We start from the raw sequence: 65,565 nt of genomic DNA on the forward strand, positions 1-65,565 counted from the left end.
ATTCAAATTCTACATGTTTCTTTTGAACTAAAATTAATTTTGAAAGTTTCCAGTGGGCCCTGGGACTTCTCAAAGAATTTGTTCTCTTTTCCTATAAAAAGGGCGATATTAAACTAATTAGTCTTAGTAGCTATATTAAATTTCATGGGAAGCATTGTCAAGTAAAGGATGATAAAACTTCTTAGGTTATATTGTGTGGCAAAATAAAAGTTATTAATATAAGTGTTTTAAACATTATATAAAATTCTGATCTGTCCTGGTTATAAAATATTATATGTCACAGAAACAACACAATTTCTTTGTCATTGCCATTTTTAAGTCTTTTGTCATTTACAGACAGTTATTGATTTATTCTGGTGCTTTTGAAAACATGTTTCATCTTCAAAGAGATTCATGGAAAGGACTTTGACACTCTAGAATTCAGCTTTCTGACAAACACTCAGCTCATAAAAGTAAACTGGGTAAGAAACTACAGAACTCTAATGGAGAAACTGATGGCTTCATAAAAGTGCTCACAGATCAAGATCAAGTGTCAGTTACATGGGACTGAATGAACTGATGAGAATGATTATAATTTTTATAACATTCTGTTTGAAATATTGCTGATTTTTTAAAATCTTGTTTTGCCAGATTTAAGAAATACATTTTATTTTCTATATATAAATTATAAATTTAAGTAAAAGTCATATAGTTATCTTTTTCTCCTTACCTTATCCCTCTGGAATTTACAATGAGTGAATATTTTTACTTTCATGGCAATATAGTTACTTGCATAAGTTCAATCAGAATCCATTCTCATTATAATAGGATACAATTGGAAACACTGGTTATATTACCAAGGCTTTGACTGGAATGTCATATTTGAGAAAGACATGCATGGACTCAGATATGACCAGAGACCTTTAAGGAACAAAGATTGAGTTTATGGAACAAATAAAGTCCCTTTTAACTTCACCTGGTACCTTGCTTACAGTGTTCCCAGCAACTTTACCAGGCGAGTAAAGAAAGTCACTTCTTGGTAGGTGCAAGAATCTCAGGATATTTTGTGAAACCCCAAGAAGAGGAATTTGTCCAAATCTATAGGTATTGCAGGGAGAGTCATGTGACAAGTTCTTGGCTTGGCTTTTCTGGTTTCGAGAGGCCTTTAAATTTCAATCTGAGATTCCTTATGAAAACTCCAGCAAAGAAGATTTAAAAGAGGCTGTATGAGCATTTGCTCTTCTTACTGTACTTATGTAAGTATTGGGCCAAGTTTATTGAAACTAGACTTATTTTGCAAACCAGTTTGTCTTAATTTGGCCAGCTTTGGTAAAAATGAGGGTGATTTTAGAGAGAAAAATATCTTTCAGTAGAAACTATAATATGCATTGTTGTTCTGTTAATTGTCTTTGAGGATCCTGTTTTCTTCCTATAAATTGGACCGGATCCTGAATTCTTCTAGTTTCCTCAAATATCTGATTAGAAATCTCCAAACTATCATTTTCAATTTTTCCATAATTTTCATTTGGAATCATTGAGAACTGAAACCACCCTTTTTCCTGAAGCTCTGCAAACCAAAGCAGAACAACTTAATATAAACTTAAGAGATATCACCGTGACAGCCCATGTTTACACAATCTTCATGCCTGTTGCTATATAAGCCACGCAAAAATATACCTGAACACCTAATGACATCATCAAAGACATTTACAACTGTAAAATATGCTTTGTACCTGACATCTGGAAATCTTCTTGACTGGCTGTCCCCTGGACTCAGAAACTGGTTTCCACCATTTAGCCTTTGTTTTTGTCTTGTTTTCATACAAATGTGTCTTATTAAATGCATGCCTGCATGATTAGAGGCCTAACTTTGGTAGCCTCCCTGCATTGCTGCCTCCTGAAATGAATTTAGCTGGACTGACCTATCGTTAGGACTGAGAGACTGGTTGGTGTTCAGTGAGATGGAAGAATCTGCCAACGCAGCTTCTGGACTGTGAAACTTCTTGAAGTTTCAAGGATGGGAATGTGGAGGATAAAAATGTGCCCCCTCCAAAATGTGTCACTCTGGCTTAATTATTCTTAAGAACAAAAGACTCAGAAGGAAACTTTGATCTTCCCCCTAATCAGCAGGAAGTTGCTAGAGCAATCGTCACCCTATTTCTCTCAAGACTGAGGAATGTACAAAGAAAAGAGGGCATTGAAACAGCACATAAAACGTTGACCAGTGGAAACTAGTTCTTCTTCCTTAAAATCAAACCTTGCTCAATAACAGAGACTGTACTGCACACGTGCCAGACAGGAATACATAGCCTGGTATGACCCTGTAATCAAGAATCTTCAGAAATGTTACCACTAGAGCCTTTTACAAGGTCAGAAGTCCTTCAATAAGGAAAATCTGGCTTCCAGCAGCCTATGTAGCTTGATTACCATTTATGGACTGATTCAAGACTAGCCAGTCAGCTATCCCCCAACTCCTTAAGTTTTTCCCCAAACTTGTATCAGAGAGACAGATTTGAGAGCCTTGTCTCCTGTCTCCTTGCCACTTGATCTCACAATAAAACTCTTTCTTTTCTAAAAGTCAGTGCCATAGTATTGGCTTCTATGCACATCAGGCAGTGAGTCCTTGCTTGGTAACACTGGGCACAATGTAATAAAAGAAACACAGAAGATGGAGAATGCTTAGGATACATTTTATGTATTAAACATTCATCAGCCAATAACATTATTTAATCCATAATGTTTTATTCATATCTTACTACATTTTTTCCATTGTATTTTCTTGCCTCGACTGGTGTTTTAGGATGCTTGGTCCAGGGGTAGTTCAGAGAAAACTCAAGGTAGAATTCAGTAACTCTCTGGTCTTTGTAACTGAATGACACGATTAAATTTTAACAACTTATGTTACTATTGTAACATTTTAATCCCTGAAAATTGGAATTGGGTCTGGTCCTGTTGTCAAATGTGCATTGCAATGCTATTGATTTTCCCCATTAAATTGTTCTAAATCATCTCATCAATCTATAGTTACTACTGCCACTTTGTAATCAACAGTGACCAATCCCTAGACCATTAATTCTTAGCAGGGATCATTTTTGTTCCCACGTGGCAATGTCTGAAGACATCTTTGATAATCACAACTGGTGCTGGGGGACGTTACTTGCATTTAGCTGACAGAAAGCAGGAATATTGTTCAATATCCTACAATGCACAGGATGCCCCCACCACAACCAAAAATTATACAGCTCAAAGTTCCAATAGTGCAGAGCTTGAGAAATAATGCTCTAGGTGGAGGCAAAGAACATTTAATTTATCATCTTTGTCATTCTTACCTTCAAGAAGCTTGTAATTCCGAGAGGCATGATTTACAAAGACCCACATCATTTGTGAAACAGCACACAAAATATAGGCTAAATCTTGTGATGCAGACCATAATAAAGTGAGTAAAGGAGATGTCATTGAAGGTCTGAATAAGAAGAGCGTTCTTGAAGGATGTAGAAGCTGATTCTTGGAGAGTGCAATGGGGTAAGAGAGGAAGAAAAGAAAATAGAAAGAAGGCAGCCTTCATATTGGGAGGGAGAAAAAGTGTAGAATCGACGGGACCAAGCCTGATGCACCCAGGATATTTGGCTGGTCTGTTCTGTCTTTTTGCAACTGTCTCGGACCAGAGAATAACAGCAACGTTAGCAGGACTTAAACAGAAGGATGTGCCGACTGCCCAGGAAAGTTGCATGTTGTTTTTCGGGAGCTAGTTCCCAGGAGCTGCTATTTCTTGTCCCTGTGGTTTCGGCCCCAAGCCATCATATTTCCATTTTCAGTTCATGGAGATGCTTATTTCATTTTTAATATGGTTTTCTTTTTAATATATATTTGGAATATATTATCTGTCATTTTATTTGAAGCAAAAGGAAGATTTTCTCTTCAATTCACTGGATCCTTTTGATGGGAAGTGACCCCATAAAATCTGTCTACTTATAGGCTATTTTTTTAACAGAAAACAGAGTCTACTACAGTGACTGAACTGTAAGCTGGTTTTTTCAGATGATGCATACATCTTGGAGGTCTTTTTATAAAAGCACACGAAAATATGTCTTATTTAACAAATTTGACTGCATATTATTCATTACATTGTGTTGATGAAAATAATAAGAATAATTAGAAGTTTTCACATATTGAGGTATATGGGGAAGCTGTTCTGGTTTAAACCTGATTCAGCCTAAAACTTGTTTTTTCCCAGAGCAGCTTGACTTATGGCCCGTAGAACATGCGTTATACATCTGCTTCAAATATTTTCCCAGAGCAAAGAATGCACTCATTAAGGATAAGGATGAACATCTCCCTCTCTGATGCCAATACTAGTCCTTCTTTGCAGATTAGCTTTTCTTTCAGGAAAACCAAGGTCAAGGTGAGCTGCTGTGTGCGCTGAGCTGCAGCAAAACGTCTCCTTGTGACTTTGAGAAAAAGAAAATTGTATTCCTATCACGTGTGTTCTTTGCTCTGAAACAGTATATAACCATGCTGTAAATCACGCTTCTGCAAAGTGATTTCTTCTCTGGTGGAGATTGCACTCCTGGGCTAGTCCTCAGCTTGGCTCAGGTAAATATCACCTTATATTTCTAATCCATGGATTGGTTACCGATTATTTCTGTCAATGATATGGACATAGAAATTATGTAAACAGTCCTGATTGATTGACAACTTGTTTGCATTACCAACAGTACTCCAGTCAACATACTTGGAGAATTTTTGTGAATACATCTGTTGTATTTAAACAAAATGCCAATTATTAAATGTGAGAGTGCTCTTTAATTCAGATTTTTGGCTTGGGCTACAGCAAAGAGTCAGTTCCAATAAGAGACAACCAAGAAAATTGTGAGTCACTTGTTGCTTGTCAGACACACATTTAGTCACATTCAACAAGTTAGTAAACAATTAGCAAATTGATCAAATAAGCAACAATGAGCTAATGAAAGCCCTGTGCTGCCTTATTCCCAGGATTTGATCAGCCTTTCTTGGCCTACAGCCACTATTTGCTCCCTACTGATGCATCAAGGTAAACCTTTTGTCCTGGATTAAGCAGTGCAAGGGGCTCACGGTGACCTCAGGGCAAACATACAATGGTCCAGTCTGCTCCAGAGAGACTCAGGGGGACTGATGCTGTGGTTTCCTAATGTTTGGTGGCAGGAAGGGATAAGCCAGGCTAGCTTGGCTGACCTTTGAGTGTGGTACCCTAGTGGACCTGTAAATGTATTTACAGGTTTCAGGTAACATGTTTACACACAAAGTGCTCCTTTTTCCTCCATCCAACACATCACAGCAAATAATTCAGGGTGATACAGTATATCACATCACTTTGAATTTATGTATCATATCATCTTGTATTTATAAATTACACTGATCACAATATCCTTAGGCTAAATTCATAGCTGTGGAATTTTTAAATGAAAGCATTATGGACATATTAATTTTGGATCGTTAGTGCCAGATTATCCTCCTGAAAAAGGTTGCATTGTATGCGAGTTTTATTCATGTAAATTTGAAATTGCATGATATAAAAAGTCATACTGCGGGCACGCATTTTGAAACCACGTGAATCTCCCTAAATTTTAATTTCTCAAGAGGAATCACATAACTTCGAAGCCAGCAGGTGGAGTGAATCGTACACTCTGCTTATATTGCTGCCATGTGGAGGAGACGCTTGAGGTGTTTAAGCAGAGAAGCAACAAATCCTTTGTCCAAAACTTAAAATCCCACACAAAATTTCCTTAAATGAATTATAGTGGCTCTTGGCCGCTATTTTAACATTTACTGTCGTTACAATTTAACGTTGTTTTAAAAATATTGTCTAGTAACAAAATTATCCATGCCTTTGTTAATTCTAGTGATGAAAAACACACCCCAAATCCAATAAGCTTGGAAAAGATATTAGAAACAGTAAAACAAAGCAAATAAGGCCAAACCACTGCTGCGATACATCACGCTTGTTTAGGTTGGGAGCATTTACACGAGGACATGTTCGAGACGACACTAAAAAAAACAAAATTATCCTTAACCATGGCTTAGGATAGTTTCAAAAGAGTCACCAGGGAAATAAAACAGGAAAGTGCTGGTGACCTGACCACAAGGTCATGCCTGGTGACAGGACACCCCTAAGCGGGGATGGTGGTGTGCTTTTGCATTGCAAGAATGCAACCCCCTTTTTTATACTTATTCTTATGGGAATTATTAAATTATGAAAATATTGAGTGATGCAAGATGATCGGGAGCATAAAACGCAACAGCGAGGCCAAAGAGGGATCTTTGAGCTGAACCAAGATGTCATCAATTAGTTTTGGGCAAGGTGGTAATAGTTAGAAGAAGAAAATCCACTTAGTTCCCTGATCATTAGAAAGGATTCTTGGAGCATTTAATTGCACGTGATATATAATACTGGATTCTGGCTCTAAGAATTCTCGCACGTGCCCTTTTCTCTCTATGGAGATAGAAGCCAAAATAGAGGAGTGTGTCAGCACGCATTTTCATAGGAAAGATGGATGGTGGCATTTGTCCGATCCATATGTGACCACGGGGGGGCGCCGTCCAGAAGCAGCTCGGCTTTCTGTTCTTGCCAAGAAGCAGTGACAAGATGAGCCTGAGGCGGCGGTTGGACAGACGCGGTGTCTCTCCTGTGACAGAATTCTGATGGCTGCCCCAGTTCCTCCTACTGGAGGGGAGAGAATAGGGAGAAAAAGTTGAAGGGAAATTAATACTTCAGAAATAAGCTAAAACTTCTGGCATGTCTAGAGATGACAGACTAGAATTTCTCTAAGATCCAAAGCTCAGTAAAGAGGTCCTAATATCTGACTTCGTCTAGAGCCTTTTTCCCCAAAAACACCATCTATGATGGTTTTATTTATTTTATTTTATCTTTTTACAAACATTTACAGTGTGTTAGCTGCGTGCTGGGCAGCATTTACCTGTCTTGCTCTCTGCTGTATCCCCAATGCCTAGAACAGCATCTGACATACAGTAGGCGCTCATATATGAACTTGTTGAATGAATAAAATGAGGGCATGCATTTCAATATGCAATATAATGGTTTTCATACAGTAAATATTCAATAAATGAGAGCTAAAAAGAAATAGGGGAAGAATTTAGGTAAATTTCTTTAAACCCGAGTTATCCTAGACATGGTAGGGACGTGGGGAGTTCAGAGGGCAATGCTTTTCCACTGGTGAGTGGGTTGCCTTCCTTTTGGTCCGACCAGGAAGCTTTAGCTCTTGCAGAGTAACAGGTATTTTTGATTTCAAATCACCTTGGACCTTTCCACTGTAAGGGCTGATAACTCAACTTCTCAATGTCTGAGAACTTTCTCTGCTAGCTTGAGCTCACTCTGCCCATGCCCACGGAAGCGTCAGAGAATTAATATCCCCCAGATGCAGCTTTCAACAAGTGACTGGAGAAGGTGATGTATGAATGCTTCGGCTCTCTACCTGTCCAGTTAGGACGACTCTGAGCTGTGTCTTCTACACTGACTCCAAGAGTCCTCCAGAGGGAATTAAGCTTCAGGTACCCACGGTGGTAACTAGAATGATAATTCTCTCTGCGTTGGCTTCTGCCCTTTTCCCATTTCACTTCCCCAGTCTCCAACTGGTGCTTCCTGGAATTAGCTTCCACTGGATTCCCTATCTTAGAGTCTTTCTAAGACACGAAGAGGACCTCCCAGCTTCCTAGACACAATCAGATTCACAGGAGGGGGACATGAATCTTGGTACCTTTGGGACAAGAGCCAAGAGCACAGCAAAGCTTGAAAGATGGGAGAACTTGCATTTGGTGTAAGAATCGTTGCTGCCCATATGAGAGCAGCCCTCCGTTGACCAGCTGCCCTCCTTCTCCGATCCTTTCCAGTAGACACAGAAATGTTTTGTCCTGGCCCCACCAGGCTGGAAAGAGGATAGCATAAAAATGTGTCTCTTTCTGGTTTTATCATTTCAACTCCATAGGTTAGTCACAGATGCACTGGGTTGGAAACTGACTTGGGAAAACTTTCATCACCTGGAACAATTGTGGGGAAGAGTTCTATACCACCACATCTGCTGTGGGGTTTAATTATCATTCATTCTGCCCTTCTCTGGTCACCTCAGAGCCCAGGGGACTGGTCCTTATGAACTCCTTCACCTAGGCTCCTTGTCATTGGTGGAACCAATGAGAGGAACTGGTGAGAGGTCATTGGATGAGAGGAGAAGGGAATATTTACAGAAGTCTGAAATATAGGAGTCTGCATTTCTTCCAGACTCCTTTTCTGCTCCACGTATCTCTATCTTCAGCAGGGAATTCCCTCTTCCATGCCTCTAGCTCTCCTAGGGCTCAATAATATTCACCCCTCCAATTGCCTTTTTGGCTCAAATGTGATAATAGCTTCCCTTGGTGACAGTCTCTAGTTTTTCTTTCAATTCTTGTTAGTTCTCTTCATTCTGAATGATCAGAGTTGGGGTCAGTTCCCTGCCAGGACTCTGAAAGTACATCCCATTAAGGTAACGCATAGAGGACCAGTCCTGGGTTTTGCTCACCTGAGTATGTTGGAAGGTCAGGAATACAGGTTTAGACAGATCAACCTTTTCATTCATGCCAATGGTGCCATGATATGAGAGATCAGTTTCACTCCCAGTGTCCCTCTTCTCTTATCAAAAAAGGATCCATTCAGCACATCCCCAAGAGATCGATAAGTGATAAATGCAACTGCACTCCTCTCTGAGAAAATAAGAGATAAATCATTTTAGAAGGTGTCCATAGTTTGAAGAATCAGTACACTAGAGTCTTGTGCGAGTCACAAGGCAAACACAATGTATAGTCAAAATGACCTTGGAAATACCTTAAATTGCCCAATCAACGCATTACATGTAGTTTGGGGTACAGCATTTTGTATATGTAATGAGTGTTATAATACACCACACATTATAAAGGATACATATGCAATATATCCCATTGATACGTTGTAAAAATATATATGAGCCCTTAGACATCAAAATCAGAGTCATGAGGCAAGATGTTTGTCCTCAGAAGGTGGGACTGAGGTAGGATGAGGAAACCATACATTCTCATCTTCCATCTCAAGCTCACTCTGGGCTATCTAATTTAGTGGAAAGGATGCGGGATGACCCATTCGATTTAATTCATTCTCCCTTCTTCCCTCTCTCTCCCTCTCTCTCTGGCTCTGTCTTCGTCTCTGTCTCTCTTTCTCTTTCCCTTTCTCCCTCCTGTCCTTTTCCCCTCCCCTTTTCATATGAGAATAATTTAATTTATAGAAGATAAATGCACATATGACACTCTGTAGCATGATGCAGTGTTTCCTCAACTGCAACTATGTATTTGTGTGCTGCCATCCCAGTTTTAGCGAAAGCCACTTACTACCTGTATTATTATTCACTCCATTTAAAAAACAAACTCATTTTTATATCTTTTCACCTCTCTGGCCTGCATTATACAGCTCATAGTAAGGACTGAAGATTAATCAGTAGCCAGAAACTTTCTGGAGAAAATGTGGCAGGCGTTTTACTCTTTCAAGGTAACTGGGTCTTTTTGAAATATTTTTCACGCATCCAATAATTAATATGTTTATTCCTTTAGTCATCTAATATTTATTGAGCATCTGCTGTGTGCCACACAGTGTTCTAGGCATTGTGGTACAGCAGTGGACAAAACAGGCAGGGTCCCTGCCATCAGAGAGTTGGCATGATGGGAGTGATGGACAGCAAACAAATAAACACATTAGAAAAATATTGCATAATGTGGATGCTATGCAGAGACTTAAATAAGGTGACGGAATAAAGCAGGGGTGGCAGACTACTGCCTGAGGGTCAAATCCAGCCTACAGCCTGTTCTTGTAAATAAAGTTTTATTGGCACACAGTCATGCCCCTTCATTTATACATTGTCTATCGCTGCTTTCCCACTACAATATCAGAGTTAAGATCATCTGGCCCCAAAAGTCAAAAATATTTACTATCTGGTCCTTTCACAGAAAAAGTTTGCCAACCTGTGGGATAGAAGAAGACTGAGTGACTATTTTAAATAGTACGATCATAAAATGCTACTCAAGGGGAAGAGTGTTTGAGACAACATTCATCTGCCAGTACTGAGTGTTACCTTTTCAGACCATCACATGGAAACAGGGTATGCACCTGCCTGTCCCTTTTAAGGAAGCATGTCAAGAGATCCCTGTTTGAACCTCAGTGTGTGTCACAAAGTGTGCCCCCAAAATTGCCTGGTTGTGGTCAAGGCAGATCTTTTAATTTCACCAAGTAGAAACCCCCCGCTTTGAAAATTTTGTAAGTCTCCACCTCTTGGATGGTCACCTAGAAACAAAATGACAGAGCCTAGAATTTGCAGGTCAAGAGAATCTATCTTAGGTACAGTACCTCTTCTGGCTCCTTTGAAAGCAGCAGTGCAGTCAATATCCATTGTGTTGTTTCCAGCTTCCAGAAGAGTCTTCTCACTTGTCTCACTGCACTTCTTGGTTTCATAGACTGGAAACATTAAGAAAGTGAGTCCTGCTTTGTTCACTTATCATGGCTAAAAAACTTGTAGAACTCCCTTCTCTGAAAGACCTTTTACTGGTGATTTAATTCTCTGCATGCCAGGTAGACCAGATGGCACACCGCTCCCTCCACATTTCTGGCTGGTGGGGATGAAATGGTCAAAATGACCTAAGCAACACACACTGACCACACAACCCAGGGGAAGAGAGGAGGTGGCCAAGCTTCCCAGAGCTGGAACTAGAGTGGGCAAGCCTACCCTTTACAGAGAACATTTACAGGGCAGAAAATGTTACATAACATGTACTGGAGTGCCTGATGCGGAGGGGAACTTAATTTTTTAAGTAAGAGAAGCTAAGCATTTAGAAGTTTTCCAAGGAAACAGTCACCTGGGAGCAGATCTGCTGTATTTGGGAAGAGTCCCATGAGTGAACTCTCTCCGTGCCATATAAACATACAAACACAAGGTCTGATGAAAGACCATCCTCATAAAATTTTTTGGTCATAAGGAAAATGCTCAATGTTTCTTACCTATATCAAATTCAGAATTTTCATGCTTTCCTGGAGAAGCAAAACTTGCGTTCCATATGGCCAATTCCACGTTTTGAAGGACTTGGGTGGCCTGTTTTGCAATGTGCTCTTTGCTTTCATTTTTCCTCAGAATTTCCTTTCAAAGAAATAAATCCAACTAGGTAGACTCCTACTGAAACTTAAGAAAGCAGGAATATACATAAGTGTGGTTGGGTAAGCCCAGAAGGCAATAATATTTATGAAGTTGTTACTACACTCTGTGCTATCAAGCTGGTATGTGTTTTCTCACTTATTACACACAGGCCCATGAAGGGCGTGTGTTATCGTCACCGTATTTATGAGAACACGAAGGTTTAAAGGATGAGAGATCTGAAACCCATGGCGAGTGCCTTATGGAGGAAGAGAGGGAATGGGAAGGGGGATACGGGTGGAATCAGGCTCTGGATGCTTATGCAAGTCTCTGAATGACAGCTGAGGCATTTAAACCCTTTCCCAGGGCTTCTAGGTCTCTGTTGATCCTCAAGACCAGATAAAGGTTGTGGGAAGCTGTCCTGGGCATTGTAGGATGTTTAGTAGCATCCCTGGTCTCTACCCACTAGAGCATCCTGGGTGGGACAACCAAAAATGTCCCTAGACATTGCCAGATGTCCCCTTGGGACAGAGGACAAAATCACTCCTGAGTGAGAACTTCTACGTCCTAAAAGTCATAGGGATCTGTGGTAGTATTTGAGCAGGAGAATGACATGGTAAAACTGATCGGCTGTTCCTGAAACCTAGGCTTCACTTTACTCACCCAAATGGACGCCGATGGTTTCGCATTATGGGCATCCTCTGGGAGAGAAAAGAAGCCATTAAATAGAGTATGAGAGTTAACATGCACTGGTTCCCATCCCTTTTTCTAATCATCCTCAAGTTGGGTCTTTCCCTGATGCTTCCACAACCTATCCTAATACTCCTCTCAGAAGTCCCAAATCTCTTCCACAGTAGAATTGGAAAATGGAATTAGGATGGAGCCTCCAGTTCAATAATTCAGTCAATAGTATTTATTGAACACCTACTGAAAGCCAAGCATGATGCTAAACCTTACGGATACAGGTCGGTAAAGAGCTGACGGGCAGCCCCTTGTGGGATTTTCAGTCTGGCAGAAGTCACTAAGCAAATAACGATAATTAAATAGTTAAGTGATTGCAATGGTCCAATATATTCATAATAAATAAGATGAGATGGCTTGAGAGTATAAAGAAGATGGGTCCAGCACATCATGGGGTGCAGAGAAGTCGTCCTGAAGGAAAGGATGTTAACCAAGTTAATAATTTAGAAGCAGTACTAATACCCACAGTCGTCTACACAGCATGATATATAAAGTACCTTCATATATACTATCTCATTTAAAAGAACATAGAAGGTTCTAGAACAGAGTTAAGTAACATGACAGCTAAAATTTATTGAGTCTTCCTAGGTGCCTAGCACTACGCTAAACACGTTACATGCCTTAGTAGTCACAGGTGAGGTGTATTCATTCCCTAGGGCTGATGTAACGAAGTACAATACACTGGGCTGCTTAAAACAATAGAAATTTACTCTCTCCTGCTTCTGGAGGCTAAAAGTCCAAAATCAAGGTGTGGGTAAGACTGCAGTCTCTCTGAAGGCTTTAGGGAAGATCTTTCTTTGCTTCTTCTAGCTTCTGGTTGCTGCCGGCGATCTTTGATGCTCCTTGGCGTATGGCAGCAGAACCCCAGTCTATGCTTCTGTTTGCACATGTCCCTCCGTGTGTGTCTCCACGTCCAAATCTCCCTCTTCTTATAAGGACACCAGTCTTCTTAGATTTCGGGCCCATCGTAATCTATATGATCTCATCTTGATTTGATTATATCTGCAGAGACTATATTTCCAAATACGATGACATTCACAGGTTTCACGAGTGGACATGAAATTGATGGCACGCTACCCTACCCAGTATTTTAGGTAAGCAGGTTTCTGAAATGACTCTCAATGATCCCTGCCTCACATCCCTTTATTCACTGCCCATTGACTTGTCACTTCTGAGAGCTCAGAGAAGACTATGACTTCTGTTTTGCTCTCTTTTTATGGCTATTCTCATGTGCTTGTTGTAACAACCAAGCTAGAGAGGCTGACATGCTAAGAACTGGGGGTGGCCTCTCATCAACCACCAGAGAGGAACTGAGGCCTCAGTCCAACAACATCCAGAGACCTGAATCCTGCCAGCAGCCCTGTGAGTGAGCCTGGAGGAAGATCTGCCCGTGGGTGAGTCTTCAGATGAGACTGCAGCTCTGGCCAACACTTTCATTACAGTTGTGAGAAACCCTGAAGCGGGGGACCCAGGTAAGCCGAGCCTCAATTCCTGCCCTACACAGACCATGAGACAATAAACATGTGTTGTTTTAAGCCACTAACATTGAAGTTATTTGTTACTCAGCAACACACAACTAGTACAGTAGATACTATTATCATTCCCACTAATGGACGAGGAATATAGAAGTTAAGGCATCACCCAAAAGTCAGCTGGTAAGTGGTAAAGCCAGAAATTAAATCTAATCTGTCTAACTCAAAACCTGGAATTATACTAGGGACGAGAAAATAAGTAAATCCTGCATGTTGGATCGTGAGAACCTGGTTTCTCAGTGTTGGAGAAAGAATTTACAAATAAGAAAAGAGGGAAGAGTAGATCAAGCCCTGGTGTTGGACTGGAATTGGGGGTATCGCTATGAACTCATGGGCTTTAATACATAGACAGGTAGAGACGTATAGAAAGTGAATTTAAAGAGAGTGAGAGAGAAACAAGTGGAGAAGTCCAGTAGCAAATTAGAGATGTCATTTTGGAAGCCCAGGAAAGAGATCCATTCGGGAGACATAAATTTGTAAGATGTCTACATAGACATGGTTATCGATGTCAGGAGCTTGAATGAGATCTCCCAGGAGAAGATTGCCGAGGACAACAATGGATAGAAGGGCAAGGGCCAGGACACATCTCTACTCTCTCACCCTGGTCTGAAATTGGTGGAACTCTAAAAGGCTTTCCTTCCACATCCTTTCTCATGGTGGAAAGAGTATTTGGAGATTCTTACCATAACAGTCTGGATGATTCAATTTAATGAAACCGGCCACCCAGTTGAAGAGAGGATAATTCGGGACACAGCTGCAGTAGTAACTTCCAATTGTATTTCTGCAATATGATTTCTTCTTGCACTTTGCCAGCCCAGTATTACACTCATCAATATCTGTGAATCAAGAGAAAACATTGTTGTTCGTCTCATAGAACTAAACCATCTCCCTTGCCTGTGAAATCTCTACTACCCAACATTGTTCACGAATATACCCAACACATCGCCTGTTCTTGGATAAGATAACTCAACATTATAAAGATGATGGCTCTCCTTAAGATAACTTATAAATCCAATACAACGCCAATAAAAAATAGCTACACATATTTTATAGAGTGAGACAAGTTGATACTATTACACAAGAATATCCAGAAAAACCATGCCATGGGAACTAGCCTTACCAGATATTAAAACATACTATAAAGTCTCAGTAAGACAATAAGGTGCTGGTGCATGAATAGATAGACTAATGGGATAGACTAAAAGGCCAGAGATAGACCCAAGCATGTATGGAGCTTTAGAAGATGATAATGGTGGTGTGTCAAACCGCTGGAGTATGGATGGAGTTTTTTAAATGCTTGAATCACACAGTTTATTAAATCAACTTAAAACACACAGTAGCAAGGGACAACAGATAGGATAAGTGAATACAGTGAGGTGTCGCTTAACGACAGGGATACAGTTTGAGAAATGTGTCCTTAGGTGATTTTATCATTGTGCAAACATCGCAGGATAAACTTACACAAACCTAGATGGCATAGCCTACCTCCCACTTAGGCTATATGGTACTAATCTTATAAGACCGCCATTGTATATGCAGTCTATTGTCGACCAAAACGTCATAAATGTCATTATATGGCGCATAACTATACTATTAGGAAAGGGTGCAAGTAAGATAAAGGGCCACACTACTTAAGTCTTGGGTTAGGCAATGTTCCTATGTCCTGCTTCTTTCTGCCACATCAGCCTTGGCCACTAATGGACCACAGTTGAGGTTCAAGCAAAGGGACCCATGGACAGAAGGTGTCCTGAGCTGATGACAGAATTATTTTCGCTGTTGGAAGGACTCAGGTCAAGTACACTTGGCCAGTGGCTGTAACTTACTACTAGTCTTCTCAGCAGTCAATGGGTTTTGTTTAGGTTGCGGGTTGATGTGTTTTGGGCAGAGGATATACAAGCCAGAACAGCTATCACCGAGGAGCGACTGAATTAAGACTCCACAAAGATGAAGTGCTTGTGTGTAGCTGGTATATATCATATATCTGGGGGTTAACTCCCTCTTAGATACTTAATTTGTCATGAATATTTTGTAACTACGTGTCTCGTGTATATTTACTGCTTCATGAATGTTACCATTGGTCTTTCCATTCCTTTCTATCTACATTTAACATACACAAGCCTTGCCTACTAACCACTTATCTACACATCGTATGAGTTTCATAAATTCCATTTGTTTTTTTCCTCTTCTGCAGTAGAACTGAATATTCTCAAGCGTATGACAAATGCACATTACACCTTGGCACATATTTCCCTTCTTATCATGCCCTTTATCCTGGTCAGGATGTATTTTTTAATAAAACATAATGAGACCTGTACCTCACACCATTCTCAAAAATAAACTCTACATGGATCAAAGATAATGTAAAAATGGAGCCATACGATTTGTAGAACTAAACATAGGTAAATTCTTCTTTAGTCTCAGTGTAGGGGAAGGCATTTTAACAATGACTTAAGATCCTTGATAAACTTACCTACATAAAAAATATTTTTTATTTAACTGCATGGCTAAAAAATATGTCAGCAAAGTCCAAAGGCAACTGACAAACAGGGAGGAAATATTTGCAATGTATACAACAGACAAAGGACTAACACCTCTAGTATGTAAAGAACCCAAAAATTGAGAGACAAAGAAACAAAAGCTCAATAGAAAAACAGGGAAAAGACATGAACAGATAATTCACGAAGAAGTATAACGCAAATTATGGTCCTTTAACATGAAATGTTCAATCAAATCGAGAGTGGAGACGGTTGAACAACAATGTGAATGCACTTTGATGCCACTGAGCTGGAAACTTAAAAAAGGATAAAATGGTAACTTTTGTTAGGTATATTTTATTCAACTGAAAAACGGAAATAATTTAAACAAATAAACAAATACAATAGTGTGCAATTCCGCTTATATGACTCCCCAGAGTAGTCAAATTCATAAAGATAGAAAGTAGAATAGTAGGTGCCAGGAGCTGGGGGGAGGCAGAACGAGGAGTTGGTGTTTACAGGGACAGAGTTTCAGTTTGCGAAGGTGAGAAAGTTCCGTGGACGGACGGTGATGATGGTTGCACAACAATGTGAATGTATTTAACGCTACTGAAAGACACATCTGAAAATGGTTACAGGGTAAACTGTATGTTATGTATATTTTTCCACAATAAAATGAAATAAACTAAATCCTAAATAGTCTACTATTTTCTGCTTCACCTTCTGAATTTACACGGCAACTCCCTCAATCAGACATCGAGTTCCACCGATCCGATACTCGGGAGTGACAGTTCCCTTAGATTTTCAAACTGACCTTTAGAATTTGCGGAAATGAGAAGCAGTTTTGGCTGGAGCAGATGGGAGTAACAAAAAGTGAAACTGGAAAACTAAATTGTAGCCAGAGCATGGAAGATATTGAGTGCTAAGATGTTCATTTGTTCATTTGTTCTCTTGGTGAACACCTTTTTATTGGGCACCTGCTATGTGACGTTATTCTCTGTCCTAGGCGTACAGCGGTAAAGTCAGGTACGACCCTTGCCCTTGTGGAATTCTCAGACAAATAAACAAACAAAAAACAGCAGTGTCTGAGACTTCAAGAGGCCAGGATCCTGGGAACTCTACCTTCCTCTAAGGAAAAAACCAAACCAGTATCAAGGATCATCAAGCCAGCATTAGCATGAGAGCGGAAAGGAGATAAGAGCTAGAATTCTCTAAGGACACTGAGCCAGCCCTGCCATTTTTCACCTTGTAATATCACTGCATCTTTGCAGCACTAGCACCCCCATGTAACACAGTGTTTAGGGCTTACAAAGATGCCCCTGACCCCTTCCAAACCCCAAGTTGAGTGTGGATTGCTTCCTTACCTTCACATTTCTCAGAGGACTCGGTGACGTATCTCCTCCCAGCCGTGGAATGAAATCCATCTTTACAAGCACAGTGGGTGCTATTGTAGCAGCTGGCATTTTCAGGGCATGGAGGACAGAAAGCTACAGGGAGCACAGGATCCACTCATTCACTTGTTTATCCATTCATTCAAGAAATATTCATTGAGCATCTATGATACATCAGATGTTGTGGCTGGAAGAATGTCTTCTTGGGAACAGCTCTGTTGACATCCCTTGGCACTCATCTCACTGCTGAACACAGATGCTCACAGCGCTTCACCCATATCCCACCTCTGTCTCTAAAACCACTTTTGCCTGACAGTAAAACTTCCAACTGTCAGCACCTGAGTTTCTTTACTAAGGGATTTCTCTGTCCACCAGAGGCCTCTTTGTTTACCACTTGGCAGGTTAGCAATGTCTTCTCGCCCCCAGGAGCACCCTCCTCGTCACTGACTGTCGAGAGGCAGTGTATTAAAAAACCCAGATGCTTTATTACAAAAATTAGACAGAGAGTAACAAGCATTGGTAGGATGTTGAGAAATTGTAACCCTAGTCCACTGCTGCTAGGAATGTAAAATGGTGCACCTGTTTTGGAAAAGAGTATAGCAATTCCTAAAAAAATTTTAAATTATAATTAACATATGATCCAGCAATTCCACTCCTGGTATATATCCCAAAAAATTGGAAAGAGGATCTTGAAGAGATAGCTGTACAGCCATGTTCATAGCAGCACTATTCACAATAGCCGAAAAGTAGAAGCAACCCAAGTGCCCATTGGTGGATGAATGGATAAACAAAATGTGGTCCATCCATACAATGGAATATTATTTAGCTTTGAAAAAAGAAGGAAATTCTGACACATGCTACAACATGGATGAACCTTAAGGACATTATGATAAATAAATATGCCCGTCACAAAAGGACAACTACTAAGTGATTCCACTTACATGAGGCACTTAGAGTAGTCAAATTCAGAGGCAGAAAGTAGAATGGCAGGTTTCAGAGGTTGGTGGGAGAGGGAATAAGGAACTATTATTTAATGGGTACACAGTTCAGGGTTCTTTTTTTGTGGTCTTTTGGTGAGGAAGATTGGCCCTGAGCTAATGTCTGTTGCCAATCTTCCTCTATTTTGAATGTGGGATGCTGCCACAGCATTGCTTGATGAGCGGTGTGTAGGTCCATGCTCAGGATCTGAACCGGCAAACCCTGGACAGCTGAAGTGAACTTAACCACTTCACCACTGGGCTGGCCCTCATGGTTTCAGTTTTGCAAGAGGAAAAGTGCTCTGTGGATGGACAGTGATGATGGTTGCACAACAGTGTGAATGTACTTCATGCCACTGACTGCAACACTTGAAAATGGTTAAAATGGTAAATTTTATGATATATATATATTTTACCACAATTAAAAAATAAATAAATAACAGAAAAATAGCTTACCCATTGGGGGGAAGAACTCTGAGGTGCATGCGTCTTATGATATCCAACAGTCTCCAGGGGATCAAACTCCAGTTACTCACATGTAACTTGCTTGATAAGGGACCCTATATTGGCCCCTCACCTCCCCATCTGATGTCCCACTCCCAGTTGTGCTCCCTGGAATCACCTCCCAGGCAAATGACTTGCTCTCAAGTCCTTACCTCAGGGGCTGCATCTGGGAGAACCCAACCCAAGACGTGGGGTAGCGGCAAAACTATCTCCAGCATGACTTGGGACAGAAGCTCTTGGAAAAGAAAGGGCGGAGTCCACCATCCACCAGTCATGTGACCTCTAGCCAACTGCTTCTCTAGAGGGAGATTGGTCAAGTGGGAATAATGTCAGGACCTTCTTTGCAAGAATGTCATGAGGATTGAATGAGATGGTACGTGCAATTTGTTTAGCACTGAGCCTGGTGCCTTGCAAGAGCTAAGTAAATGGGATCATGGTAGAAAAGGAGGAACGGTCCCTGAGAGCTTCAAGGTGTAGAAACAAGGCAGCAGAGATTTAGCGTTCTCTCCCTTGAAAAGGGCTCCTTCCCTCCACTGGAGGTAGCTTCCTGATCCCAATTTCCTTACCCAGGTTTTCAGCAATGAGCAGACTCACCTCCAGAATTCTTTGCATCTGCTCCTGACAGAGCCAGCAGGACACCGAGAGCTGAAACAGAAAGATAAAAAGGCAGTTCGGATGGAGGATGCCCTGGGGCTCTGCTTGGCTGAAGCCTGGGTGAGTTAGGGGCTCTGTCTCCCACGACCCAATCACACGTGTGCTGGCTTCACTGTAGATTCTTCCAGGCAGGCTATAAACATGAGGGTCACAGGAAGGCATCCTATACCACTGGGGCATGAGAAGTACATCCTATTGCAGCTGTAAGAGGTTCTGCACCCAATTCTAATGTGTGTATGAATGGGTTCCCACACCAACAAGCAATTCTCGGACACCAGCTGGATGCCCTCCAATTCAGCTCAATTTTGACACTATCTACCTAGAGATAGTATCAGATTACACAGGTTAAGGGCTCAGTCCCACAAGACTTGCCCCACTCCCATTTCCAATCCCAATCGCAAGTCCAGGTTGTCACCTGGGTTTCTGACTCACCAGGTGTAGATTGGAGGTTCCAATGACCCCCTCCTCGGGCTTGATTAATTTGCTAGAGCCACTCACAGAACTCAGAGAAACAGTTTACTTACTAGATCATCAGCTTATTATAAAAAGGATATAACTCAGGAACAGCCAGATGGAAGAGATGTGTAGAGCAAGATATGGGGAAAACGTAAGGAGCTCCCATGTCCTCTCCAGGAGCACCACTCTGCTTAAATGTCCACATGTTCACCAACACAGAAGCTCTCAGAACCCTGTCCTTTTGGGTTTTTACCGAGGCTTTATTACAGAGATATGATTGATTAAATCATTGGCCATTGGTGATTGAACTCCAGCCCCCTCTCCCCTCCCTGGAGGTAAGGGGATGAGACCGAAAGTTCCAACCCTCTAATCACAGGGTTGGCTCTACTGGCAACCAGCTGCCATCCTTAGGTGGCCTCGGGGCTTTCCAAAAGTCACTTCATTAAGATAACAAAAGACAACTTTATGGCTCTCATCTCAGGAGATGCCAAGGTTTTTAGGAGCTCTGTGCCAGAAACAAGGACGAAGGCCAAATATGTATTTCTTATTATAAATCACAATATCATAAGCTGTATGTCCCAATTCCTGAAAATCAAGAATCTCATAAAGCTTTTTCTCCAAGTCTAACACCAAAAGGCCAAGTTTGCAGCCTCCCTTCTATTTCAACAGTCTGTTTCCACTCGTCCAGATCTCTAACCCCACACTGTCCAATAGAAATATAATGTGAGCTGCATAGGTCCTTTTAAATCTTTCTACTAGCCACATTTTTTAAAGGCAAAGAGAAACAGGTAAAGTTAACTTCCTCAATATGATTTGCTTAGCCCAATATTGCAAAGATGTTATCATTTCAACATGCAATCAATATAAAACAAGTTATTCATAAAGTGAAACTGATACCAGCTTAACACAAGGTTGACATGAGGGAAGACATATTGTAGAAAAGAAAACATGTTGTGCCTTTGAATGACCTCTGATTAACTAACTCAGCTGGCTATGCACCCTCCAGATGATATACACGCTCTGTAGATTTTATGGCCCCTCTCAGCTGTGATAGTTGATAACTTTGTTCTTTTGCGTTCCTTAGAAATATTCTGAACCCCAGGCATGGAGTCTATGCTGATAGCCATCATCAATGACAACCGAAAGATCTGGGCATAGGGCACTGCTCCAGTCTCTGATGCATCTTCAGTAAAACAAAAGATTATCAGGAACTAAGACCATCTGTGTCTCCCACCTGGAGACCAGGCCCCTACGTAACTGGCCTTTGCTCCGTAAGATGGTTCTTTCGGACATTAGTTAGCCATCTTTCCTCTTGCTCACAAGCTGTAATAAAATTCTTTCTCTCCTACTGCCTTGCCTCTTGACTCCTGGCAGGTCTTTCAGTGAGCAGATGACTGCTCCCTTGGGTAGTAACAAAACCAGGTGCCAGCTTGCTTTAACTACACTCAGTTGTTAAAAGTATAGTTAAAACTGTACTCCGTTTGCAAAAGTGCTTAGATAATGCATTACTAAAACCTACTCTATAGATAATATCTCTGATACTTGGGTCACCATGATAATGGGTGCTTAAGTTTTTCAGGAGAGTTGAATCCTTGTCCAATTCAGGCTGGTTAAGACCCCCAACTCATCAACTGGGCCTGCAAAGATGACTGAGGTGACCCTTTGACACTGAGGAGCTGAAAACCTCACCCTCAGATCATGGCAACACCACCATTTTGTGAACGTGCGTCCTATGAAGAGCCGTGAAGCTTGACTCCACTTGCACAGATCATCAACCATCCCACTTTTCCTTATCTCCAATCATCTATTCCCACACTTCAGACCACCGTGCACTTTTATCCCATAAATACCCCTAATCCCCATTTTTGGGGAGGCAGATTTGAGACTGGTTCTCTCTCCTCGCTTGGCTGCCTTGTGAATTAAACCCTTTCTCTGCTGCAAACTCATCATCTCGCTGATTGGCATAATTGTGCAGCAAGAAAAACAAATCTGGTTCAGTAACAAAAGTATTTTACATTCTTTTCTGTGTGCATGCAGTCTCTGAAATCCAGTATGCATTTTGCACCTGTGGCAGATCTCCATTCGGACTGGTCTCATTTCTAGTGCTCAGTAGCCACGGGTGATTTGTGTCTGTGGTGCTGGACAACACAGGTCTAACCCCTTAAGAACTAATGCTCTATCTGGAGTAAGAGGAGATCTGAATAGCACAGACCACAAGAATCCTGGGAGCCCAAGCACTGTGGCAAATTTGGAATGGATAAAGATATTTTAAGGATGATTGAAAAAAAAAAAAGTCTGCCACATTATTAGACAGAGGCTTTAATTAAAGTTGGGGATGAACTCAGAAACGCAGAAAATCTTTCCACATATTTCCTCAGATCTCTGCCTCAAGGTAAGATAGGCTGGGATAGCCTAGACACTTGAAAAATGGATTTTCCCTCATCCCTTTCATGGCAAGCAGGTTGTGTTGGAACCCTTTGCTAAAATCTGAGGCATCTGCTTTCACAGCTAACATCAGCCTCCAAATAGTTTAAGTTGAATGGGTATAATCTAGGTAATTTGGATTTGTATCATATGGAAGGGAGAGGAGTAGTAATCTGCCCATGGCCCGTTTGGATTATTACGGAACAAGTCCCCTAGACATGATAAGGCCAATATCTGCTCTTCCTACCTCCTCTACAATATTTATGATGTTCTGCTTCATGGATGCTGACAAAAACATTGTATTTAAGGATCCATACTATTACCCTGAAGCACATAACGTGGCCAGTTTTGCAAGTCAAAAAATACGCAAGCGTCAACAAATTGTCAAAGCCAGAACCACAGCCTGTTCTTGACTGACCCACAAGATAAGAATGGTTTTTACATTTTCAAGTGATTAAAAAAGTCAAAAGAAAAAGGATATTTCACAGCACGTGTAAATGATATGAACTTCAAATTTCTGTGTCTGCAAATTGAGTTTTATTGGAACATGGGATGTCCATTGGTTCGTGGAAGGTCTGTGGCTGCTTTTGCACTGCAATGTAGAGTTGGGAAGTTAAGGCAGAGACAAAATGGCTCACAGAGCTGAGAATAGTAATTATCTGGTCCTTTCCAGGAAAAAGTTTGTCCAGCCCTGACACAGGGTATTGAATATCACATGCTTGCTTATAAGATCTCCTTACAAACCCAGTCTTAAACAGGATATGACTCCTTCTAGGGTATTTTTTAAACTACCTTGAAGACCCTAAAGCCCAGAGCAGAAGGATAGATAGATCCAGAGCATTGTAACATAATGAGCTGCAATATTCCAAGCATGAATCCTCTTGATGGTTGCTCAGTGTAGCAGATGCTTGAAGTGTCCCTTAGCCTACCTCAAGGGGGATCCTGTGCATGCAGATAACTTACTGCATCCCTCTGTAAGGGGACATTTTTCTGCAGCCCATGGGGGGCAGACCAGAAATGTTTGGGGGTTATACCAGGAGTGGCTGTCAAGTAGTGAGGGATGAGGACTGGAGGAATAAGTAGCCCAGATTCATTGTCCATCTAAGGCACATTAGGTACTGTCTCTTGGAGGGTCCTCAGCGGGATTGAGTGCCAGTTACCCACAGCGGTAATCCCTCATTAATGCACCCTTCATTCACTTCTCCCTTCCCTCTCTGAATCCCCCCCTCCCTCCCTTTTTCTTGGGATCCCCTCCCAAATAAACTACTTACTTCCAAGTCTTTGTCTCAGTTCTGCTTTGGGGGAGAGCAACCAAGAAACTAATTATGAGGGTTTCTAATAGGACGGGCACACACAGTAATTTCTGAAGAAAGTGTTAAATTTGGAAGAGCGATCACAGCTAGGATGCTGGGATCAAGAGGAGAAGATATGGGAATTCTCTGTTCCACTCACCTGAGAGCAGCGGCAGGCACTTGCTTCCCATAGGACTGAGATTCCAGGAAATACAATCTGAGAAACGCTCTCAAGCAAGATGTGGCAAAGGTTCCTGGAATGAATAAGCCCCATGAAAATCAATTTGTATTGGCCACAGAGTTTAGAAGCCAGATGTCTGATGTTTATCAAAACCCTTTCATTTCTAGGGCCAGCGTGGTAGCACAGCGGTTAGGTTCACACGTTCCACTTTGGCGGCCCGGGGTTTGCCGGGGCAGATCCTGGGTGCAGACCTACACATCGCTTATCGAGCTGTGCTGTGGCAGGTGTCCCACATATAAAATAGAGGAAGATGGGCACAGATGTTAGATCAGGGCCAGTCTTCCTCAGCAAAAAGAGGAGGATTGGTGGCAGAGGTTAGCTCAGGGCTAATCTTCCTCAAAAAAAAAAAAAAAAACTTTCATTTCTGCCGATTTTTTGATCCAACAATTCCACTTCTGGGAAATTATCTTAAGGAAAGGATCTTGCAAGGATGATCAAGCAGAACTGCTTATAGGAAGCAAGCTTACCACCCAGGAAACAGGAAACAAAAATGCATCCAGTGGAATATCCCACTGGAATCGAAAATCCTGTTCTATTGTGATCAGCAAAATCCAGAATGTGGAAAACTCTAAAGGACAAGCTACCCAGTTTCTTCATCCAAAAAAAAAAAAATTTAAGGGGTGAAAAACACATAGAGGACCTAGATTAAGAGGCTTAGAAACATATCACCCAATCGCAGTGTTTTACTGGATCTCAAATCAAACAAATAATTTGTTAAAGGTTATAAGGCTAGAGATGTGATGCCATTGAAAAAATGATTGTTAGTTTTTCATAGATATGATCGTTCACTGCTAGTGTCCTCCCACGTCAACTCAGACAGCTGTTCCACAGGAAGCTATAGTTATGAGAAAATGGCTGTGTTTAAAAGAGTCCTGACATTTTGGAAATACATACTAAAATTTTTGCAGGTGAAATAGTGTGATGAGTCAAATTTATGTCAAGATTATTGGGGAGGGGGTGACTTGGGGCAGAAAGTGAGAGTAAAGATGAAACAAGATTGGCTAGATGTTGGTCATCTTCAAAGCCAGATGAAGGGTCTGTGGGGTAAATTTGCATGCAATTAGGTAAACTGTAAAACATCACGCAATCCTCAACCCAGTGACACATCCCTCTTAGGTATTACTATGACTCCAAGAGACTCAAAGTCTTAGCTAAAATTAAGAAATAATAAGGACGGGATCCTTAAATTCCAGAGTTGAGCACACCGCCTTCCAATACACCTGCTTATTTTACGTCTAAGAACTATGGTCCCAGAAGCTACAAATATCTACAAAAATGGTAAAATCTTACTGTGTCCTGAGAGTTTGGCTTGCTAACCATCAGGTTGGGGGCCCCAACATATGGTCAAAGGGAAGTGTGGGTTGCACCAGATAAAAGAAAAAGAATGAGGTCAGAGTCGACATGATGGTTACCATGACTGCCTCAAGGCTGAATTGTGGGCAGCAATAAAAATTACATTTTTAATCTTGACTTTCCCCAGATGGCTGGAGAATGATGCAGTAGTCTTCCCCTGCAGTTCGGACATTTAGAAGCCCTGGACACGAGATACACCGTAGCTGAGAAGGGCAACCAATCAGAGCTGGACTCAGCCCTAGCCTTGCAAACCCTGCAGTTTTTCTCATTAATTTTCTTTATTGTGGTCATAATAGCTTATAAAATAGTGAGATTTCAGTTGTACATTATTGTTTGTCACACACCATATAAGTATGCCCCTTCACCCCTTGTGCCCACCCTCCACCCACCCCACCCCCCGGTAACCACTAATTTATTCTCTTTGACCATAAGATTGTTTATATTCCACATATATGTGAAATCATATGGTGCGAACCCTGCACTTTTTGCCTTTAGAAACTAGCCACCCAAAGACCAATGGGGGGCCTCCCTGGTTTGCAAACTGTTTTTTTTTTTAAATAAAGCCTCTTTTTCTTTAAAATTTCATTTTTGCCTTGTAAAGCTGCTCATTTCGGTTAACACACCCATTTGCAGCTAAATATGGCTGGACAGAAAATGTAGATTAAACTGCATTTTGGATTAGAGTCCCACCAAATGCTGTCAACCCTCTAGGGAATTACAACCTAGAATTGCAATGGCCATTATGAGGAAATTCCAATTAGGTGCAATCATTTAAGAAGTGCTTTTAAAAGCGAGGGCTTCCAACTTAAACAAACAGATCGTGACTCCTGTTTTAATCGGCAGGCAGGGGCTTCCAAAAGACTTCAAAATTCCAAAATAGCTTCATTGAAAGACTTGTTGCAAAAGGCTAATTAAAAAATTAAAGATGTAAGTGGTACCAAAAAAAAAAAAAAGAAAAAAACAGCAAAACTAACATAACTCCTACAGCTTCCTTCTAACTTCCTTTAGTTGACTGCTTATTCTAGCAATCCTCTGTCCAAATTGCCTTTACAAACAAAAGTTTTGTAACAAAAGACTTTTGTAAACAAAACTCCACCAAGTGACTTTACAGACACCCCTATATCTACCCTCGAAGGAGGGCCCCCATATGGTCCCCTCCCATATGATGGGACTCTGAGGGATTTTCTGTTAAACTGCTATGTTATGCTCTTAAACAGTCAAGGAAAACTTAAATTTAAAATTAACAAAATTCCTTGCCAAATTCTGGGAAATATCAGAGCTACAAATGGGATCCTGGAAAACTCGCAGAAGCTAGCTGAGGGTGAGAATTCTTCCTGGGATCAGCTCTCCCAGGTATCTGTAGCACCCAGTGGGAAGAGGAAAATAAAACACCTTTTGCACCCTCTGTGATGATGCCTCTTGAGTCCAAAAGGTTCCTCAATACGGCCAGAAATATTTACTGTTTGTCTCAGCCAAAAAGTAGCCACAAAGTAGCTCTGTGGTCAGAAATTGGCCAAATTGCAGAGCCTGATAGAAGCTTTTTTAAAGCCTTCTTCCTTAAGTTAAAATAAAACTATATTCCCAGAAGGAAAGAAAAACCCTCCAAAACCCTTGTAAAATCCTTTATGGGTAGATCAACATATGATGTCATTTAAGTTGCAACACAACGCTTTGAGGAATTGAGAGCAGCTGTGATATCTTACAAATCTTTGTAGAAGTACAAAGAAACGCAGCTCTAGAAGCAGTTCCAAGTTCACCCATTCCTTTTTATCAAACCCCAAATCTATCCTGTTTCTCTTGAAAGGCTTGTAACTCGCAGTCTCTCCCTGTGCTTTTGAGATGGCCCTGATTCATGGCAGTCACTCTGAAACAAAACTGTAAGATCTCTGTTTACATCTGTCTACGTTTATGTTGTCCATATACATGCACCACAAATATGTGGTATTTTTCTACCTCTGGGTAGTATTGTTAAAATTAATCTGTAAAAGAGCTCTATTTAATTGGCTTAAAGAAAATTAAGCACTTATAGAAATTAAATTCTCAGAAATATAATAAAAACTAACTCAAATGAATTTCAAGGTCATGTGATCTGGGAAAGTATTTGCTGTTAAAGCTAATTTGTTTGTTGGTTTAATTAAAATTGACGTGTCTTTAGAGTTATCAGCATTAAATATAATACTTTTATTTTACCTAAGCTTACCAAAGGTCAAATGAGTTCGTATCATTCTCTTACAAAATTTTTCAGCAAGAAAATAGCTTGGGATGATGTCTGACTTTGCCTAATGTCTCATGAAGTTTTTGTGGGTTGTCTAAATATCATTGTTTGGAACAGATAAATTAAACAGATGTAAGTTGGATAGAAAGTTTTTTTTTTCTATTAAAGATTGGCACCTGGGCTAACAACTGTTGCCAATCTTTTTTTTTTTTTCCTGCTTTATCTCCCCAACTGCCCCCCGTACACAGATGTATATCTTAGTTTCAGGTCCTTCTAGTTGTGGGATGTGGGATGCCACTTCAGCGTGGCCTGATGAGCGGTGCCATGTCCATGCCTGGGATCTGAACCCTGGGCCGCCGCAGAGCACGTGAACTTAACCACTCAGCCACGGAGCTGGCCCCTGGATAAAAAATTTCTATGTGAACTTTTTAAATAGTTTCCCCAAATCTTTTTGGAAATACGAAACTTTAAAGTTTTGCTAAATTAAGTTAAATGATGAGTTAAGTTAAATTCATTGAATATTCAGATCATTTCTAAATAAGATAAAATACTGAAATATTAATTACTGCACATAAGTTTATCCATGTTTTGCTTTTTTTTTTTTTACAAAGGAATTAAAGATATTTGGGTCTATTTGTAGCATATTTTGTGCCACACTGAGATATTTACTATGAGAAAGCACATATTCCCCCAAATTATAAAAAGTATTTGTAAATTTACCAAGCCGCAGAATGCTGTCAAAGACAGTTCATACTTGTTTATTTCTTTGTTTTCACTAAAAAGTATGGTTTTTAAGGTTACAAATTCTAATATATGTGATTTAAATGACTAGAAGTAATAACAGAAACACTACTATATGTTGGGGAAGTAGGATATGTGTTTTTGATAGAAGAAGTTATGAATGGAGATGCATTTTTTAAGGGAAAAGAAAGCCTCACTTTGTCCTAAAGTGAGGCTGGTTGTTCAGGAGGAGGAGGAGAATAAAGAACAAATTAAATAGAAAGTTGGGAAGACAGAAAGAGAGAGAATCTTTCCTTGTGTAAAGTTGGCTAAAGTCAAATGAATTTATTGTAAGGGTTATAAAATTAAGCTTTACAATCAGTAATGTACTTATGTAAAACTGGAACATAGTTTCCTCTCATCTGATAAAAAGAAAAAGTTTTCTTAGATTTTTGGTCTGCTCCTGACAAGAGATATGAAAGCTTTTTCTTTATTTTTTTAAGTAATCTGCCTAAAAAACAAATAATTTGTGTCCTGCCAAACTAATTTCCTGGGTTGTCTTTATCAGGCCTTTGATTACTGCTGAATCTTCTCTGTTAAAATTGTTAAGGTTTTTTCACATCTATGTAGACTCTATACTTGCCTGTGAAGGCTTTAGTTGTCACTATGGTTAAATGGATAACTAGGTATTATTGCACAGTGTCCTACAATCCTATTTGACCAAGCGTTTAAAAACCTTTTTGATTTTTTGGACAAACTTCCCAAAAATCAAATTCTAAATGAAGTCTTTTTTACCTCAGACTAACTTTGGGATTTGCCAGAGGGTCCCTGGAACATCTCCAAAGACTTGCTTTCTCTCCCTATAAAAAGGGCGGTGTTGAATTAATTAGGGTTATTTGATACGTTAAATCATATGGGAAGCGTTGTCAAATAAGTAATACTAGGCCCTTCTTTATGGTGTGTTTGTGTAGATATGTGTTAGAAGCATTCCAGAAATTATATGAAATTCCTAAACTCTGGTATGTCCTGGTATAATGTTATCAGTCATAATTCCAGTCATCTTAATGTTACATGTTAATGTTACATATCGAGTCCTTGTGTTGTACGTTCACGTTACAGAAACGACCAAATTTTCTTGTCAATTTCGTTAGCGTGAACTCTCACCAGGTCTTTAACAATGAGCATCTTTATGTCTTTCCTCAGACAGTTATTGTTTTACTCTGATGCTTTGCAAAAGTGTCCCCACAAAAGTATTTCATCTTCAAGGAGATTCGTGGAAGGACTTTTGACAAGTTCAGATTTTTAATAACTTTAAAATCATAAAACTGAACTGGGTAAGAATTTCCGGAACTAGTGGAAAACTGGATTAAAACAGAACAACAATTAACAACATGGGACTGACTAAACTGAGGAGGATGGCTATAACTTTTATGACTTTTTCTTTGAAACATTACTAGTTCCTTGATATTTTGTTTTTCCAGATTTAAGGAGACTTTTTCTCTTAAGCTACCTGTGAATACAAGCAATTTGGTAGAGTGCACCCTTGTAAATAAAGATGAAACATTTACTTTTTATCCTTATTTGATCCTTCCACAATCCAGAAATTCTTGAGTATTCTATGGCAATATAGATAGTTATTTGCATAAGTTCAATAAGAAACTGTTCTCCCTGTAACAGAAGGAAATTGAAAATATTGGTTATATTACCAAGGCTTTGACTAGAATGCCGTATGTCAGAGAGACGTACATAGATTTGGATATGACCAGACAGATTTAAGAAACTCAGGCTGACTTTATGGAGCCCATAAAACCCCTTGGAAAAATTGGCCTGATACCTTGCTTACAAAGTTCCAGCAAAGCAATCTTAAGAAGAGCTTATATGGTAAATCACTATTCTTGCTGCACTTATGAAAATAATCAGGCCAAGTTTAATGCAAAGCAATTCGTTTTACTGTGATTATCTTTGATAGAAAAAAAAACAGGGGTAATCATAGAGAGAAAAATTATGTTTGCACATCTGTCTATAGAGGATTCTAATGCTTTAATTCTCTTCGAGGTTTCATTATATACCTATAAGCTGGATTGGATCCTGAATTCTTCTAGTTTTCTAAAATATCTGGCTGTGACTCTCCAACGTAACATTTCCAATTTTCTCCTACCCTTCAGCAAAAAGACTGCTCTTGAATCTCCTTGGAAGGGACTATGTCGACTCCTCCCTCCCTACCCAGATGGCAGTCAAACTCCAGGGACCTGAGCCTTGGGTACACTTCTCGCAGATGCAAAAGTCTCCACCTGACATCTAGTCCTGTGCAAACACTGAAGGCCTCTTAACAAAACTGACGAGGAAGAGAAGTAGCCGGCATCAGGGTAGAGTTGCTCCCTCCCAAGATGCCAGACCAGAACTTCATACTTTAACCAAACATGAAACCCTTTCTTCTTCTTTTTCTTTATTTACTCCGGCATTGGCCTGGAAAGACAACACCATCATCTGTATCTCCCAGGCCATTGCTAAGGGGAGTAACCTTTCAGACTGCTTCATTGGCCATCAAAAAACTCTTATCTGGTCACGATGCTAGAGACCCCCTGGTCTGTTTCCCCGTCTCTGGTTAACAACCTTAAACTTAGGGAACTTTGCACCTGGGCTCTATGCAAAGAAAGAGACTCAGGCGAGAATACCCAGACTAAAACCATCTGCGTGGTCTACAGACCCTTAAAATTTTAGTGGCCTCCACAGTCACCACCTTTCCAGTCCTGAGCCACAGATTCAAATGGGAATTACGAGGAGGCATTCTGGATTCAGGAGTCACTTCCTTTGGAAGAACTTTACTTCCCTGGTTAGAAGTAAATAGAGGGGCCGGCCCAGTGGCACAGCGGTTAAGTGCACACATTCTGCTGCAGCAGCCCGGGGTTCGCCGGTTCGGATGCTGGATGCAGACATGGCACCACTTGGCAAGCCATGGTGTGGTAGGCATCCCACATATAAAGTAGAGGAAGATGGGCACGGATGTGAGCTCAGGGCCAGTCTTCCTCAGCAAAAAGAGGAGGATTGGCAGCAGATGTTAGCTCAGGGCCAATCTTCCTGAAAAGAAAAATTTAAAAAAACAAAGCTCCCCAAAAGCTGCGAGCAGCAGCTGAGAGTGGCACGAATGCCTTAAATTTTGATCATATCTCTCAGTTAAGCTGAGAGTCTGATCAAAAGAGGAAAATGGTTAAAAAGGAGACTATAGACCCAAAATGGAGTCACTTGTGCTAAGTCCGCATCACCAAATTGAGACTTAATACCTCATCTAATTGCAATCTCAACCTTCCCCAGGAATGTAATCTGAACTGGTCAGTCTGGGGTTTCCTGGTCAACACTAGTGAGATAATCCTCCTCATAAACACCCTTTATCCTCCAAAAGAAGGTGACCTTGCTCAAAATCATCCCTGTTTTTTTTTTCATTTATGACTTCCCTGTCTCACCCCTCTCTGCCTTTTAAGACCTTTCTTTTTCTCTAGCTCTGTGGAGCGCCTTTCTATTTGCTTGACGGGATCCTTCCCGGTTTATGAATCATCGAATAAAGCCAATTTGATCTTTAAATTTGCTCAGTTGAATTTTGTTTTTTAACATCTGTGACCACCACCTCCCATTTTTCCTCTCTCCCCAGCTCCTGGCGAGCACCATTCTACTCTCTGCTCCTATGTGTTTGACTACTGTTAACTTCCACATATAAGCAAGATCACACAATATTTGTCTTTCCGTGTCTGGTGATTTCATGTGTCTAGCAAGGCTGATTTGGAGCAATTTTTGGCCAGGACCCACTGTAAGAAATACATTTTACATCCAAGAACTAAAGGTGGGGGGGGGGGGAGCCGAGTTTCACAAATCAATATGCACTACATGCAGCATCTGACATTTTATGATTATAGTCCTTTTCATTTCTTTTAAAATGTTGGTTGTTACCTACCAAGTTGGTTCCATGACCCATCCCCCCACAAGTGGGTCATAAGCAGCTGCTTGAAAAAACACCGACCTGTGGATACTTTGACCATGAATAAAATACTCAGTTCTTTCACGGTGAGCCTGGCGCTGAACTGTGCTGACGTGCTTATTTTGGAAGTGAGGTGTGCGGCATGTGAAAAAGTTTGTCCATTCGCTAATTCACTCTGTGACCTCAGTAAACGAAGTCATCCTTTTACATCTTGTTTCATTTCTTCATTTTCAATGACAAATTGGTCATACATCACATTTGCTTCAGACTCTGTTTCTTCAAAGTTTCTTATTTTAACTCACCTTAAGCCTTTCATGCACAATTCACCGTCTCTTTTGAGTACGCTAGAGCGTTTCAGCATGTTCCACACCACCACACAATACACACAGTCCTTGCCCAAGAAGAAGTGGGCAATGAAGGTGAGACAGATGCCCCTACAGTAACTTTCAAGAAATAAAGCAAGAGAACCTGTAACAAGGGCTCCTTGAAAGTTTTTCCAGAGCCAGAACATTTTTCTAGACCCAAGATCACAAGTGAAACAGTTTCTATTTTCTATGGAAAAACACTAAACCACTTCTTACTTACCCACAAGATGAAAAGTTCTTGCTTTGCATCCAGGCTGTCAGCTTCTCAGAGCTAACAAAAAAGGAAGTATGTCGCTTCTTCTCTTGAGCTGGACTTCCTCAAGGAGTCTTGTGGGTGGCGGAGAAGGTCAGTGGTGTTGGTTGGGGAATTTGCATAATGCAGGGTCCATTAGTTCTCTTTTCATTCAAGTAATTGAAATAGTACATTGCCAGGGTGGACCATATTAAAGTGACTCAGAAAATGAACTTGAAAATGGTGATGGTGTCCAATGGGAAAACCCATAATGGAGAATGGTGCCAACTTCCATCCACACCAAGAAAATGGATCCAACTTTGAGGAGATTCCTTTAATATGGTGAACTTCCTAGAGAGTTGAAGGCTGCAATGTGGAAGACAGTCAGTGTATTACCCAGTTCCCTATCATAGTATCACTTCTCAGTTTACCACCTTGGGAAAATGATATACCGTATTCCTGGTCTTTGAGATAAGGTCATCCAACATAACACTCATCTACTTGACTGGTAGCATGCCCATTAGCATGGCGTCTTGAAATTTTCTTCTTGTTCATATTAGTAGAATCTTTGTAAGATCCAGCACAAATATGGCAAATACCCCCTAGTTTAACAAGTCAAAATACACACCTAGTGATTTACTCCTTGTCTTGATTTTATTACATTTACGAAACATGGCCTTACTATCCCTAATGATAGCATCTTGCCTTTTGGTTTCATGTTTATTTTTATAAATTAATTAGAGCCAACGCAATAAAATGTTCAAATAATCACCTAGGTATGGCTGTCTAGGCAGGCTGGAAGTCAGCCTCTCCGAGGAAGACTCAAAATATTTGCTCCATGTGATACTCAAAATGTTTCTTTTGAATGACAAATGACAGAGGGTTCAGACCTATAATTGTCAGCGGAGCTAAAGTGAAAACTGGATGGATATTAAATTGAAATGCCTGAATCCAAGAGAAGTCCCGGAAATTCTGAGCATTTCCTGTGCTCATAGCCTAATTCTGCATGTGACAGATTATTTGCACCAACAAATGCAAGAATTCCCATTTTCATGTGTGTCCTCCCATGCTGACTCGAAATTTGGCCATGTGGCTGGCTTTGGCCAATGAAACAACAGCTAACAGGACGCAAGCAGAGATTTGAACGGTGCTTGCTCACTGGGGCTTGCCTTCTCTTCCTGCACTTGGAACCCTAAGATCGCTGTGTGAATGAGACCGAGCTAGCCTGCTGGAGGATGAGAGGCCATGTCGAAGAGAACCAAAGCTCGCTACTCAATCATCCCTCACTCTGGTTGCCAATCTGCCAACCACAAGATGTAGGAGTGAGGCCATGCAGGATCATCTAGCCATCAGCTGACCCACCATCTAATCAAAAATGCATCAAAGTTTCCATCAGAGACCAGCCAAGCTAGACCAGAAGAAATGTCTAGCCATTCTACAGTAATTTTCATCTGAAATGAGCAGAGGCCCGAAACCCCTTCCCCCTCAGCCTCTCTGCGAGGACCAGCGCTGGCAGCAGGCGGTGGTGGGAGGCCACAGGGGCTCTCTAGGGCTGAGCTCAGTGAGAGCGATGGTTCTGGGTACTCAGCTGGTCACCATAACCAATTACAGGTCCTCGAGGAGAACTCATTCTCCAGGAGGAGGCTTTCCTCTCCTCCTACTTCAGGAAACCTGAATTCCAGAGGGGACTTTTACTGGGTTGGGTGACAGGTACTCACCTGGGATAGTTACATTTATTTCAGCTACTGCAATAAAGAGACGAAAAATGAGTCAGCCTCTGTGCCACGCCCAACCCACAGGGCCAAGGAGAAGCAAGGGCACGCCCTGAGCCTCCTGCCATCACTCTCCCACCCAAAATGGATCCTGAAGCAGAGAGGGGGCCCCAGGGTGTGTGGATGGGAAGATTGACCTGTTGGTGATGCCACATCTCGGGTAGCGTTGGGCCAGGGGGCTGGAAGTGCAACAGAGAGAAGGCAGAGTTAGAAGTCATGGAAAGAAGGACTTGATGAAACCTTTCGGTGGCCTCATGACAACCATCCCACCTGTGGATCCCGCCACTTGCTACCTGTGTGTGCTGCACCAGCCTCCCGCTCAGTGACCTCCCTTGGGACCAAGGCCCTGCTGCAGATCAGCCTGCTCCCGCCACCTCTCTAAGCCCAGCATGTCCCCTTTTCCGTGGGAGGTTCTTTGCTGCCGCTGCCCTCTGCACCATGGACTCGCTGGCACACCGAGGGCATGCCCAGACTCAGCAGCTTGCACAGAAAACTCAGGGGCTGCAGAGGGTGGACCTGGAGCTGATCGGGGATCCCGGTACCTGGAGCCCCACGATGACTCAGCCCCTTCCAGTCCCCTGGGTACCATCCCTGCCCTAGGGATGCAGGTGGGACCCTGCTGGATCTGAGCGTGCTGCAAGGAGCGAGGGTTGGAGGGAATCCAGCCTGCTCTGACAGCCCATTGACAGAAGGTCAGAGGTGATCAAGGTCCCTTCTCCCACAAAAGTTTCCTTAGCCTGGACTGCAATGGGGAAAAGGCCCCGGAACACCCAGCCGGTTCCCTGAGCTGCTTGGGACGCTATCAACATGTTGGAGGAAAGCTCAAATTGCCTGACGGGAAGATGAAAGTCTTGGGAATCCCATGACGAGTTAGGAAGCACGTGCAGGACATCTGGGTGACAGAGGAGGAAAGCCATGTGACCCGTAGGTTCTGCCAAGAGCAGTGGTTCACCCAGAGTGAGGAGAAAAGGGACAGGTGGCCAGGGAGAAAAGGGACATCCCGACGAAGCCGCTGGGTACTTACTCAGGGCTGTGGTCTGGGGCTGAGCAGCTGTGAGAAAGAGAAGGGAAGTCAGACCCAAAGCGCACGGGGGCCCCCCTGGACTCCAAGCTTGAAGAGGCTCAGTGGGGACACACCGAGCTGCAGCTTCTCACATGTCCCCTGCGTGGACACTGCCAGCCACCGCCGTGCAGCTCTCAGGCCTCCAGGAGCTCCACCCTCGGTCCCACCGCCAGGGCCTGCCTGGCTGTGCCTGAGGGATCCTTCCCAGATCGCAGAAGAGGAAAGCCCCTCGCCGTGCCCAGGACAGGCCGCCCTAGCTGCACCATTGACTCCCCGTGTGAACAGCAAGGGGGAGTCCCAGCAGCCGTGGAGGAAGACCTCTTGTCCACAGCCCAGGGACAACAATTCGGAGACTGATCGAGGCGTCCCCGAGTCTCTCCTGGGCATCAAGCTCCAGCCCCAGCATCCTCGCTGGCTCTCGAGCATTCCGTGCTGCAGCCACCTGCTGTGCCCTATGCCCCACCCCACTTCTCCACTGCTCTCCGTGCCCTTCCCAAGTCACAGTCGAGCCTGGAATCCTGTCCTCCGAGTCGGCTTCTGGCAAGACCCAAAGGAATGCACCCATCAAGGGGTGAAGGTGCTCCATTTCCCAACCGCCCCCAACAGCCAAAGCTGTGTGCCCCCAGAAGGAAGCCCCAGAGAAAAGCGGGTGTGGACCAAGGGGTCAACCCTGCCGAAAAGTCAGAGGCTTGCTTGGAGCCCACACAGCGGTGGAGCTCTCTTGAACTCACTGGTGGTGCGGTCATTGCTCCCAAGCAGTTGTGGTGACTCACCGTTGGCCAAAGAGAGGAGGGGAGCTGAGCCCACGCTTTCCCTGGAGGTCACGCTTTAGGGGCCAGCTGCCCCCAGGAAACCTCGGGCAGCACAGGATCTCTGGGAGAGGCTGGGGTGGGGAGGGACCCTGGAGTGGGAAGCGTGTCTCTTCTCAGCAAAGATCCCGCCAGAACGGGGTCCTGGGATTGGAGGCCCACCTGAGCAGATGACACCAGCATCCTTGTGGTGACCACAGTTGTGGCTGTTCCAGCCGTTGTGGGTGCAGCTCCACAGGTAGGACTCCTGGCCTGAGTAGCTCACGTTGTCCAGGACAATCGGCCCCGAGCCCTGACTGAAGCGAGCACTTCCCGGGGCCGACGTGGCCCAGCCACAGCCCAGCTGGCTGCACACCACGTTGACATCGTTGGTGTCCCAGTCGTCGTCGCACACGGTGCCCCACGAGCCTCGGTACAGGACCTCCACCTGGTCCTGACACCAGGCACCTGGGCTCACCAGCCTCAGGGTCAAACCCGATTCAGTCCGTAGGGGGAGCACAAGAACATCTCCTCCATGTCTGGCTTGAGGTCCCAGGCCTAAGGCACATTCCAGACTCAGGGGACATCCTCATGGCTTCCTTCCCTGGGCAAGCAGGCACCTTGGAAGGTGCCCAGAGGTGAATCTTCTTCACAGGGAAAGGAGCAGAGACACACTGTTCTGCCTGGGTCTCAGGACGCCCAAATAGGGGGAAGCACCCCTTGAGGGCCAATGGAGGTGAGCAGGAAAGGAACCCCCAAGCCACACTGGGCACCCCCTGGGGTGGAGCTCCCTGGGGACCAGTGGCAGGCCAAGACTGTCACCCTGTCTGGAGCTTTTTGGCCCCTGTGTGGTCCTGCCTGGGTTCTGCTGGGTTCCAGCAGATGAGGGGACCCGGGCCAGCTGAGTGTGGTCCAGGCATTCTCCATCCCTCTGCCTGGAATGGCCACCTGTCGCCTGACAGCCAGGAGCCAGGTCCCGGAAGGACTAGCAAGGACTCCTGGGCCTCCACTGAGGTCCCAGAGGGGGCCCTTTGCTGAGCATCTGGGAGCCTGCTGCACTTCACAAGGTGGACTGGAAGGAGTTCTTTATACACATGTTGTCAGGTTTGGTAGCATGTGGCTTCACCTCCCAACCACCACTGATTGGCCCATGGACTGGTCCATACGGCACCAACATCCTATGAGGTGGTCCAAGCAGAGAAGTCTACCTTCAAGTTGTTCTCCATATTGGATGTTGACTGGCCAATCCATCCAGCTTGTTTCTCTCTTGCAGAGTTTGAAGGCAAAGTCCGAAAGAGGAACACAGATGGACAGTAGAGCAGCCCATGAGCCAATGAACAAACTGAGAAATAACAAAACCAGAAGCCTTCAGACAGAAGAATCTGTTGATGACCTTCTTTAATCCCGACCTCAGATGTCTTACCTTTCCTTGACGAAGCAGTAGACTGTCACCATGACAGAATTCCAGTCGATTTCAAAATCCAAGGGAGCAAATGCCCAGGCAGGTTTAGGAACAATTCAATACGGTGTGGCTGCCTCTCAAACTTTAACAACTTTGTAACAATTTACTTCGGGCTATGGTGAAAGAATCTGCCCTCCATCCTTCTCTACCCTGCTCTGAGCACCGCGAGGTTGTCCTGTATGCACTGCATTATCAGCCCCATCTTTTGCCCTGTCTTCCAACTGAGTTTCAAAATGGTAGCCGTGAAAGTCTGAGAAGAAGGATAGAGGAGAGAGAGATGGGAAGCTCCCCCTTTCCCGAAGGGACTGCACATTTGGGCAGTGGTTGGATTCTTTTGTCAGGCAAAGCCCCTTTCCAGGTTCCTGTAACTATTCCATCCCGTTTCCCCTTCAACCCAAGGATTGATAAGAGTTCCCTCCTATTGCTGCTTCCAGGGGGTCCCACCATCTTTTGTTGGTTTCTCTTAGCCCTGCTGTGACATTGTGATTTATAGTGAGAAATATATATTTTGTCTTCATCCTATTTCTGGCACAAAAGCTCGTAAAATCCTTGGAATTTCCTGAGCAATAAGAGCAATGGGAGCATCTTTTGTTATATTTGGTCTCTTGTCCTCAGTTCCTGAGCCAGAAAGGTGAAATGGGTGTCTTGTTATTCATGACAAGCCCCTTTCCAGCACAACTGGGTTTATGTTAACGAGGTGACCTTGGGAGAGTACTTAAGGGAGTCTGGTTGCCGGTGGAGCCAGGCTAGTGATCAGAGGGTTGGAATTTTCAGTCCCTCTCCCTAATCTCCAGGGAGGGAAGACGGGCTGGAGATTGAGTTCAATCACCAATGGCTAATGATTTGATAAATTCAATCAATCAATGCCTATGTAATGAAGCCTCTAGAAAAATGCAAAAGGATGGGTTCAGAGAACTTCTGGGTTGGTGACCATGTGGAAATTCAGGGAGAATGGCATACCTGGAGAGGGCATGGAAGCTCCACGCCCTTTTCCATACCTTTCCCTATGCATCTCTTCCATCTGGCTGTTCCTGAGTTATATCCTTTCATAATATACCAGAAGTCTAGTAAGTAAAACGTTTCTCTGAGTTCTGTGAGCCACCCTAGTGAATTAATAGAACCCGAGGAGGGGGTCATGGGAATCGCCGATCGATAGCCATTCAGACAGAAGCACAGGTGACAACCTAGGCTTTTGACCGGGTTCTGAAGTAGGAGGGGAGGCGGGCTGGTGGGACAGAGCCCTTAAACTATGCTATCTCCAGGTAGACAGTGTCACAACTGAGTTGAATTGTAGGATACCCAGATGGGTGTCAGAAATTGCTTGAATGTGCAGGGAAACCCTCCACACACATTGGAATTGGGTTCAGAACCCCTTTTACCTGCTTCCACGTATATACATAGTTTTTTTCATTAAACCTTCTTCATTTAATCCATATGACCAGACCACGTGCTTCTCTCCAAGTTGCCAACTGATACACACCCTGACACTATACTGGCTCTCCCTGTTCTAACCCAAAGCCAAACTTTTCTGACTGTCATGGAAGAGGAAGCCAACGTTTCAAGAAAAGAAGGAAACATCCCTCTTTACCAACATACAAGCTTGACACACAAAACACAAATGCTACTTCCTCTTTCGCCAATCATTTAAACACAGTTGTTTCTTAGCCAACTTCCCATACCTTGAAGTAGTGGTATTTGGTAGGAGGACTGGCTGGAAATACGGTGAAGTTGTTCCACCCAGCAAGAATGGGACACAAGAAATCAAGCAGAGCCCAGCAGTTCTGCCCTATCAGAATGGCAGCCTAGACTTGATGCCAAAATGGGTCTAGTTAGCTGTTCAGACAAATGGAAATCAACTGAATCTTGCCCTTAGAATACACTGTCACTTTTGTTTCAAATAAACCTCTCATGCCAAGTGTGCTTGGTGTCTGAGAGGCTTAAAAAATGGCCTCACAGGACGATTGTTGCACAACATTTTGACTGTCCTAAAAGCCACTGAATTGTACACTTTAAAATGGCTAAGGGGCTGGCCCAGTGGCCCAGTGGTTAAGTTTGCACATTCTACTTCGGCAGCCTGGGATTTGCTGGTTCGGATGCTGGGTGTGGACCTATGCACCGCTTGTCAAGCCATGCTGTCGCAGGCGTACCACATATAACATAGAGGAAGATGGGCACAGATGTTAGCTCGGGGCCAGTCTTCCTCAGCAAAAAGAGGAAGATTGGTGGCAGATGTTAGCTCAGGGCTAATCTTCCTAAAAAAAATTATAAGAAAATAAAAATAAGAAACATAAATAAAATGGCTAAAGTGGTGAATTTTATGTTATGTGACTTTCATCTTATTAAAAAATGATAAATAAATTTCTGGTCTTATACAGGTTTAAACAGGGAACCTGGTTGATCTGTTTGGGTTTTGGCAAAGTCATATCTGTTACTCATGGATTTTGCTGAACGTTAATTTACATAAAATCCAGACAGCATTGGATTTTCGTTTGATCTCTGTGGTGATCACGTAGTTATTAAAACATGCAAAATGCTGGCGGGAAGAGCAGGATGTGTTGCAATTTATGCAAAAAATATGGATATTAATTCCAAAAATGTCTTGACTGAAGCTTTCTAAATTTCTTTTTTATTTTATGTGGAAATAAAATCACAGGGTAGGCTGAAGATGTTTAGGAACTACATATAATGCTATTGAGAAAATATCAGAATGGACAAGGAGTAAGAAATCATAATTGATAAAACTTGGTGTACCAGATCATGGAACTGCGGTCTTCATTCAAGGGAGAGACAGCCAATGGTGACCCACAGGGAAGCTAAGAGAACAGAGCCTCTGACCTCACTCTCTTCTCTTTTCCTGATATCCTGTTGGTGTTTCCCATTGGCCAAAACCAATGGGAAACCAGAGGTCAAGAAAGCCCATTGTTCCAACTGAAATTTCACAAGATTGTAACCTATCATTAACTCAATAAAAAAAAAGAAAGAAAGAAAGCCCATTGTTACACTCTAAAGATGTCGCATTTTGGGCAGACAACTGGATGGATTCGGGGGGGTCAACAGAAGACATCCAGACCACTTAGATATTCATTGACTTGTTTATTGGGCTTCCCCCCACCATTAGAATGTAAGTTCCATGAAAGGAAAGACAATGTACATCTTGTTTAGTATCATAGCCCCACTTTCTAGAGAGCAGATATTTCATAAATATTCATAGGATGAATAAATGACAAAATTCCTGAACATCTCCAAGCCTCCTGGGTTTTCTCATCTATCTGTCACAGGGTGTTTGGGCTGGACCAGAGGTAGAAGTTAGATGCTCTTGGCTAACAATTGGGATACACTCTTATAATGCCTCCAAAACACTTACCTGCATGAGTCGATATGCATGGAGGTTTTAAGAAGATTCCACTGGAAGGAAAAATGAGAGAAGACAGAAGGGTAGCGAATGTCCATGTGTCCAGTAAACTTAAGTGGCTACTTGGAGGCCCCTTAAGAGAAAGGATAGACTTAGAGATGGTGCCGTGGTGTTTATGAGTCAGAAGTGACTCTATGCCCAAAGGCAGCTGCTTTGGCGCCCAGGAGACAATGGCAGCCCCAAGTGTGGAGAGAATCTGCATCTTACAGCACAGCTCAGGGTGAATCTCAGCGTTCTGTGGACTGGACTTGACCTGGCCATGGGTGAAAATCATTCTGCTGAGCTGGGCAGATACTTGGGGAAGGCACATGAGGGACTTTGGCAAGGAGGTCAGAGTAGAAAGATGCTACTTCAACAACACCCACAAACTCCTGATGAGGGATTTTTCTGAGAAATAGAGCAGAGCAAGGGAGACAATCTGAGATTCCATGGTCAAAAAGCTAGACAGGTATGTCAGCAACAAGGTGGCGTGAGCTCACCCAGGACCCTCTCCCCTCCAAATTACAACCAAAAAGAGCAACTGCTTTCCAACCAAAAAAAAAAAATCCTAATAACAGAAATCGTCAGAGACCCACAGCAGCCAAAGGACGGAAGGCAAAGAGTCTGCATCCGGCCTCGAAGGAGCTGGAATGGGGTAGGAGAGAACTTGGCGCCCTCCCTTAGAGACTGGGATCGCAGCCGCGGGTGCAGGAAGGAGCGGGGGAGGGGCCGCGCGTCCTGGGATCGTGCAGGACTCCCGCTGCCTGTGCAGCAGAAACCCTCTAACAGGAGAAAGCTTTCGCGTGGGGGACCCCTGCAAGTCAGGGCCCCGGGAGACCAGAAAGCGAGAGCTGATCCAATACAGGTCAGCGTGAGTGAAAGCGCCTCTCCTCCCCCAAGCCGCGCTGGGTGCTGCCATCGGGGCTGAAGGCACAGGGTTCAGAATGCAAGGCTCTTGACCCCCATCTACTGGCGACAGGCTGTAATTGCAGCCGAATAATAGCAGCATGTGCAAAAACCGCTCCGCTACCATCCAGCAATTTATAAAAGCTCCAGTCCAAAAGGAAAACAATAAAAATACAGAAGTTGGTCCTGAGGGCTTGGAAATGGGTAAACTAGGTGAAGATGAGTTCAAAATAGCTATCATCAAAATATTCAATGAGGTAAAGGGAAATATAGAGAAACAAATCAACGAGTTCTGGAGTTACTTCACAAAAGAGATGGAAATTATAAAGAAGAATCAATCAGAAATACTAGAGATGAAAAATACAATGGGCCAGATAAAACAGAATACGGATTCCCTGAATGCCCGTGTAGACACCATAGAGGAGCAAATTAGCATAATCAAAGATAGACAGGCTGAATGGCTCCAGACAGAGGAAGAAAGAGAACTAAGGATTAAAAAGAATGAGGAAAATATCAGAGAAATGGTGGATTCAATGAGGAGAACCAATTTTAAGAATCATCGGAATTCCTGAGGGCATGGAAAAGGAAAATGGAGCAGAAAGTGTGCTCAACGAAATAATAGAAGAGAACTTCCCAAATCTAGGGATTGAGAGAGAAATGAGTGTGGAGGAAGCTTTCAGATCTCCTAGATTTGTCAATGTAAAAAGACCTACTGAAAGGCATATAGTAGTAAAAATGGCAAAAATGAATGACAAAGAAAGAATACTCAGGGCAGCAAGGCAGAAGAAAATAACCTACAAAGGAACTCCTATCAGACTTTCTGTGGATTTCTCTACAGAAACCTTACAAGCTAGGAGAGATTGGAGTGACGTATTCAAAACTTTAAAGGATAAAAATCTTCAGCCAAGAATACTCTATCCAGCAAAAATATCCTTCAGATATGAGGGAGAAATTAAATCTTTTCCAGACAAACAAAGGCTAAGGGACTTCGTAGTCACAAGACGTCCGCTACAAGAAATCCTCAAGAAGGCTCTCATACCTGAAAAAAGAAAAAAAGGGAGAAAGGGGTCACAAAACACAGAGTAGGGACACAAATAGATAGAATCTGAATAGGATAGCAAATATTCAACTATAGCATTAGGATAAAGGGAAGCAAATCACCAAAGCAAAGACAATCTTATCACTTTAACCACAAATTCACAACACAAGTTGGAATAAGAGATGAAAATAATAATTTAGGATGGGAGGAGGAAAGGAACTGAAACAGTCTAGGCTAAGGTAGTAAGAGACCACCAGAAAAGGGACTATGTTATACACGAGATTCTGAATACAAACTTCAGGGTAGCCACTAAACTGAAAAACAGAACAGAGACACAAAACATAAATAAGGAAAAATCTAAGAAACCCAGCATAAGAAATTGCAGAAGTCAATGGGTAGGCTAAAACACACAGGACGAGAAACAAAGGAAACACTGAAAAATGAGCAACAGAATGACAGCATTAATCCCTCATGCATCAATACTCACCCTCAATGTAAACGGATTGAACTCTCCAATAAAAAGACACAGAGTGGCAAAATGGATTAAAGAACAAGATCCAACAATTTGTTGCCTCCAGGAAACACACCTCACCTCCAAGGACAAACACAGGCTCAGAGTGAAGGGGTGGAAGACAATACTCCAAGCTAATAGCAAACAAAAGAAAGCAGGTGTCACAATACTTATATCAGACAAAATAGATTTCAAGATAAGGCAGGTAAAGAGAGACACAGAGGGCCAATATATAATGATCAAAGGGACATTTCATCAAGAAGAAATAACACTTATAAATATCGATGCACCAAAGTTCATAAAGCAACTGTTAACAAACCTAAAAGAAGATATCAAAAATAACACAATAATAGTAGGGGACCTCAACACCCCACTCACATCAATGGACAGATCATCCAGACAGAAAATCAACAAAGAAACAGTGGAGCTAAACGAAAAGCTAAAACAGTTGGACTTAATAGACATATATAGAACACTCCACCCCAAACCAGCAGAATACACATTCTTCTTAAGCGTGCATGGAACATTCTCAAGGATAGACCATATGTTGGGAAACAAGGCAAGCCTCTACAAATTTAAAAAAATTGAAATAATAACAAACATCTTCTCTGATCATAATGCCATAAAGCTAGAAATTAATTACAAGAACAAAGCTGAGAAAGGCACAAGGATGTGGAGACTAAACAATATGCTATTGAACAAGCAATGGATCATTGAAGAAATTAAAGGAAAAATAAAAAGATACCTGGAGACAAATGAAAATGATAACATGCCATACCAACTCATATGGGATGCAGCAAAAGCTGTATTATGAGGAAAATTCATCACAATTCAGGCACATCTTAACAAACAAGAAAAATCCCAAATCAGCAATTTTAAACTACACCTAACTGAATTAGAGAAAGAAGAACAAACAAAGCCCAAAGTCAGCAGAAGGAGAGAAATAATAAAAATCAGAGCAGAAATAAATGCTATTGAAACAAAAAAAGGCTCGTTCTTTGAGAAGATAAATAAAATTGACAAACCCCTAGCCAGACTTACAAAGAAAAAAAGAGAGAAAGCTCAAATAAACAAAATCAGAAATGAAAGAGGAGAAATAACAACAGACTCTGCAGAAATACAACAGATTATAAGAGAATACTACGAAAAACTATATGCCAGCAAAATGGATAACCTAGAGGAAATGGATAAATTCTTGGACTCCTACAATCTCCCAAAGCTCACTCAAGAAGAAGCAGACAATTTGAACAGACCAGTCACAAGGAAAGAGATTGAAACGGCAATCAAAAACATCCCAAAGAATAAAACCCCAGGACCAGATGGCTTTCCTGGGGAATTCTACCAAACTTTCAGAGAGGATTTAATACCTATCCTTTTCAAGCTATTCCAAAAAATTAGGGAGGATGAAACACTTCCTAACACATTCTATGAGGCCAACATCACGCTGATACCAAAGCCTGACAAGGACACCACGAAAAAAGAGAACTACAGGCCAATATCACTGATGAACATAGATGCAAAAATTCTAAACAAAATTTTGGCAAGCTGAATAGAGCAATCGTCAAAAGGATCATACGTCATGATCAAGTGGGATTCGTACCAGGGACACAGGGATGGTTCAACATCCACAAATCAATCAATGTGATACACCACATCAACAAACTGAGGAATAAAAACCACATGATCATCTTGATAGATGCAGAGAAGGCATTCACAAGATCCAACAGCCATTTATGATAAAAACTCTGAACAAAATGGGGATAGAAGGGAACTACCTCAACATAATAAAGGCCATATATGACAAGCCCACAGCCAACATCATACTCAATGGGCAAAAACTGAGCGCCATCCCCCTGAAAACAGGAATGAGACAAGGATGCCCTCTATCACCACTCTTACTTAACATAGTACTGGAGGTCCTGGCCAGAGAAATTAGGCAAGAAAAAGGAATAAAAGGAATCCAAATAGGGAGGGAAGAAGTGAAACTCTCGCTGTTTGCAGATGACATGATCTTATATATAGAAAACCCCAAAGAATCCATTGGAAAACTTTCAGAAGTAATCAACAACTACAGCAAAGTTGCAGGGTACAAAATCAATTTACATAAATCAGTAGCATTTCTATACTCTAATAACGAACTAACAGAAAAATAACTCAAGAACACAATACCATTCACAATCGCAACAAAAAGAATAAAATACCTTGGGGTAAATTTAACTAAGGAAGTGAAAGGCCTATACAATGAAAATTACAAGGCTTTTCTGAAAGAAATGGATGACGACATAAAGAGATGGAAAGGCATTCCATGTACATGGATTGGAAGAATAAACATAGTTAAAATGTCCGTTCTACCTAAAGCAATCTACGGATTCAATGCCATCCCAATCAGAATCCCAATGACATTCTTTACAGAATTAGAACAAATAATCCTAAAATTCATATGGGGCAACAAAAGACCCTGAATTGCTAAAGCAATCCTGAGAAAAAAGAACAAAACGGGAGGCATCACAATCCCTGACTTCAAAACATACTACAAAGCTACAGTAATCAAACCAGCATGGTACTGGTACAAAAACAGGTGCACAGATCAATGGAACAGAATTGGAAGCCCAGAAATAAAATCACACATCTATGGACAGCTTATCTTCTACAAAGGAGCTGAGGGCATACAATGGAGAAAAGAAAGTCTTTTCAACAAATGGTGCTGGGAAAACTGGAAAGCCACATGTAAAAGAATGAAAATTGACCATTCTTTCTCACCATTCACCAAAATAAACTCAAAATGGATCAAAGATGAGACCTGAAACCATAAGGCTTCTAGAAGAAAATGTAGGCAGTACACTCTTTGACATCAGTATTAAAAGGACCTTTTCAGACACCATGTCTTCTCAGACAAGGGAAACAATAGAAAGAATAAACAAATGGGACTTCATCAGACTAAAGAGCATCTTCAAGGCAAGGGAAAACAGGATTGAAACAAAAAAACAACCCACTAACTGGGAAAAAATATTTGCAAGTAATACATCCGACAAAGGCTTAATGTCCATAATATATAAAGAACTCACACAACTCAACAACAAAAAATTAAACAACCCAATCAAAAAATGGGCAGGAGACATGAACAGACATTTCTCCAAAGAAGATATACAGATGGCCAATAGACACATGAAAAGATGTTCATCACTGCTGATCATCAGGGAAATGCAGATCAAAACGACACTAAGATGTCATCTTACACCCATTAGAATGACAAAAATAACTAAAACAAATAACAAATGTTGGAGGGGTTGTGGAGAAAAAGGAACCCTCATACACTGCTGGTGGGAATGCAAACTGGTGCAGCCACTATGGAAAACAGTATGGAGATTCCTCAAAAAATTAAAAATAGAAATGCCTTATGACCCAGCCATCCCACTACTGAGTATCTACCCAAAGAGGTTGAAGTCAGCAATTCCAAAAGTCCCATGCACCCCAATGTTCACTGCAGCATTATTTACAATAACCAAGACATGGAAGCAACCTAAGTGCCCACCAACAGATGAATGGATAAAGAAGATGTGGTATATATACAATGGAATACTACTCAGCCCTAAAAAAGAACAAAATCGTCCCATTTGCAACAACATGGATGGACCTTGAGGGAATTATGTTAAGTGAAATAAGCCAGATAGAGAAGGACAATCTCTGTATGACTCCACTCATATGAGGAATTTAAACATGTGGACAAAGAGAACAGATTAGTGGCTACCAGGGGAAAGGTGGGGTGGGGGTGGGCACAAGGGTGAAGGGTTGCACCTACAACACAACTGACAAACAATAATGTACAACTGAAATTTCACAAGATTGTAACCTATCATTAACTCAATAAAAAATTTAAAAAAAAATAGGGGCCCAGATCATGTATATCTTATAAGCCATGGTAAAGTCTTTGGATTTTCTTCCAACCAAGGTAAGCCATCTTTTATTTCCCCCTGAGGAAGATTTGCCCTGAGCTCACAACTGTTGCCAATCTTCCTCTTTTTTCACTTGAGGAAGATTAGCCCTGAGCTAACATCTGTGCCAATCTTCCTCTATTTTTGTATGTGGGTCACTGTCACAACATGGCTGATGAGTAGTGTAGGTCCCCTCCTGGGATCCAAACCTGTGGACCCAAGCCGCTGAAGCAGAGCACACTGAACTTAACCTCTACACCATGGCCCACCCCCCCCACCAGATTGGCCTCTTTTGCTTATTAATATGCATTTGAGATTCCTCCATGTCTTTTCATAGCTAAATAGCTTATTTCTTTGTAGCATTTGGTGATATTCTATTGTCTGGATGTCCCACAGTTTATTTATCCATTCACCTACTGAAGGACATCCTGCTTGCTTCCACATTTTGCCAATTATGAGTAGAGCTGCTATGAACACCTGTTTACACGACTTCGTGTGGACATACCCCTTCAGTTCCTTTGAGTAAATACCAAGGAGCACAGTTCCTGGATGATGTGGTAAGAGTATGCTCAGTTTTGTAAGAAACCATCAAGCCGTCTTTCAAAGTGGCTGGACCATTTTGCATTGCCCCCAGCAGTGAATGAGAGTCCTGATGCCCCACATCCTCACCAGCATTGGATGTTGTCAGCGTTCTGGGTTTTGGCTATTCTGATAGGTGTGTAGTGGTTTTCGTTCCTTTTCCAACCTTTAAAGGCCACCCACAACCTTCGCTCCTGGTCTCTGTTCCGTCTTTAAAGCTATCAATGGTGGATCAGGTCCTTCTCATATCACATTACTCTCATCATCCTTCTATGATCATGACTCTCCCCTCTTCCCCTAATTCTCTCCTGCTTCCCTCTTTCACTTTTAAGGGCCCTTGTGATGACATTGGGCCCACCTAGACAACCCAGGATCATGTCCCCACCTCAGGGCCCTTAATATAATCACATTTGCAAAGTCACTTTTGTCATGTGGTAACATATTTACAGAATCAGAGGACTAAGACTTGGACAATTTGGGGGACCGTCATTCTGCCTACGAAGGGTGTCATGGTGTTCTCACAATTGCTGATGGGTCTCGGACACGTGGGTCTATTTCAGATCCCACTGGGCTCTCTCAGAGCCTCTGAGGTCTCCAGAAAAAGGGGTCTGTCTTTGAGACTCCTCACCTGGCCCAGCCAGGCTCTCACAGGGCTTCTCTGTGTACAGGTTCTTTCTGTAGCATCCATCAGCCTGTAGAACACAATCTTTTTGGCAAGACCTATTCTCCAGAAAAACAAAAGCCAACTGAAGGTCAAGGTCTGTTCCAGGATTAGGGCTAGGTTTCTTCCCGGGGAGGTGGCATCATGGAGGTTGGAGGACCTGAGGCCAAGAGTCCAGAGAGAGGGGAAGGTGACCCTGACCCTCTCATACAGGGTCTTCATGTACTTGCTCAATGCTGGCAGGTTCGAGCCAGGCAGCTGCAAGGCAGTGCCTGTGGGCAGACCAGGAGTGCTGAGGGCAGGATGAGCATCTCCACTCCAGCCACGCTGTTCTCTGGGCTCCTGACCTGGGGCTCCCTTGGGCCCTGGATCCCATTGTCTGAGCCTTGGGTAGCAGGACCCAGAGGGCTTGCTCTGACCATGCTAGGTCCTTGGTAGATCCTGCAGTGGCTTCTGCTTAACTCTGGGGTCTCTTCCTTCTGCCTCAGCCACAGCCAGCACTCCCTCAGCTCCATCCCCAGAAGGGATGCCCAGGACTCCTCTGCCCACCTGTGCTGCTGCATATCCGTCACTACAACTTCATCCTAACTGCCTGCTGTCAACCTGACGGGTAGACAGACTGAGGTGTGTTATCTGTCCTGGAGTCAGGCGGTTCCTGGGTCTGTTCAGTGCCTTGCTCTTGGCTGCAGTTGTAGAGATCCCAGAGAAGGGTTGGGGGTGTTACTGAACCAGGTTCATTTTTTCCCATTGCGTGGAAAGCCAAACACCGGGACAATGAGATGGCAGCAGAGAGAGGGTTTAATCACAAGGCAGCCACGTGAGGAAGCAAGAGGACGAGTCTCAAATCCGCTTGCCTGAAAATGGGGACTCAGGGATATTTATTGAGTAAGGGGGCAAGGTGGTCTGAAATGTGGAGATGGATGCTTGGAGGCAAGGAAACGTGAGGTCATTGATGATGTGCGCAAGCATAGTCAGACTCCGTACCTCTTCATAGGATGCACGTTCACAAAATGGCGTCGTGAGCATGATCTGAGGGTGGGGTTTTTAGCCTCTTGACGTCAAAAGGCTGCTTATCGGACATCTGCACAGGCCCAGTCGATGAGTTGGGGATCTCAACTAGCCTGAAGTGGACAAGGGGTTCTAATTCCTGAAAAACACCTCACACACCCATTACCATGGTGAGCCAGGCTCCAGGAAGATGTTAACTATAGGAGCCTAGTGGGCGTCAGATAGCATAGTGCCTAAGCAGCACAGTTAACCATGGGTGGGGGCACAACTGAAAGCTATATGCAGTAATTGCAAAGAGGAAAAAAAACTTTAGTTACTAGCTAGCTAATCATCAATGGCTAACTGTTTACCGGTTTCAGGGGATGTGTGCTCACAGCGCTGAAAGGTGCCACCTGGCCAGGAGTGTGGGTGGTGTTGTCTCCTCTCCTTGCTCAGTCAATGTTCTCAGGGCTGCACAGCCTGGGGGCTCCCTGCAGCCTTTGCTTCTGGACTCCGTTCTGTACAGAACTAAAGGCTGCTAGCTTGTCACTCCCCTCCACGGAATCCCTCTCCACCGGGAATTCTAGGAGAGTCCCCAGGTCCCCCGATGGAATCAGGAAACTCTGGGAGTGCAGGGTGAATACACATCAGAAGTCCCCAGCTGATATGGCCAGGCTCTGTGCACCCCGCCCCCCTAAATGGGCTCAGCCATCCTCAGCACCTTCCAACAGCCTCGGCCTGCAAAGCCCACCCTGCCCAGCTCCCCATGCTGAGATCCCATTGTTCCTTGAAGTCTGTCTTTGCTGGGATGCATTTCCCGATGCCCCACCCAGTGGTCACAGAACCTGGTGCCCGAGACAGAAGGGCCCTGCTCCTCGGATCCGGGTGGCCCCTCTCCCGTCTGCCTCAGGGCCTTGTCTCAGGCTGCCTGTCATCTCCACAAGGGGGTGCCAGTCTCCTCAAGGAAAGGGGCCCCCACTGCAGCATGTCAGCACAGTCTCTGTCCCTGAGGACAAAGGTGGCTCCTCCAAGGGCATCACCTGTCACTCCTTCATGCATTTCTCCATTGAGTCACTAGTCACATGGTTCTTGTGTCCAGCTAGACCAGCACAAGGGGGTCCTGGGGGGTAAGGACTAGGCCTGACTCATTCCTGTGTCCCCAGAGCCCCACCGCCCTCCTGGCCCAGTGCAGGTTACCCCTGGGTTTGGGGACATCATAGGGCTTCAAGGTCGCTTAGAGAGGTTGGGGTCATTCACAGGGATCATCAGCGTCTCTGCAAGAAAGCTTAGAACAGCTCCTCAGAGTCAGGTGCCAAGATTCATTTCTCAAACTTTTATTGATGCCCTGCAGGGCTGCAAAGACAGCTCACAAAACCCTTGTGGTTGAGGCCTCCCAGTCTGGGGGAAAATGAAAGAAACGCGATAGCTCCTTCTCGGATTCGCCTGACCTTGGCTAGGGAGGGAGGTGGGGTCAGATCAGGGGCCGAGGAACAGGGATTTTGGAGCGAAGGCTAGGTTAGGTCACATGTTGAGGGACTGCAAGTAACTTGCAGAGGAGGACCCAGATTGTAGGCACTGGAGACGGCTGGATTGGGCCAGTGGTTGTCCGTCGTGGTGGGCGGGGGAGGGGGGGTGGGGGGGGGAAGAAAAATGGATGGCGGTGGGTGAATCCAGGACAGCTGTTCACAGATCGCACAAGTAGCGGTGGGCGTGGCTCGGGGGCACTGGGCGGGGTCAGCAGATTTGCCTCTTCTCACAGATCCAGTTGTCCCTCTCGTTGTCGCCGCACGGAGCGTCGTTCCACATCCCCGTGTCCAGCATCATGATGCAGTCCTCACGACCCTGAGAGTCATTGGGCTCCCCCTGGTTCCATTGGCTGCAGGAGTTTGGCATGGGTGCTGCTGGGGGTCTAGATTGCGGATGGCCCTGGGGTCTGTCCTCCCTACCCAGGGTCTAGCCTGTTTATTAATTGGGTCTTACCTAGATACCCTGAGAGTCTAATCTATCCACAGACAGAACTTTCCAGCCCTGGGACATAATTTTCTATCCCCCGGAATTTAACCCTCAGCCAGTTCCTGGGGTCTAGGCTGCCCATCCCAACTGAGACTCTGAGATCTGGTCAAACCACTTCCCCTCGGGTCTGATCTGTCCTCCTCCCCACGTCCCTTCTCTCACCTGAAGCTGAGCGGGACTCCGTCCACCCACTGGTAGCCCTGGACCTTCTCGGCACGGCGCACCGCCCTCAGACCCAGCCAGTAGCCGCGACCTCTCACATTCCGACTCAGGAAGCCCTGGGCGGAGGTGTAGACTGAGTCCACCTCGCTCTCTCCCACCCGCACTTCCCAGGCCACGCCCCTTCCAGTGAACTCCGCCTCCCGCCTCTAATGGCTTAGGCTGCACACCTGCTCGTCCAAGTCATTCACGATCACCAGGTGCGCGCCAGCGCCGGCGCAGTTGCGCTGCGCCTCGTCCCACGTGGCAGTTGGAATGGAGAAAAGGTAGCAGGAACCCTGGAAGGGCAGCCACGACGCGGGGCACTGCTCGCAGGAGCCTGCGGGGTGGCGACGGTCACAAAGGTGGATGGCTCCCAGGTGGAGCAGAGAGGACTGGGGAGTTAGGGTTGGCTCTCTGGGCCCAGGGGCGGAGCCAGAGAGAACAGGCCAAGGTCAAAGGGGAGGGTAGGCGTTTCAGGAAACCCCGAGGTCCACGAGCAGGGCCCCCTTGTCCCCTCCCCCCTTCCCTCCCTCCTCGGTCTTGCTCACTGTTCCTGAGCCGGGCCGCCTCCAGCGCCCGCAACAGCTCCGTACGGATGCCCTCGCGGTCTCTACCCGCTTCGGCCAAGCCCTGGGTCACTACGAGGTCAAGAAAGTCCAGATTATAGCTGGGTCAGGGCGAGGAGCAGGGTCACGATTAGGTAAAGTCAGCATCCACGTCTGTGGGCAGTGTCACCGTCAAGAATTACATCGCGGTCAAGGACTGTCGTAGCCGGGTAGGGTCCAGTTGTGGTTGAGGTTGGGACTTGTCGTCAAGGTCAGAGTCCAATGGTCAGGGTCAGGATCAGAGGATAGGGTCGGGGTAACAGAAGGGTCAGGACGTGAATCGACAGCCGCGCGGAGGGATGAGGGGTCGTGCCACTGTCCCGCCCTCACCCTGCTCGCTGAGTTCCTTCAGGGTGCTCTCCTGCTGGAACAGCTTTGCCCGCGCCTCCCCAAGCTCAGTGTGAGCGGTCTGCAGCTGCGCCTGCGTCCCCTGGCCTGGGAAGGGGACCAGGATGGGGCGGGACGTCCGAGACCAGCCCGCCCCACGCCCAACACCTCCTCCCATCCTGGCCACAAGCCCCGCCCGCACCCGCCTCCTGCGGTCCCGCCCACAAGCCTCGCCCTCAGGACCACAAGCCCCGCCCTCAGGACCACAAGCCCCGCCCCCTCAGCCCAAAATTCTTACAGCATCTATCGCAGGATCGGATCTCTTCCTTCAAGGCGGCCAGCACCACCGTCTGCTCCGAGGCTGGAACAACCCCCGCCCACCCCACCCCCGCCAGGTCAGCCCCCGGGGACTCACGAGATACCCTTCCCCTCTCCGGGCCAGTCCCGGGGACCCTAGGATCCCCACTCACCCAACCCCTTCCGGTCTCCAGGGTCCCGGACACTCCCCCCGCTGCACACCCAGGAGGCCCTGTTCTGCGCTCACCATTTGTTCTCAGCAGGTCCTGGTGGCCGAGCAGCACCCGGCGCTCTGTGGAGGCTGCAGAGAGAGGCTCCTGCAGGCGCGGCCCCGGGGACCTGGGAACTCTCCCTTTGCCCCCCTGCGGAGACCCAGTCTTGGGACCCACACAGGGGGTAGGCAGACATGCAGCCCACATGATGTGCACACACGCCGAGAGGAACCAAACACCCAGGGACGTGCTCACACCTTCATGCATGCACATACACACAGACGTGCGTGCGCACAGTCCAAAGACGCACACACTTTGTTCACACGTATTCACACTCAGACCCAGGCAGGGATCTGGGACCCGGCTGGTGTGCCCATTGTGGGACGGTCTATCTCCCCATGGGGGCTGGACACACCTCCCCGAATTATACAGACACTCACCTTTGGAAAACAGGATGCTCAGAATGAGGGCCCACAGGATGGTGGCGATCATAAGAGATGTGGCTACGATGAGAAGTCTCCTTCCCCAGCGTCCCCAGGACCCTGGGATAACACAGAGAGACTCCTGGGTCCCTCCTGCTCCAGGACCATCCTGGATCCCTGGGCCCTGAGGACCAAGCCCAGAACACTTGGGTTCCTCCCAGGAAATTGGGATTCAGAGAGGTCAAGTAACGTGCCTATTGTCAGACAGCCCCTAAGTGGCAGAGTTGGAATTTGAATTGAGGTCCAGCTGGCTCCAGGACCTGTGGTGTCTCTCCTGCACCCACTACCTGGGCTCTCTCTTGGCTGTTTCCCTCCCCTCCCCCATCAAACCCCAAACCACTGGCCAGAGGGACTCAAGGGGGACAGTGAGGCAGTCCCATTGCTCATACCTCCGGGGGCCTCCTGGAGCCCACCACCCCACCTGCTGTACGGGGCAGTGTCCATGATGAGCAGCCTCCCAGCCCAGGGCATGGATATAAATGGAGCCCCCTCACTCACTCACCCCGCCCACTCTCTTCCTTCCTTCCCATCTTCTGACTCTTAATTCCTAGTACAAGGGACCCTCTGACGAGTCACAGGGCTGGGCCCTTTCTCGGCAGGGCTGGGCTAGGGGTAAGGATGTGGTAGAGGAAGTGGGAGTTGGTGGTGGAGGGGGGTAGGGAGCGTGCGTGCGTGCGTTGTGTGTGCGTGTGTGTGTGTGTGTGCATGTGCAGTTCCATCCTCCCTGGCCTGGGAGCTGCAGCAACATCTCCAGGCTGGTTTTGGGGCCTCACTCTGGAATTTGGTCCCCACCTCTTAGAGGTCTGGGGCTGGCCTTCCCAAGAGAGATGCTCTGAGCCAGCCAAGTTCGGGCCCCTCCCTGCTGGTTCCTGAGAAAGCCCCTCAGCCATAGCCCCCCAGGCCAGCTCAGCTTCCGTCCTCAGCTCTGCTGCAGGGGCCTGCCAGAGGCTGGATCTGCCCCGCCCTTAATTCACTCCTTCTCAGTCATGGGAGAACACTGGCATTTGTTGGGTGCTGGTCCGCTAAGCTTCCGGACTCTACAATTGGGTGGGTGAGGGGTGTGTGTATGTAGCTTCTAGAAGCCTCAGTTTTTCTCCTCTGTGAAAAGGGGGACAGTGACAAGGCCTCCCTCCAAGGGATGCTTTGATAAATGATAGAGGTCATCCATGTCAAGCCCTGCACCACCCCAGGCATAAAACCTGCTAATATTCATTCATTCTTTCAACAAATTTTGAACACCTGCCCTGTGCCAGGATCAATCTAGAACCTGGGCATCCGTTGATGCCCCAAATAAGCAAATTCCTTCCTTCTTGGAGTAAACATTCTAGTAGGAAGTTGGGAGAGACAGATAGTAAATAACGAACATAACGAAAACATCAAACATTGTAGTTTGTCCACGTGCAAATTATCCACATTCGAGGAGAGTCTGCTGAAAATGATTTAAGAATTGATTTGTAGCCCGTTTTCTTGGGTGCCAACGAAAAGGGTGATTGGCAGGACGATGGTAAAACTCGATTGCTTGTTGATTGGAACGAATCCCGGGCTCAGAGAGATCAGGTAGGTCACCCAACGCCACTCAGCCAAGAAGTATTGGTTCTCTGATCCAAGGCCATGCTCTGCCTGCTACAGGGACTCTTCTCTTCGCTATTGCAAAACACTGAAAACTCCCGGCCCCAAATTCCTCCCTCTCGGTACACACGCCTGTCTGCAAGGTGACTTTGTTACTCCTCGCCTCAAAAGGCGGAGTCTATTTCCTCTCCCTTCTGAATCTGCATTATCCACGTGACTTGTTTTAACCAATAGGCATGCAGAAGCACCACCACGTGACTTCCGAGTCTTGGCCCCAGCGTGCTTTGCGGCTTCCGCCTTCTCGCTCCTGGGATGCTGCAGGCCGCCATGTTGGAGGGCCCCACTTAGCTTGGTGGAAGTGAGAGGTCGCTTGGAGGAGAAAGCAGCCCAGCCTGCTACCGGCAGCAAAGCTCCTCTTGGCTCTTCTAGCCGTTCCAACTGCTGTGCGAATACAACGGCCCAAACGATTGTAGGCGGGACCAGGAAGGAGCCACCCAGTCAACCCATGGAATTGTGAAAAATAAAAAATCACTATTGTTTTCAGCCATCAAGTTGCAGGGTCGTTTGTTATATTGCATAACTCAAGCGGCCATAAACATTGACCGACACACCCTTGCCCTCCAAGCTAGGGGGGGTCCACCCGTTCCAAGGCCGAGGAGAGACGGCCCTTTATGACTTTCGACATCAACAGTCTCAGAAGGGGGATCTGTGCTCTCTGGAGCCTCCGCCCCCAGGCAGGCCTCCCTGCCACCATCCGCTTTCTGACCCAGCTGCTTGCCCAGCGAGGTCGCTCACCCGCGCCAGCTGCTTCCTCTCGGGACCCAGCACCTCGTGGATTGCACACTCGGGGTGGCCACGCCCTCGTTCCTGTGGCTCCGGGGACACCTGCTCATGGGGGCTGCGAGCTGCTCCAGGCCAGGCCCTCTTCTAGGCGCTGGAGGTCCAGCAAGGGACAAAACTGGCCCAAATTCCCGTTTTTATGGAAATTCCAATCTCCTGGCGGGGAAGACAAGAAACAGATGAACAAAGATATGTGGTGTTTTAGAATATCATGGGGTGATAAATACATACACTATGCTGTGCTATCTCGCCAGGGAGAGCAGGAAAAATAAAGCAGGCTGGGGAGAGAGTGAATGATTTGGGGCAGCTATTTTAGGCAGGATGGTCGGGAAAGAGCTTTCTGAAAAGGTGTTTCTTTGGAAAAACAGTTTTGAGAGTTCCTCAATTGAACATAGAATTACCGTACGACCCAGCGGTTCCACGCCTAGGTATATACCCAAGAGAAATGAAAACATACATGCAGACAAAAGCTTGTACATGAATGTTCATAGCAGCATGATTCATAGTAGCCAAAAAGTAGAACTAAGCCAAATGCCCATCAACTGATAAATGGATAAAGGTGGTGTAGCTATATGGTGAAATATTATTCAGCCATAGAAAAGAATGATGTTCTGATAAAGGCTGCAATGTGGATGAACCTTGAAAAGATGCTAAATGAAAGAAGCCAGCTACAGAAGGCCACCTATTGTATGAGTCCTTTTATGTGAAATGTCCTGAACAGGCAAACCTATAGAGGCAGAAACTAGATTAGTGGTTGTCAGGGGCTGGGAGTGATGAGGGAATGGGAGGGTGATGGTTAAGGGGTTAGGGGTTTCTTTTTGGGATTATGGAATGTTCTTATGTTGGTTGTGGTGATGAATGCACAACTGTGTGAATATAATAGAAATCATTCATTGAATTGTTAGGGTGAATCATACAGTGTGTGAACTGTATTTCAATAAAGCCAGAAAGAAGGAAGGAAGGCAGACAGGTAGGTAGGAAGGTATTGAAGGATGCACACTCCAGCCAGAGGAAACAGCAAGTGCAGAGGCTTGGAGGTGGCGTAACCAAGCAAAAAGGGGCTCATTCTGCTACCACAATCTGGTGCCAGTCAATTGCAAACAAGCCAGTGGTTGAGAAAGGAAAATTTAGATGACTAGCTAGCATCGCAGGAAGATGGCAGACTAATATCCTGAAGAACCATATTCAAATCATACAGAATCTTGAGGCAGTTATATAGGGGAAATGGGCAAGGGAGGGGGGTTCAGTAATGTCAACTGTCTGGTGTGATGGACTTCAAGGCGCCTCATTATCTCTTTCTTCTGTCATTCATGATGGGTACTAACGCAGAATTTTTGTCTCTTGAGGTTGTCATGTTCCTGGGGAACTCAGAAAACAAAGTTGCTTCTCACAGCTGGGAGATACACGTAAGCAAGACTCATAGAACTAGTGACCATGCATTTTGTAAAATCGAGAGGTGCTTAATCGTCTAGGCTACGTGCGGACTAGAACATATTCACAGAGATGAGTGAGTCAGGGCCATAGTTACAATATGGCTTCCTTTCCCTAACATGACTTCCCTCATGCTAACTTAAGATCTGGCTGTTACAGTGGGAATGTGTCTCGCCCATAAGGGGAACTGTAGCTAGCATGGAGTGAGCAAGGATATACCCAGAGAGTTACTCTCATTTATTTAATGACTCCGAGGTGCCAGACACAGTCCCTGGATAACAAGTGAGAAACAAGAAGCTGCAATCTCTGCCCTCATAGATGTTAGACATTAAACCTGAGAATTCCAGTTACTATGTTACTAGAATGAAATGCTCCATAAACCCATCTCTTTTTCTAATTAATGGCTTTTTCCTTGACTTTTCTTATTAGCAAGCAGCTCAGTTTTTTCCTCCTTTCTCTTGAATTGTCTGAGAATCTTTAGGGGTCCTAAAAACCAAACGTTGGAGGAGAGAGACAGAAAGCCTTCTCCACCCAAATGGAAGACACACAGTGGCGCTACTGAAGACTGGTTTTGATGGTCTGACCAATGACATAGGCGGCCTTCTGGGTCCAGATGCCCACAGGCCAGTGCTGTGTTTTTTTGCAAGAGGAAGATTCCACTCCCTCCACGTGCACCTGGTACTCACACCTGATACCCACCATCCCGGATGCCCATCCTCTTAGGGCTCACACACAACAGCCTTTCATTAATTCATTTAGCCATTATTTATTGAGTACCTGCTATGTGCTCTGTTGAAGGTCTTGACTACGTAATGGCAAATAAGACAGCCAATCCCTCTCCAGATGTATATCTAAATCTAAATATTTGAAAAGCAAAACTTTGGGTGGAAAAATCCAGGTAGAAAGGGTTTTTTAGTCAAAACGTCAAGAAGATAGACAACAAAAGAGTGATTAATAAATTAAGCTACATTTTTAAAAATTCCATTTTACCTGGGTCATGTTTGGTTCAGAAATTGTTTCTTCTGGATCTTTAAGTTCATCATGTACCGTTTCCCTACAATTATTTTAATTGCTGCTCTTGTTTTTGCTGTATTTGCTTCCTCATTCCAGGCTTACCTCTGGTATTTCCCATTTGTGGGTCTTTCTATAAAAGATCAGTTGTATTTATTCTTTCTACTATTTTTGGTTTCATGACATGGTGTTGTTTGCTAATTGAGTGACACTGCCTGGGTTTAAAATCTCAGCTATATACCACGTGTGAGCGATATAATCTTAGGAGGAGCAATCAACCCTTCTTGTGCCTCAGTTTTCGTCTATAAAATGGGAAGAGTAACATTACTAGTTCCTACCTCGTTGGCCTGTTGTGAGCTTCTCTGAGTTAATGTGTATTAAAGCACTTTACACATGGTGTTTGCTGCTATTTCTTTTCTTCTTCAATTATTTCACCTTTTATCTTAAAAAAAAAATCCCTCCTCCTATTTTCTTTGGGTTCATTTTTGCTTTTTAAAAACTAATTTATCAAGTGAAATCCTTAATTCCTTCATTCGTGATCTTTTGTCCTCTATCTCCCTCCTCCTTCTCTCTCTCACTTTTTCCCCCTTAGTTAGAAAAGGTCTGTAAATTTTTCTCAGAGAACTACTTTTCCTGCTTCTCACTGGATCTCATCGTGGCTTTGGGTTGTGTTTCTTGACTCCTGGAGAATTTGAATGTCCATTAGATGTTGATTCACTCTTTTGGTTTGATTTCTGTAAATTGTGTCTTTCACCCATCTTTTGCTAGGAGGTGGTTTGGGTTTTTTTCTTATTAATTTATAGAAGTTCTGTATGTGTTCTAGATACAGATGCAAATATCATCTCCTAGGTGGTGGCTCGTCTTCCCATTTTTCTTATGGCACTTTTGATCGCTCATCAATGAGGAAGTAAAAGTTGGTGGTCACGCGCTGAAATAAACTAGTAATAGACCAGATGTACAGGCAGCCACATATCTAGATCTCAGTAACCTGGGGTCGAAGGAAGCAGAAACCACTTGAGAGTCATAGTACTGTGACATTTATGGAACTTACACACACACACACAACCACACCAAGTATGTATATTTACGGAAGTGTATCCCACACATCAGAGTGGATGCCTATGGTAGAGAAGGAGGAATAGCGTTTAGACGTTAAAGGTCAGCAACACTCAGGAGACAGTGCAGGACTGAGGAAGCTTATTTCCCACAAAATGGGAGAGTCCCGCTCTTCTTCCCAGATGTCCCCTTGTTCCAAGACACGAGACCCATCTTGCATTCGTTATCGGAAATGGAGCTCGTGTCAACAGGGGCTGACAGCTGACTTGGCAGGAGGATTTTACTGTGGGGCAGAACCTTCTGGGAGGGCACACCCTCCTTCTGGGGTTCTTGAGAACAGTGGTTCTCAGGGAGGGCTTGCAGGGAGGGAACCGAAAAACACAAAACAAAACCCACAAGGATTGCACAATCTCATCAGAATATGTTCTTGGATCTAGGTGGAATTGACTCACCAGCCCTTATGGGGGAGAAAGAACTAAGGTGTTTGGAGATTCGGAGGTTTTCTGGAAGAGGTAGCATGGGAACGAGGCCATGAAGGACATGTACACTGTTGGCAGAAAAAGGATGGGTCCACCAGGCAGAGAACACAACCAAGGCAGAGGCAAGGAGGCAGGAAAGGTGGGTCTCTTTTGTATACACCTGTAGTTGAAGCTTCCTTGGGGAGCCACGGGGTGCTGTCTAGCTAGGAAAGCAACCAGAAGGCTGCCCATCCCCTGTCCCGTGCCCGGAACTCGCCACAGGGGAAATAAGAAGGGAAAGGAAGTCCCAGGCATGAGGCTGGCCGCAGACCTCTAACCTCCAGCCCTGGCCCGGATCAGGGAAGGGAGACTCATTTCTAGGAGGCCAGGTGCGTGAGGAAGAGTAACATTACTAGTTCCTACCTCATTGGCCTGTTGTGAGCTTCTCTGAGTTAATGTGTATTAAAGCACTTTACACATGGTGTTTGTTGCTATTCCTTTTCTTCTTCAATTATTTCACCTTTTATCTTAAAAAAAAATCCCTACTCCTATTTCCTTTGGGTTAGCCCAGGTGCCAATCTTTAAAACAAACAAACAAACAAAAAAAGCTAAACACAAGAAAACAAACGCTTACACAAAGAGTAGGCTGAAACTTCCTTAATCTGATAAGCGGAAATTTCTAGGAACCCTCAGAAATGTCCTAGTAGTGAATTCTGAGAACCATTTTTGGTAAAATCAAGAAGAAAAGAAAGATGTCCGTCTTGCTAATTTGCCAATCCAATAAGGAAATGACAAGAAATAAGACCTATAGGTATTGGAAAGGAAGAGTTGAAGTTGAGAGCATTTTGAAGTCAAGATCAATTGTCTAGAAAGTTCTAGAGACTTAACTTCTGGACTAATCTGTAAAGGGAGCAGCTTTCTTATGTCCTAGCAATGAGCATCTGAAAATGAAAGAGGAAACAAATCCTCTTCCCAATATGAGAAAAACCCTTGAGCATTAAAGAATAATCATAACAAGAATACGAATAAAACTGTTAAATGCAGGCTGGCCCGGTGGCATACTGGTTACGTTCATGTGCTCTGCTTCAGTGGCCCGGGGTTCCCAGGTTCAGATCCCGGGTGAGGACCTATGCACCACTCATCAAGCCACGCTGTGGCAGCATCTCACATGAAAAAGAGGGAGATCAGCACAGTTGTTAGCTCAGGGCCAATCTTCCTCACCAAGAAAAAAAACCTATTAAATGCAACTAAGATCTGAACAAATTGAGACACAGATTGAGTTCCCCAAAAGAACATTCAGTATTCTAAAGAGTTTAATTCTTCTCAAATTAATTTATAATATATTAGTTTATAATATATTTAGTGCTGTCTCGTTAAAAATCCTAAATAGATTTTTGACAGACATTTATTGTGATAAAATACACATAATGTAAAAATTTATCATCTTAACCATTTTTAAGTGCACAGTTCAGCAGCACTGAGCACATTCACATTGTTGTGCAAGTTCCATCATCCACCTCCAGAACTTTCTCATCTTCCCAAACTTAAACTCTGTCCCCATTCAACTCTAACTCCTCATCGCCTCCCCCAGCTCCTGGCCCACCATTCTACTTCCTGTCTCTATGGATTTGGCTCTTCTAAGGGCCTCCTTTAAGTGGAATCCTAAATAGTCTTTTTTTAAATCTTTTTCAAACTTTTAATTTTGAAATAATTTTAGATTTGCAGGTGAATTGCAAGGAAAGCACAGTCAGCCCTCTGTATCCACGGGTTGCACGTCCACAGATTCAACCAACCGGATAGAAAGGTCTATGATGGTTGTGTCTGTACTGAACACGCACAGACTTATTTTCTTGTCATTATTCCCTAAACGATTCAGTATAATAACTATTTACCCAGCATCCACATGTATTAGGTATTATAAATATTCTAGAGATGATTTAAAATATATGGATGTACATAGGTTATATGCAAATACTATGCCATTTTCTATAAGGGACTTGAGCATCTGCAGATTTTGGTATCCGCGGGGCTCCTGGAAAAAAATCCCACAAGGACACCCAGGGACGACTATACAGGGAGTTCTGTATACCCTTTACCCAGCCTCCTATAGCATTACATTACTGTCATACATTTGTCGAAGCCAGGAAATTAATATAGGTGCGATGCTGTTAACTAAACTACGGGTTTCGTTTAGCATTCACATTTTTCCCATTGGTGTCCTTCTTCTGTTAGAGGATTCCATCCAGGGATCCCACATGGCATTTAGTCATTGTATGAGCTTTCTAGGGCTGCCATGACAAAGTGCCACAGACCAGGGGGCTTCAACACAGAAACTTATGGACGCATAATTCCGGAGGCTGGAAGTCCACGATCAAGATGTCAGCAGGGTTGAATTCTCCTGAGGTCTCTCTCACAGGCCTCTCCCTGTGTCCTCACATGGTCGTCCCTCGGAGTGTGTCTGTGTCCTCATCCCCTCTTCTTATAAGGACACCAGTCATATTGGATTAGGACCCACCCTAATGGCCTTATTTTAACTTAATTATCTTTTAAAACACTATCTCCAAATGCAGCCACATTCTGAGGTTCTGGGGGTTAGAGCTTCAACCTGTGAATTTGGGGGAAAGGGGCAGAATCCAGGTCCTAACAGCCATCATGTCTCCTTAGTCTCCCCCAAACTCTAACAGGTTCCTGGTCTTTCCTTGTCTTTCATGATGTTGACAAGTTTTGAAGAGTTTCTACCATGTGCTATACTGGCTGGTTCTTCATGGGGTTTTTCTGCTGTTTCCTTATGATTAGATTGAAGTTGTGGATTGAGAGAAAGAGTACCACAAAGGAGAATTGCTCTTCTCATCCCATGATATCAGAGAGGAGGGTACAGGATGTCCACATTGATTATCACTGGCCATGTGGTTAAGGTTAACCTTGGTTAAGGCAGTGTCTGCCAGGTTTCCGCCCTATAAAGCCACAACTTTCTTCTTTCCATACCCTATCCATCCATTCTCAACAGGGTTTCATTGCTTCCAAGGACGGTAAAAGTAATCTTAGGTATTACAATGCCTGTAGACCTTGAAAGCTCATCTCTACCCAACAAAATCTTGTTCTTGAATATTTAATATGGGTGGGCAATGAGGGAAAACATTTATAAAGCCTACTTGGTGAAATGAAAAAAAAAGTTGAGAAACTCTGCTGTAGCCCCATGAAGTGAGTCACTAAGTCAGTGCCACTCAAGGGGAGGAGAATTAAGCCCCTCCTCCTTTAGGAATAATTATTAAAAATGTGTGAACATGTGTTAAGACCACCACAGTAATTAATATTTGGGGGTGGGGGGAGATACGTTGAGGTTATGCAAATATCCTGTTCCTACTTAAAGTCAAACCCATTAATTGTAGCATCCGGCTGTGGATATTGCTGGGAGAAATTATTACTGTGGTGTTCCATGGTGATTTCCTATTTCCTTCCCTGCTTGTTAATTAAAATCATTCTGCAAGGAAGATCAAATTGATTATTTTAAAAAGACTTTACATTTTGAAATGGTTTTAGAGTCACAGCAAAGTTGAGTAGAAAGTACAGGGAGGTCCCATATTTCTTATGCCCCTACACATGCATAGCTTCTCCCATTCTCAACATCCTACACCAGAGTGGTACCTTTGTCATAACTGATGTTATAACTAATTATAATAAGAATAATAAGAAGTTTTCACACATTGAGGTATATGGGGAAGCCATTCTGGTTTGGCCTAAAACTCGTTCTTCCCAGAACAGCTGGACTCATGGCCCATCACACATGCCTTGCACATCTGCTTCAAACCTTTTCCCAAAGCAAAGAATGCACTCTTTAAAGATAAGGGTGAACATCTCCCTCTCTCTGCTGCCAATACCAATACTTCTTTGAAAATAAGTTTTTCTTCCCAGAAAACCAAGGTCAAGTTGACCTGCTGGGTACATTCTAAATTTCAGCAAAACATGTCTTTGTGGCTTTGGAAGAAACTGCGGTCCTGTCACACTTCACGTATGTTCTTTGTTCTGAAGTGGTATATAACCATGCTGTAAACCACGCTTCTCCGAGTGCTTTCTTCCCCGGTGGAGATTGCACTTCTGGGCTAGTCCTCAGCTTGGCTCAATAAATGTCACCTTATCTTTCTTCTCTATAGATTGATTATTGATTATTTGTGTAGACATAATTGATGAACCTACATTGACAGATCATAATCACTTAGAGTCCGGAATTCACATTAGGGTTCACTCTTGGTGTTGTACATTCTACAGGTTTGGACAAATGTATCATGACGTGGATCCACCATCACAGCATCATACAGAATGTTTTCACTGCCCTAAAAATCCTCTGTTCTCTGTCCATTCACAAATAGATTTTTGAACATTTTATTGAGAGACTGCCAAACAGATTTTAAAACAAACTTGACAAGTGGGTTATTTGGAATATAATAGAGAGGTTACAACTAGGGAGGGTAACATTTTGGGCTCAGAGGATGAGGAAGGAGGGAGCTTTAGTTTTCTCTGTATAGATTGATGAGTTTTGGTTCCACATGCATAGATTACTTATTCAAAGACATTTAAACATTTAAAGCTGTGGTCATTTAAGAAATCATCTTTAAAAGAAATTGCATAAGAATAGGCAAGAACATTTTGATAGAGAAGAACAATGCCTAGCAGATATCACAGCATATTATAAGCTTGGCTTGGGTTTCCCCAGAAGCAGAGCCTGAGACAAGGATTCAGTTACAAGTGTTTTATCTGGGAAGTGATCCCAAGAAGCACCAGTAGGGGAATAGGAAAGTGGGACAGGGAAAGAAGGAAGCCAATACAGGGGGCATCAATGAGCGAGTGGCTGCTGTGGGCAACTGAGGCTCAAACCCATTAGGGGCCTCTGGAAGATGATCTGGAACACTCCTCTGAGGTATTCTGCTCGTTGGAGGTTGAGTTTGCCAGGAAGCTGACTCTAAGTGAGATGGAGTATAGCATGTAGGTTGTTTATTGTGATATTGTGATTTATAATAAGAAATATATATTTGGAAACAGAGCTCCTTAAACCCTTGGGATTTTCTAAGTGATGAGAGAGGTAAAAGTGTCTTTTGTTACGTTAATGAGGTGACTTTTGGACCACACCAAAGGATAGCAGCTGGTTGCGAGTGGAGTCAACCATGAGATTAGAGGGTTGGAAATTTCAGTCCCATCTCCAGCCTCCGGGTAGAAGAGAGGAGCTGGAGACTGAGTTCAGGCGCCATGGCCAGTGATTTCATCGATCACGCCTGTGAAACGAAGC

At 44.0% G+C, this 65,565-nt stretch overlaps 2 protein-coding genes across 3 annotated transcripts; both read right to left on the minus strand.

Moving 5' to 3' along the window:
- Positions 1-2,657: 2,657 nt before the first annotated feature.
- On the minus strand, positions 2,658-32,792 carry LOC111774201 (putative adhesion G protein-coupled receptor E4P). Its single transcript, XM_070272610.1, has 11 exons — positions 32,680-32,792; positions 23,756-23,849; positions 19,364-19,414; positions 17,262-17,384; positions 14,107-14,259; positions 11,814-11,851; positions 11,021-11,198; positions 10,373-10,480; positions 8,526-8,706; positions 7,731-7,898; positions 2,658-6,679 (listed from the first exon to the last, which is right to left on the minus strand). Exons 2-7 carry the CDS (start codon positions 23,784-23,786, stop codon positions 11,190-11,192), a joined length of 405 nt encoding a protein of 134 aa, XP_070128711.1. The 5' UTR covers positions 23,787-23,849; positions 32,680-32,792; the 3' UTR covers positions 2,658-6,679; positions 7,731-7,898; positions 8,526-8,706; positions 10,373-10,480; positions 11,021-11,189.
- Positions 32,793-51,100: 18,308 nt separating this feature from the next.
- Positions 51,101-54,523, minus strand: LOC100066686 (C-type lectin domain family 4 member G). Of its 2 annotated transcripts, none has more exons than XM_023644641.2 (9): positions 54,422-54,523; positions 53,878-53,979; positions 53,473-53,526; positions 53,227-53,289; positions 52,932-53,036; positions 52,545-52,634; positions 52,185-52,333; positions 51,958-52,073; positions 51,101-51,658 (listed from the first exon to the last, which is right to left on the minus strand). In XM_023644641.2, the coding sequence occupies exons 1-9, from the start codon at positions 54,447-54,449 to the stop codon at positions 51,517-51,519; spliced, it is 849 nt and encodes a 282-aa protein (XP_023500409.2). In that variant the 5' UTR covers positions 54,450-54,523; the 3' UTR covers positions 51,101-51,516. The 2 variants fall into 2 exon arrangements, with proteins under 2 accessions (XP_023500409.2, XP_014596623.3); XM_014741137.3 differs by having other exon boundaries at positions 54,309-54,493.
- Between the last annotated feature and the right edge of the window lie 11,042 nt (positions 54,524-65,565).

This window comes from Equus caballus, chromosome 7 (assembly GCF_041296265.1).
Source record: "Equus caballus isolate H_3958 breed thoroughbred chromosome 7, TB-T2T, whole genome shotgun sequence".
Taxonomy (NCBI): domain Eukaryota; kingdom Metazoa; phylum Chordata; class Mammalia; order Perissodactyla; family Equidae; genus Equus; species Equus caballus.

What these genes read in the sequence shown, in the direction of transcription:
- LOC111774201 (XM_070272610.1), bottom strand. Translation starts at nt 23,786, where the DNA reads ATGGGAAGCAAGTGCCTGCCGCTGCTCTCAG. An exon ending in AGATGCAAAGAATTCTGGAG is followed by an intron (nt 17,385 to 19,363) that starts GTGAGTCTGCTC and finishes TGCTCCCTGTAG; the next exon opens with CTTTCTGTCCTCCATGCCCT. An exon ending in GAATCATCCAGACTGTTATG is followed by an intron (nt 11,852 to 14,106) that starts GTAAGAATCTCC and finishes TTTCTCTCCCAG; the next exon opens with AGGATGCCCATAATGCGAAA.
- LOC100066686 (XM_014741137.3), bottom strand. Translation starts at nt 54,390, where the DNA reads ATGCCCTGGGCTGGGAGGCTGCTCATCATGGACACTGCCCCGTACAGC. An exon ending in GGACCTGCTGAGAACAAATG is followed by an intron (nt 53,290 to 53,472) that starts GTGAGCGCAGAA and finishes GGGTTGTTCCAG; the next exon opens with CCTCGGAGCAGACGGTGGTG. An exon ending in GGCGGCCCGGCTCAGGAACA is followed by an intron (nt 52,334 to 52,544) that starts GTGAGCAAGACC and finishes GCCACCCCGCAG; the next exon opens with GCTCCTGCGAGCAGTGCCCC.